The sequence below is a fragment of a genome, unplaced genomic scaffold (genome assembly GCF_019419815.1).
Source record: "Pyrus x bretschneideri cultivar Hongxiangsu unplaced genomic scaffold, Pyrus_bretschneideri_v1 Contig1, whole genome shotgun sequence".
NCBI lineage: Eukaryota > Viridiplantae > Streptophyta > Magnoliopsida > Rosales > Rosaceae > Pyrus > Pyrus x bretschneideri.
The window spans coordinates 17,343,900-17,415,988 of NW_025999390.1; the positions used below are offsets into that span (position 1 = coordinate 17,343,900).

At 35.1% G+C, this 72,089-nt stretch overlaps 6 protein-coding genes and 1 pseudogene across 10 annotated transcripts; 3 read left to right on the forward strand and 4 right to left on the reverse strand.

Moving 5' to 3' along the window:
• Positions 1 to 11,317: 11,317 nt before the first annotated feature.
• LOC103963162 (probable vacuolar amino acid transporter YPQ1) lies at positions 11,318 to 15,132 on the reverse strand. 3 transcript variants are annotated; one of them, XM_009375940.3, is made up of 12 exons: positions 14,711 to 15,115; positions 14,504 to 14,546; positions 14,242 to 14,268; positions 13,669 to 13,767; positions 13,433 to 13,539; positions 13,157 to 13,331; positions 12,810 to 12,911; positions 12,555 to 12,650; positions 12,333 to 12,353; positions 12,180 to 12,238; positions 12,000 to 12,090; positions 11,318 to 11,646 (listed from the first exon to the last, which is right to left on the reverse strand). In XM_009375940.3, exons 1-12 carry the CDS (start codon positions 14,932 to 14,934, stop codon positions 11,542 to 11,544), a joined length of 1,149 nt encoding a protein of 382 aa, XP_009374215.2. In that variant the 5' UTR covers positions 14,935 to 15,115; the 3' UTR covers positions 11,318 to 11,541. The 3 variants fall into 3 exon arrangements, with proteins under 3 accessions (XP_009374215.2, XP_048429697.1, XP_048429737.1); XM_048573780.1 differs by lacking the exon at positions 11,318 to 11,646 and adding an exon at positions 11,653 to 11,874 and having other exon boundaries at positions 14,711 to 15,126; XM_048573740.1 differs by lacking the exon at positions 14,242 to 14,268 and having other exon boundaries at positions 14,711 to 15,132.
• A 5,457-nt stretch (positions 15,133 to 20,589) lies between these two features.
• On the reverse strand, positions 20,590 to 21,670 carry LOC125476535. Its single transcript, XM_048582794.1, has 3 exons — positions 21,326 to 21,670; positions 20,891 to 21,092; positions 20,590 to 20,834 (listed from the first exon to the last, which is right to left on the reverse strand). The coding sequence occupies exons 1-3, from the start codon at positions 21,668 to 21,670 to the stop codon at positions 20,590 to 20,592; spliced, it is 792 nt and encodes a 263-aa protein (XP_048438751.1).
• An 8,934-nt stretch (positions 21,671 to 30,604) lies between these two features.
• LOC103963160 (probable calcium-binding protein CML41) lies at positions 30,605 to 31,398 on the forward strand. Its single transcript, XM_009375939.3, is given in 2 exon segments — positions 30,605 to 30,711; positions 30,714 to 31,398. Coding segments are annotated over 2 exon segments (579 nt in total). The 5' UTR covers positions 30,605 to 30,680; the 3' UTR covers positions 31,262 to 31,398.
• An 8,618-nt stretch (positions 31,399 to 40,016) lies between these two features.
• On the forward strand, positions 40,017 to 43,447 carry LOC125479769 (cold-regulated 413 plasma membrane protein 1-like). 3 transcript variants are annotated; one of them, XM_048589646.1, is made up of 6 exons: positions 40,033 to 40,471; positions 41,524 to 41,631; positions 41,713 to 41,783; positions 41,889 to 42,038; positions 42,759 to 43,025; positions 43,107 to 43,447. In XM_048589646.1, the coding sequence occupies exons 1-5, from the start codon at positions 40,341 to 40,343 to the stop codon at positions 42,929 to 42,931; spliced, it is 633 nt and encodes a 210-aa protein (XP_048445603.1). In that variant the 5' UTR covers positions 40,033 to 40,340; the 3' UTR covers positions 42,932 to 43,025; positions 43,107 to 43,447. The 3 variants fall into 3 exon arrangements, with proteins under 3 accessions (XP_048445619.1, XP_048445603.1, XP_048445608.1); XM_048589651.1 differs by having other exon boundaries at positions 42,762 to 43,025; XM_048589662.1 differs by lacking the exon at positions 41,524 to 41,631 and having other exon boundaries at positions 40,017 to 40,471.
• On the forward strand, positions 43,058 to 44,615 carry LOC125476560 (annotated as a pseudogene).
• A 2,694-nt stretch (positions 44,616 to 47,309) lies between these two features.
• On the reverse strand, positions 47,310 to 49,534 carry LOC125479771 (pentatricopeptide repeat-containing protein At5g66631). Its single transcript, XM_048589678.1, is given in 3 exon segments — positions 47,310 to 47,603; positions 47,605 to 48,095; positions 48,098 to 49,534. Coding segments are annotated over 3 exon segments (1,989 nt in total). The 5' UTR covers positions 49,524 to 49,534; the 3' UTR covers positions 47,310 to 47,531.
• A 689-nt stretch (positions 49,535 to 50,223) lies between these two features.
• Positions 50,224 to 55,694, reverse strand: LOC125479773 (protein DA1-related 1-like). Its single transcript, XM_048589694.1, is given in 13 exon segments — positions 50,224 to 50,858; positions 50,959 to 51,017; positions 51,100 to 51,218; positions 51,326 to 51,388; positions 51,476 to 51,688; positions 51,803 to 51,922; positions 52,055 to 52,138; positions 52,287 to 52,407; positions 53,041 to 53,219; positions 53,221 to 53,375; positions 53,722 to 53,791; positions 54,026 to 54,170; positions 55,041 to 55,694. Coding segments are annotated over 12 exon segments (1,626 nt in total). The 5' UTR covers positions 54,131 to 54,170; positions 55,041 to 55,694; the 3' UTR covers positions 50,224 to 50,520.
• Between the last annotated feature and the right edge of the window lie 16,395 nt (positions 55,695 to 72,089).

Sequence of the window (72,089 nt, forward strand, 5' to 3'; positions counted from 1 at the left end):
GGAACAATTCTAGATATAGTAAATAAAGAACAAAAGTTGGAATTTCAAACAGATGATAGTGTCAACTTTGGAGATTAGAATATCCCCAAGGTTTCTAGTAAAAACATTATAAAAAGAAATGGTCAGTAGCCTCTTTTAGAAACGAACATCATGTCAAAACAGTTGGAAAAACATATGCTCTTAGCAAAGAACATGAAACTTCTCAATTATTCACACCAGAACAAATCAGAACTCATAGAAAAGATGGTTATAATTACATTCACATAGGCTTAGTCTAAATAGCAGTCAAGCCTTAACAAGAAAAGGCCTTAATACCTCTATTTTGTTATGTCTCCAAGATGCAAGATTCACTAACTTTAGTGATAGCATTCTAGGAATGATTGAGTCAAGTATTTACAATTGACCAATTCATTTTGATTGTTTCCCAGATCTCACAATAAGTCTTTCAGACCCTTACATGCTGAAAGCACTCACATTAAATATCAAAACTTCAGGGTACTAAGTCCTTAAAGGAGTCCAACCATTAACTCTAATATTTAGGGTTTATTATAAAGTTACAGGAACAAACATGAATTTTCAAGCTTTAGTCAAAAGTCCTAAAGACCATACACACTTAATCCAAACAAATCAAGAAAATGCCAATATCAAAATACCCACAACCATTAGGTGGTCAGATATCAATTTACCTTCAGACTAGTGCTTGATCAACAAAAGCAAACCAGTTACCAATCAAAATAGTTTGGTTAACTTAGACAACATAAAACAATATTTTGACGGAACAGTTAAAATCAACTTTGACCCTTCAGCCAGAAAATCAAATGTTCATTTACAAGAATTTCCTCAGTCCCACAAATCTTAGCACTTAGTAGAAATTCTTTTTCAGGATCCACATCTGCTAGCATAGCAGGTCAAGATCAAGACTTAATCAATTCTTTAATCAACAAAAAGTTAAAGGCAATAGAAACAAGTTCAACTATCACTCAACAAGAATAATCAATGACTTGATTAATATCAAATTGAAATCAATAGAAACAACTTCTCAAGTTACTCATCCAATTTACCAACCCAACACTCAAGACCAAGGAGAATAAACTTCTCTAACAGCTTCGGACTTTGACGCAAGCCAAGTCAACCATCAATTACTTGTCCTAAATAAACCATTCAAAATTAGATGGAAGAAACTTAATGCTGACATCGAAGCAACATAAAACATTCATCGTAGGGACATTTTCTGAAATAAATATACCAAAAAACAAAATTGGATATTTACGATAAATTGACCAATTTCATGAAAACACACAGATTTGAAGTATTTTTCTTCGATTTCGTTGAAAAGTATTATGAGTCTGAAAAGAAATTAGAAGTCATTACCAAAGAAAACTGGGTTAAAGAAGACAAAACCTTAATTTCTTCTAGCCACCCTCCACAAAAACCATTTTAATTGCAACCGCCAATACACAAGTACCAGCTACTCTTTTACAACTTCCAAAAGATGATGCAGGAGTCAAGCCAATCATTGAACAAAACAATTTCACAAACCAAAGCCTACATACCATAGGAAAACAATTAGACAAAATTGAAAACAAAATAGATAAGCTTTCCCAACCAAAACCCACACGAAGAGAAAAGCCATTGGTGAACTTCCCAGAATCTTCATCCAGCAACATTGCCTTGAAAACAATGTCCACAAGCCAAAAAATAGATCAAATGTTACATGAATTAAAACAAGAAAAAACAGTCAATGTTTTACAACATCCAGATGAGTCTCATGTAGAAACAATTTCTACAGTATAGGATTCAGAAAATGAAACTGAAACTGATTCCATTAGGAAAGTAGAACAAGCTTTTCAAAATCTTGAACTAAAACGAATCACAAACAAAAGAGTCAATCCAACAACTCTTACCAAAAATTGGTATCCAAGGCCAACACCTCCGGATATTCCATTTGAGGAAAGAAACATCCAAAATCAATTCTCTGTCTCAACTGATAAACTCTATGAATGGAATATAGATGGTTTATCAGAACAAGAACTCTTGAACAAACTACAACACATCTCTATGGTTGCTAATAGTTATATTACCAATTATAATCTTAGTCAAACACAAGTTGTCGACCTTTTGGTGTATATATATACATATATATAAGAGCCAGTGGTTCATAGTACGATTAACTGGATCCAGTGCATATGTTTTTCATACCTTCATGTGTGATTTAAAAAACTATTCAATAAAAGTAACTAATGATTTATTAATTTATTTTATAGGGTTGCATAACAATCTAGCTCGTATGCGAAAAAGAGATTAGTTTTCATAGCAATAATGCTAAATGGTAGAATACAAGCATAAATCTAAGTACTTTAGACTGGCACTTGTGATAATTTGACCGATCATGATTTCATCTTCATTGGTTTCTAAATGTTTGCTTCTTGTTCAATTGTTCATTCAACTCATGGCATGAATGTTTACTGTAGTTGGGATTTATAATTAAGTTAATCTTCGATCTTGTAAAAGTTGTTTTGATATCACAGAAGAGAATTGAAGCTCCAAAACTCTAAAGCAAAATCACAGGAACGATAATGCTACTAGCTCTCAAAACTTTGACGTGACCGCCAACTCACAACATTTTAAAATAGGCATAAATTAAAAATAAATGATAAATAAAACATCGTCGCATTATTTGTGAACATAATTTGACAAATGTAGTGTGTTCGTTTTAAGATATGTATAATCATATTGCATGATAATTATTAATAAACAAATGGTGGGAGTCTGCCATTTTCTAGATTTCGGGAGCAATCTAAGGCCCTTGTGAAGGTTAAATTAAATGATCTCCGATCGAGAACCAAGAACCAGTTTTTCCGGCTGCGGGATCTTGGAGTTGCAGCCATGCACGGGACTATTATTAGTTGCGTTCCTTTATTGGGATTAAATGTTTAATTAGTGAATTTGGATCACTTTTATACATAAACTAATTGTGCATGTATTAATATATTGTAGATTGTCAAGCTTAGTTTGCTTATCAAAGTGTTTTTCTTCATCTAAAAACCACGATCTAACATAATGTGACCTCCTAGGGTTATATTTGTATATTATGAGTTACAAAGTCAATTGCCAGGTGCAGTTAGTTAAATCCTTATATTGAGTAAATCTTAATCGAAGAGTGGATGGTCTAATAGAAAATGTAGAAATCGAGCTTTTTATATGCATTTGGAACATAAAACACTGACCACATACCTACAAGACCCGAGCAGCTGAGTTACTATGTATACTGAGTTGTTATATCGGCTAGTTCATCCTTGTCTAGTAAGTTATAATTTAAAGAAAATGAATCCTCCCTCAAATTACCTTGAACATTATTTAGTACGAATAGTGTTACTAGCCACTTCATCTAGCATAAGGACTAGTAGTTGTTTGCTTTCAAAAAATGGTAGCTAAATGGCTAAAGTCCATTTGTGAGGGTTCTCTTTGATTAAGTCAAGTTATCCAAGCAAAACCCTGTTTGGCCCCTTCCCAAATTATGCCCAAGTCATAGTTGGACATATTTTACATACATACATATACATATATATATATATATGCCCTTTATGCAAAGGGATCTTCATTGTTTTTAAAACAATGGGCATATGTAGATAATTGATTAAAGAAACTAACACATCTGAAATTGTAATAATAGACAATTACGAGTAACTATTTTCAAAGAAAATGTCAAGTACTTAATATCTATTTAAACAACTGAAACTATGTGCGTGTACAAAGAACTTTTGGATTGCACATTTTCTTATCTAGGTTGAAATTGCATCTCCGTAGCTCAGAAGCATGTAAAGATAGATGAAAAATTCCATCAAAGTTCTGAACTATATTTCTTGATCAGTAATCTAGGCTCTCATTCACTGTCTAATGCCATCCATTAACCAACCAAACCCAAACCCTGAAATATTTGTATATTATATACATGGGCTTGATGCGTTTGTGGAAGGTCGCCCCTCTAGGCTTGTTTCAACAAGGCTCTGAATGTCGGGCCCAGAAACTAAACTTTGCAAAATTTATTCCTAGACTTGATATGCAATCAAACGAATTTGGCTCCTCTCAAAATCTTGTTGTCCTAGAGCTTAAGAACTAAAAAATTTCGGTCCTTACTTGTGTGGAAGAGAGATCAAAGCTTTTGATCTGTGTGAAGTAGGCCAATAAAATGAGTTAATGAAGGCCGACATATTCAATTTTAGTAGTCTAGATTGCCTGGTCCTTGACCGAAGGACAATACAATCTGAAAAAGATCTTGTCCCAATCAAACAAAGAGCTCATAAGATCCTTTGTGAAAGATGGAGGCGAAATTTTTGTGAAAGATAGTTTACCTCACAATCCCATTTCTTTTGCAACACTAGAAATGAATATTTCAGGCCATATATGTTAGCTTTTCTTATGAAATTGAATTCTCTATATATTAAAGGTAAGATACAAGAAAACTACTTCATGTCTAATTAACTATATGCTAAAATCTCTTTCATATTTTACCTCTAATAAACTAACTGTTTTGTATTAGTTTGATCACACTATAAATCTTATTGCATTTGTAGCATGTACACATACCACTCATTGCTAATTCCACATTTTCTCTGTGAATGACATACTTTTACTTTGTAAATATTGGAGGAAACTAAAGGATTAATGCCCTCATACCAAAAATTTGGTCACATACAAGCCTCATCAGATGATTCGACTGCAGGTCCAAACCCGTCTCCTTCTGACCTTTGTCTTCCTCGCTAGATGATTCAATTGCAAGTCTAAGCCTATCTTCATATCCATCCTTACTATTAGGTTCTACTTGTGAAGCAATATCACCAATGCCATCTTCAAGGATAGCTCCAATTCTTTGTAGAATTATCAGAGAGATAGGCCATACGGCCCACTTCTAACAACACTGATATTGTCCCCAACTTAGTAATTACGGCCTGCACAATCCGTCAGGTATAGGGTTTCATCACAAAAGGCCTCGGTATTAGTTAGAGTAGGATTAGGGTATTTAAACTCTTCTTTTGTCATTGATATGGTCGATGTGGGACATTTCAACATGCCCCCTCACGTGAGACCCAATTAGTGGGTCACACGTGGGAGATCCACACATCGATAACCACGTGGAGCCAAGGGGACTCACCCTACATGCAGGGCCAAGGAACCCACCATCATCGCGCGGGGCCAAGGGGACCTACCCATCACATGGCAGTACGGTATGAGCTCTCCCAACGACAACCACGTGGAGCCAAGGGGACTCATCCTACACGCGGGGCCAAGGAGCCCACCATCATCGCGTGGGGCCAAGGGGACCCATCCATCACGTGGCAGTACGGTACGGACCCGCTTCCTAACTTTGATACCATGTAGAATTATCAGAGAGACAGGCCATACGGCCCACTTCCAACAACACCAATGGTAATTACCCCCTGCACAATCCGTCAGGTGTGGGGTTTTATCACAAAAGGCCTCAGTATTAGTTGGAGTGGGATTAGGGTTTAAACTTTTCTTTTGTCATTGATACGGTCGATGTGGGACATTTCAACATTCTTAATCTTGGGATGCTTGGTTGGCAGCTTCTAAGGTTGGTGATTTGAGAATTGTGTTTCATTTACTGCTTTTAACTGAATCCTTATATTGCAAATCGAAAAAATTCACATGTTGTTTAAATGTATTTTTCTTGCATACCAAATTGTCAATGAATTTATACTAATGATTGAATCGATTTCATTCGGGGTGAATATATGCATTGTAGTATGTTTCATTAATTCTAGTTGTTTTCAGTATATCTTGTGGTTATAGTCACGTATATACCAAGATTATTCATATTGCACACACACATATTGCACGATTTAGGGCTGGTTTGGTATTGTTGTGCTTTGAAAAAAATCGTCTGTGAGAATAAGCGATTGTGCTGTGAGAATAAGCGGTTGTGAAATAAATCAGCAAAGTGTTTGGTAAACTTTTTTGTAAAAGTGCTTTTGGAAAGAAAAAAAGCAATATGATAGTGTTTGGTAAACTTTTATGTAAAACAACTGTGACTGTGTGAAATGACCAAAAATGGTATAATACTAGATGTGCTATTAATTTAATTTTCTTAACAAATAAAAGTGAATTACTAAATATACTTTATTTTTAGAAGAAAATAATTTATAAACTTTATTTTAAATATTAATTAGTATGACAAACTATTTCAATTGAAATATTTTAGACTGAATAGCTAGGATTCATTAGTACAATATTGTTAATGTATTTGAAAGTAGTCTAATTAGATGCATTCATCAAACTTGTTGCTATTCTATTTCTTAGTGCCTCTATCTCATGTGATCCTTCAACTTGATAATTTTGATATTCATCATTATCATCATCACTACTATCGCTCTTTTCACAAAAGTCCCTAGGGTCATCAAAATGATGATCACGTTCAGAATACCTCCGTATTTAGTTATGAAGAGCCATTGTAGCAATGACAATCTTCACTTGCTTATTGAACGGGTAATTAGGCATATCCCTTAAAATTGCCCATCTTTTCTTCCATACCCCAAAAGTTCGTTCAATGATGCTCCTAAGAGAAAAATGTTTGTGGTTGAATACCTCTTTATGACCTGTTGGTATATGTCTGTGGTTGAATACCTCTAAGAGAAAAATACCAACATTAAAAGATAGCATACTAAAATAAATTAGCAATTCTTAAATCCTCAAAAAGGAAACAGCCCTAATTTCTCCACGACATGGTGCTGTTTTTGGTCTAGTAATGCTGCATACATGGAAAATTTCAGCTCAAAAGTAAACATCCAAGAAAATCAAATCCCCATTTATTAAAGTTATGTAAAGGAAACAACGACTAATGAAGATTTGGGAAATTCCAATTTTCTTGAATGAAGCATCTCATGTGAATGACAAACTCAGATCTTGGTAAGAAACAATAATCTTACTAAAGGCAAAGAAAAAAGAAGGATAACATGAGCCAGTATTATAGGTGGTCTGTGGAAATGATGAATTGCATTGCGATAAATCTCGAGATTGCTCATTGTCCACCATCCCTACCTCAAACTCAAATAGAGAGAGGCACCACATGGGATATAATTTTGATATCAGCATTCAACTGAACTTCTAGAATCCCAAAAAAAATATCCTGAATTTGCTAAAAATATCCGAAACAATGTGTACAATGCAGTCCAAATTTTTCAGTCAATCGCCATTCAATCAATTCAAACCGAGGAATAGGCAACATAGTTTTGATTAAAACCAATCAATTGAAGTATGCAACATGTAAAAAACAAAGGAAGTATAGCAAGTGAGGCAATACAACAACAACAAAAAAGTATCAGTGGGGAATTGATCAAACCAGTCAATTGAAGTAGCAACATGCAAATTCAATGTCAATACAAACATATAATTTTCCAATTCTCCCAATATATCAAGACCCAAAATAGCAAAACAAACACAACCCAATTTACCAAACGACCCAAATATATAAAAGTAAATGTGAATTTTCAACTATTTTGACCAAATGAATGACTTTCCAATTTCCATCCTAATTTCATCAATTTCTCAGTAAACAAACACACAAAAAAATATAATCAGCAGCCAATTCAACAATTAACAAACGAATTACAGAGAATCAACTAAGAAATCAGCCTATAAAGTGATGGAGAAAACGAGAGAGAAATCTCACAGGTCTGAGAGAGAGTGAGAGCGCGCGCGATTGGTTGGATTGGAGACGAACCGCTCAGAGAGAGAGATCTCAAAGGAGTTGCAGTGAGTGGCAATAAACGTTTGGGTGAAAATGATTGAAATGAAACTGCGATTTTCAGAGGGAAAAGAGAGGAGCGACATGGATTGAAAACTATGTGGGCTGAAAACATGAAGCCAAATAAGAAGCAGAGCACAGCTTTATAAGAAATTATCCTTACCTAAAGCCAAATCAGAAGCAGACCTTCTAAAAAAATGAGTAGAGAAGTAATCAAACTTCTCTCTCAATTTTTCTTGTTTCCTCCACAAACCCTAATTTTTTCCCCAATTAATTTTTTCCACCAACCGTATCACCTTCCCCAATTAATTGTTTCCCCACCCTCCATCCCTAGTTGTTTTTGCAGACACCCATACCCTCATCCCTTTGCTATTCCCATCCCTCCATCCCCAGTTGTTTTTCCCGACACGCATCCCCAAATTGAAAAATCCAAACAAATAAATAACAAATTTTTACAAGAGAAGCTTACTAAGGGAACCTGGAGAACGAGAGAACGAGAGAGATCGTTGGTTTTTGGAACGAAATAATGAGAGAACGAGAGAGTGGTCTAGGGTTCGGGTATGCGAGAGCTGAAGGCGAGAGGGAAGGGAGAGCAATTTGGGGTTATTGAAAAATTCATTAAACGCACCACTGTTCACCCGTGTTTTCTAAAATAGGTTGTTTTTGGAAGCTGCTATTTGCAGCTTCAGGGCTGCTTCAAATTTTGGGCTTCTTTTCACCCCCAAACTTTGAAAGAAAGCTATTTTTGAAAGTTTACCAAACACCAAAACCCTCCCAGCTTTTTTTTTTAATCACCTCAATCCCAAACTACACCTTCGTCTATCAGAAAGACTTTATTTTGTTAGAGACCTCCCTCTATCTCAGAAAAATCAATCAAACAACTAAATGCAAATGAACGAAACATGAATAGAACCGTATCTCTGGTACCAACGCAACTACTTTTCTTCAATAAAAGAGAACAATATTTGATTACAATTACACGGATCTGATTAAGGCTTGGTTTGGTACTGAGGTGATTCTGAAAAAAGTTGGTATCAAAAAAAGTTGGGAGCTGTTTTTGTGTTTGGTAAACATTCAACTTCAGCTTTTTTTTCACAGTTTTGGGTGAAAAAAAGCCAAAAACAAGAAGCTGCAAAACCCAGCTTTGAAAACCGGCTTTTTTTCACATCTGTTTTACATAAAAGTTTACCAAACACTACAATACTGCTTTTTTTTTTCAAAAGCACTTTTACAAAAAAGTTTACCAAACACTCTGCTGCTTATTCTCACAGCATAGTAGAAGCAGTTTTTTTTCAAAACACAGCAATACCAAACCAACCCTAAATTTCTCTCTTAAGTCATACAACCAGCTCTGGTTTTAAGCATTAGAAGTTTGGGACTACAAAAAGAGAATAAACAACTTAAATTGTTCACTGAATGATAATTCTTTGTCCAACTCTCAAAACCCCAGCAATATTGATTCTTGAAGGCTAATATAGTAATATGCCTCAATATTTAGTGAAAATACATTTCCACTTTTTCATTATTCCTAAAGGCAAAGAGTAATGCGAAGATAGCCCAAATTCCACATCATAGAAAGGCACGACCAGAGTAAAGAGAGTAGTCTAGGGTTTAGCTTATATACTAGCTCAGATAACCAAAATAATATATCCGATTGTCATTTTAGAATCTCTAGTACTTTTCAATTTACCCTTCAAATGCATAGTAAGTGGTTAAGATAGTACCCCGGATGCATGGGCAACTTGTTGGTGTCAAAACCATGACGGAGTCCGGATTGGATTTAACACGTATTTTTCTCAAATGTTGATTTCAATATCAGTATCATGGAATGGCTCGAGAAAAAGAGAGAATATGTGTGCTATTATTCGAGGCTGCCAACTGACAGTGTTTGTGTTTGAATGTATGAGAAAGTTGCGCATCGACTTCTTAATTAAATGATTATGCACCGAGTGGGATGCTAATTTAGATAAGTTCTTTTTTATGCCTCGAGCAAACAAGGACTTAAAATTCAATTTAACTTTTCTGTTTTTACATCAAATGCAAACAAAAAGTATTGGAAACTAATAAGGAAAAAAAAAACAGAATGTAATCATTTCATGGAGTCAAGATTACAAACATTTATAAAAGTCGAATCTAGGCCGATGAGCCTAGCTACATGACTAGAAATGTAAATTTGACTAAAAATGTAAAGAAGTCAGTAAAACTATTGCAAGATTCAGGATATGAAGGGTGAGATAATGCTAGAGGAGTCCACTGAGATTAGTGGTATCAAATTGGACTTATTATAGAACATATGCCTCAGTAAGGAAATCAAGGTGATCAGAATGACATATCAATCAAATCATAGCACGGTGTCACAAAGATATTAGAGTTTTAGATCTTAGGGAACGTAGGTAGTGTTTGCTTTGAATTAAGGCTTTGAGGTTGTAGCTGGAGAGCTAATGGTTTGTTGAAGAGCCATTGGGTTTGTATTGAAAAACAGTTGAGTTGATTGAAGAACCACTTAAGGTTTTGTTTAATCGTAGAGATTGAGTTTGACAAAGGTCGTGAGCTTAAGACCTCTAGTTCTACTTATAGGTAGCGAAGAAGTTGGTCATTTGGCATGACAGTGACTATAATTCTTGGTTTGTGGCCCTCAGTTGTGTTTTATGGTGGTTTGCACGATCGCAGTGATGATATTAGCGTGTCATATGACGTGTAGGTCGACATTTAAGGAAGCGAGATATTTCCTGGGTAGGTTGTCTACAAGGCAAATGCACTTGAAGGGGGAATCTGTATGTGCCCTCGGACGAGTTAGAGTGGAGTGAGTTGGTCGTCCTAGACCCAAGATATGATCCTCAATTGGGTTTCGAAGGTGGATAGGAGTTGTGCAATTTTGTGTAGATAATAGTAGTTTGGCCCCACAGTAGGCCTTATTTTTATTTGTAGCCTAAACACAGCTGCCATGAACACTCTTAAATTCAAATTTTTAGCAATCTTTTTATTTTGATTTAATGGTTCAATTGTTTTTTCTTTTTTAAATCAAATGTAAAAAAGATCCAACGTCTGAAATTTAGATCCAAAGGTCAAAATAATATAATAATTAGAATAGATCTAGTGTAAAAAATTATCCCACACTTTATATGTACCCATTCATTTGTTCGGTTCATTGAGTGATTGGTTGGTTTCTATATTGAAATTTGATTGGTTTGGTAGGTTGAGTTGTTGATTGATGTTATTTGTTCGATATTGAAAATTGTTGGAATTTTTTTTTTTTAAGTTAAAACATTCAAAAATTGAATTACGATCACACAAAGAAACTAAATCCTTGCCCAAAAAAATTAGCATTAAACAGTTTCACAACAATTAATTTAATTTAGGTATTTGAGGGTTGGTGAAATTTACTGTTCACATATATGAATTATGTTCTTTGGTGGACCTGAATATTTGAATTTAGGTCCATAGGCTTGCGTTGGTCTAACAACACAATTATGTAATTGCATTGGTGATACCCACCAAACATGTTAGGTGATGAAAATGGCTTTCCCTGGTAAATAAATTAAACAGCATCATCAATCAAGACTAAAGCCACATAAACATACTATTTATTAATGTCAACAGGGGGAGAAGGCCTCAAGCCCACTACTGCTTCTGCTTGACCCGACTCACAATCGCTGTCAGCATTCTCACATTCCTAACTTATGATGATCATGCTCCCAATAAACAAATTAAAAAAGGGAATTCCTAATTCGACAGAATTAAAATACAGATTTGGATATGATTTCAGCATGCAAGTGCTTTCAAGAAGCTGCAGCATTATTTGCTTCCTTATAGTACGTGTAGTCTTCTTCACCTCTTGTAGTCCCTTTCCTCCAGTGTTTATAGTATATGTACTGCAAAATTATCTGTTGTTATGCTTGTCAAGGGATATCATTAAATCATATGTATCATACTTACAGTTACCAATCACATTGTTGGCCACATTTCTCACATTTCACTTATGTAAAAGATGAGAGAACAAAGTAATCGGTAAGTATAGTAAGTACAGTAATTACTAAATGTAACATAAAGTTGGGACTATTATAACACATGCTTTTACCTGTCATATTCACCGATCACATCTGATCACATTCCTCACATTTCACTTACGTTAAAGATGTGCCAACAAAATTATCAGTAAATATCATACATGTTGTAATTACTAAATGTATCATAAAGTTGAACTGTTTTAATATGCATGAGGACTAGCAAAGGATACAAATAAGTCAAGTGCCACACAAACTGCAGCATCGAGTAACCATGGCATGTTAGCTTTAATGCTGTCCCACTTGGTAGTTCTTACAAGTATGCTGCAAATTGGAATATTCAAACAAATTAATTGAGAAGCATGAAGAAATGGAGATAAGAAGATGATAAGAGTAGAGAGAGTACTGCATACCTTCCCACATAAGTGACATTTGCGATCAGTGCAAAGACGAACATTAGAGGATTCAATCCCTGTACGTACAGAACCATAGTTAACAGCTGGATTATATACTGATCATATGTAATTAAATACAATTACAAAAGGAATCAAAAAGTAAAGAATTACCTCCACACTTCCTCTTTTAATCTGGCCAATGTAAATCACACAGCGACTAAGTTAGGAACGTCCAAAACAAAATCGATAAATAGGGTAAAATAAACGTTTTGATAGCGGCAGAGATACGAATGAATAAAAAACAGTAAGAAGTGCATCTCCTTTATATATCAGCTGTGCCTATTTAATTCAATGGCTAAGGATAACTCCTTAATTAGTAAAATATATACGCACATTTAACCAAATCTGAGGGAGTCGACCGCCCATGTATATAGCAGCCATTAGCCAGCCCAGCCATTGACCAAAGGTACTATGCTCAACTGAGTGTTCCTGTACAAACACTATATAGACTATTTTGGATGAAAAAAATGTTCTCGTCGGATTTTTAAACAACATAACAGTGTAAATCTAGACTAATTAAGGATCATGTGAATTTTCACATGAGCGGTATTAATAGATAAATATAGTTCGTGTGACCACCAATCATACCTGCAAGAGTGTCCTCCCAGTTACTCCCAGGTACACTTGTGCCAAACCCTTTGTTTGTGAAGGCAAGTTAAGTGATGTTGCTAGAAATGTTCCGTACCCTGCCTGGAATTATAGTACACAAAGTGGTGAGCAAATCAAAACAATATAGTATAGGAAACACGTGTTAATTAATTATGTTTTGCAATTTTTTAAAGAGTAGATATATATATATATATGTATATATATATATGGCAACTCGTCATTACTAACCGATGTGACATAAAACGTAACAATTGTTATTAAAGGTGAACAGTTTTAGGCAATGTATAAAATGACCATAAGTCGGAAACTAGATTTGTGAGGCTCACCAATCTTGGGATTGGCCTAGGCTGGGTAAGAGAGTTCTTGTTGGATGTAACCGGAGCTGACTCATCCTCAGAAGATGAGTCACTGTCTATTGTCATTGCAGAAGGGCCACTTTTAGCTGCCCTCATATACGATCGAAACGGTGGAGTACCACTGCCAGCCAAAGATCTCGCTGACCTGTAAAAATTAATTAACAAGAATCTCAGTTTTATCAATCAAGTTAAGATACATCATAATTATGGAACATATATCTGTGGAAGTTGTAGGAGGTTACGTACGTATAGTAGAACTCCCTTCTAGGAGTGGCTTTGGGTGAAGCACTTGGTATTGGAATGCCTGAATCAGCCAACTTTGGATTCAATGGTTTTTTATTCTCTTCTTCATCCTAATTACATGATAATTGATCATTAGACCCTCGTATTACCCAGCCGGCCGGCTTCAGTTAATAACAATAATTCAGAAAATAATTGATGGATTAAGAGGCCAAAAATTAAAATTGAAATGGATGTTGTACCTTCTGTCTTGCTGTGATATTTCGGCATTTCCACCATGTATAGATGTAGTCATAGTACACACTTTGCAATACTAATACTATAGTACTTGCTGTGTAGAGCTATTAATTAAAGAAAAATAAAAGAGCATGTCATAAACTAAAGTTTTTTAAAAAGCGATATTACTAATATAAGGAGAAAGTTTAAACTTGAAATGTGGTGGATTGAAAAAAATAAATAAATAAATAAACAAACAAACAAACAAACCTAGCCACCATAGTAATCCTTCACTCCATAAACTAAAATTCTCATTCAAAAAATTAAATTAATGACCTACCTAGTGCCCACTCCCCTAAATTGATGGGAATTATTTGGACCTAAATTGATGGAAGTAATTTGGACCTAAATTGATGGTATTAATTTGGACAAATATTATAAAAAAAATAAAAAAATAAAAACTAGGTCGTACTATAGATTCGGACATGGGCCCAAAGTGTGGTGAAATTTAACTTTATCATTTACTGCTACAAGTGCAATTGCAAAGAAAAACAAATATATATAGAAACGCAACCCAAAGTTTTTGGAGATGCAATTACCAGAGCTGTGTACAACTGGGTCGGCAACTGCATCAAAAAAATGGCTACAATTAAAATATTTTACACCCGAAATTTAACAAAGTTAACGGAAAAAAAAAATTTGACAGTATATGGTGGAGACCCTGTCATGCATCAAGATAAAGATAATGGTTTTAACCACAGCCAATCACCCGCGGATGGTTTTCTGGACCACCAGACTAACAAACAACATAACTATGGCAGATAGAAAGACAATATATAGCAATTTGCTGGGTTAACTCACCGTTGCTGGTTCCAGAAAACAACCCAATAAATTAAACACATCCCTGCATGAAACCCAAAAAAAAAAAAAATTTAATTAATTAATTAATTTTTAATAACATATTACATAACTTTAAACCACCTTTTTCTATTTAGGGAAGAGGGAGATTTGAGCACTGAGAAATGAAATATTACTGGACTAAGAGTTAGTCGTCAGTCAAAAACTAACCCGGCGACCCAAGTGCAAAGGAAGGCCAGGGAGACTCCGTGGCTGGACTTGGTGTGAAAGTTTGTGATGATTTGAGGAACTTCAGCCACCCCCCAACACACCAAGCTGATCAGACCAAAAACAAACGAGATGTCATCGTTGAGATTGCAAAGGCAGTCCTTGAAATACTTCTGAACCCAACGCACGCAGGGTTTGTTCTCCGCCACACAATAAGAGAGAGGCATTCTCTCCGGCCGTCACTGAGTGGCTGCTGAGTCTTGTTTTGTTGGTGGTTTTCCAATTTGCAAAGCTGATGAAAATGGTTTTTTCGAGAGAGAGAGAGAGAGGCAGCAATACTTATGAAGTAAAAAACACAACACAAGACAACGTACTACAGAGAAGTGAGGAATCATATAGAAGCCTGGAGTATACCCTAAAAAGTCTTGTCCGTTTATTGGGTCAAATTGTAAATACGTAAAATAGGGCAATGCTAAACATGTGGCATGCCTAGTTTTTAGCCTGATGTACTCAGAAGTATATGTGTCTGTTTGTTGGTGGAAAAGAAAATAGTATGCAGGGTGGGGGAGTGTATGGTGGTGAGCATATTCTATATAGGCTAATGCTATAGAGGTTAAATTTATCAACAAAGTTTTGAAAATTAAATGACATAAAAATTGATGATTGATTTATTACTTAAACGTTGATAAACATGCTTCTTCTTATTAGTGACACATTATTTAGTTTGCAAATTTAGTCTCTAAATTTAGTCTCCCATTATACTTCTATGTAATACCATGATGCTTTTTATTTGCCTAAGAAATATTAATTAATCTTATATATAAAGCCGGTAGGGCTTTTGAATATTGATTTTTTGGGTCACAAGCTTCACACAAAAAAGTGGACAGAAATGCCTCTCAAACAAAAAACTTCAAAAGCAGTCCAAAATAATGCATCAAATGTGGCAGGAATATTTTGGTCATTTTATAAGTGTTTTTAAATAATTAATTTTTTTGTATAGTTTTTTTCTATTTTGTTTTATAATTAGTATCTCACAATAGCTAGCAATAATGTGATTCAATCTGTTGCTCATTAAATATTATTTTCTCTATTTTTAAACACGTTTAAAACATCTTAAGAGGTATGTAATGTTGGTTATAAAAAAGGTTTTTTGCACCCGCATAATACTGTAATTAAATTAGTTGTCAAATGATTTTTTTTATTTTTTTTTTTTTTTTGGAACAAACGATATTATCTACACCAAGGGGGTGAGCTTAGCCTCACAATGAGCTAGCAATAATGTGATTCAATCAATTAATTATTAAATATTATTTTCTCTATTCTTAATGTAAATTCAATATGCGCCTATTTTATTATGTGAATTCAACTACTTTGATTGGTTTATGAGAGGTTTCTTCTAGCATGATATAAGATTATTCATTTAATTCAAATATTTGGCTTTCCTTTTGTCAATTTATGCATATAAGTACATTTAAAACGTATAAGTCGCACGTAGCGCGTCGTGATTAAAAAAAGTATCTTCTGCACGCGTGAGCGCGTGCATGAAGGCTAGTATCAATAAAAGAGAGATCTGAAAAGTTCACACTGGTAAAGCGTTCCTATATGAGTAGTTGAAATGGACAAAAATATAGGCAAAAATGTTTCTTAGAAAGGCTCGAATACTTTATATGTGCTATTGCTTCTAAAAAAATTGCTTCAAGTGTCAAATAAGTGAAAGGTTTTAGGTTTAAATGTTTCTAGTGATATTTTATTTCATTTATAAGTAAGAAATTTTAGATTCGATTCTCGTCACAGATGAATTTGAATAAAATTACTATAACTAGTCCATTGTAAGACTTAGCCTCCTAAACGCTAAAAGTGTTTATGGAAATTTTTTATACAAATGTTTGTTTTTAAAGTATTTTTTTTAAAAGCTGTTGAAGTACTTCCAGATGAAAGCAAATAGGAGATGCTACTTTCAAAAAGCCCTTAAGTGCATACTTCAGTTAGAAATTTCTAAATTTTTCTATGAAATATTATTATAAACGTTTTTGGTGATATAAAAGTATTTTCAAATAAATCCTACCATTCTCAAATAGGTACTTGATTTATGGATAAAATTAACTTAATTAGGAATTAAAAATTTTGAACGCAAGATAAATTGGGAATAAAAAAAAATTAATAGAGAAGTCATATCTTCAACGGTTTAATTTTGTTTCTCTTTAGTGAATATTGATTAATCATTTCCCCCCCTAAAGAAATTAAAGATCTTTGAATTATATATTATATTCAAACAACAATCTTAAAATTAAACTGCCTTTAAGAATATAAATTTAGGAATCCCTCATGAATGCGAATCTTTATTTCATATGCCTCCCCTCATGCTTGCATAGCTAGCTGTAACTGACATGAATTGACTCTCGAGCTAACTCAGTACTAGAAAAGTTCAATAATGCAGATGGATGCAAAGGAATAGGATGTTCTCCGGATCTTCTTGTGGAGATCTAAAGAATCAATCAAACGTATCCATTTATCATATATCATACGATTATAAATTATTTTAAATTTAAATATAAATAATATCTAACAAAAACTGACTGCACGATATACGATGAACAGATATAATTAATTGATCCTGGATTCCCATAAAGAGGATCCGAAGAGGATCCTTGTCCGGGTGCAAAGATGTCAAGAATATGTCAACATTCTTCAATCAAAGATCAGCAGGTATATATATGGGTTTCTCTTTTTCGTTTCACCGCTTACAAATTTTTATGATATTTTATTTATTAATTACTTGCATGTAGCATGTCTCTTTGATACTAACCTTGTTTGTTTATTAAGTTTAGATCATAGATAAGCGATGTTAGAAAACGATGTGTGACAGTAAGAGTCGTAGAGTGGAAAGAAAAGTAAGAATGATTTTAAGAAAGATATCGAAATAACATGGTTACATTTTAGGGAATGCAAAAAGGGTTCCAGCAGAATAAAAAAGAAAATGATTCTAAACTACTGTTAGTTTTTTAACGACAACGACATATTTTTATCATTAAAGGGAGATTCACTCTGAATAGAAACAATCAAACTTGCCTAAAACGAATAATTAAACAAAAAACAACTCAACTTCTGCAGATCGACTCATTTTAATGTTCTTTTCTTTTCCTCGTCTCCTTCACAATTTTTTTTCCATATTTTTCCCATCTTTTATTTTAAAAATAGAAAGTAAACAATATATAAAAGCACTATCAAATTGATTCTAGATCAAACTTGCTGATGCATTTGGAAATATTCGATTAAATTGCATGCTTCAAAATTCAAATTTGAGTTATTTATTTATTTATTTTTCTAATCTAAGTATGCTTTAAAAGCTAGTTAAGTCATCCACTAGGAATGTAATAATAATAATAATATTCATGATCCGCTCTCTTTTGTTTGAGCTGTTATCTTTGCACTGCACCAATTCCTATCGATCGTGGTATCAAAGAAATATATAGTAGAATATCCTACTCCACCTTCGTGCAAGTTGCAAACTACTTTTGAAGTGATAAGATTATGAATATTGCGTACAGATAAATATAGATGATGGACATGACATTGAAGAAGATTAAAATTTAATAAAAATTTGATGTTAGATTGGATATTGATTTTAGTCTTCTAATGTGTACTTAATTCAAATTTATATTATATTTTTGTTTTAATATTTAATAGATATCTTATTTAATTTCATTACATTAAAATTAAAATTATTTATTATTTTACACATATTAATTCATTATATTTATTTTACTTCCTCTAATTAGTGTACTTAAATGTCCGTATCATAATATATTTTACTAAGTTAGTGTACTAAAATGTCCGTACCTAAATATATTGTAGTCAATTAGTGGCACATACGAAAATATGCAAAAACATAAGCGTACCAAAAAATTCCGTACCTAAATATATGATACTAAACTACTGTATCGAAATGTCGGTACCTAAACATATTATACGAACCTAGTATATCGAAATGTTCGTACCTAAATATATTGTAATGAATTAGTGGCACATAAGAAAATATGCAAAAACATGTGTACCGAAAAATCTTTACGAAAATATTTTTTTATATAAGATACTTACCATAATGAGAATTAAAATTTATAATATTTTCATAAAATTTAATTTATGAACACCATAAAATTATAACTAAAAAAGAGACATTTAATATGGTGGCATTAAATAAAGTCTAGGGACTAAAATCAATTTTTAATCTTGTATAAGATATTTTTCTAAACTTCATCTTATTTAAAGATTAAAATCTAGTTTTCTAAAAAAAAAAAAAAGTAAGATAAAAATACGTATAGTTATATCACGTACAAAGGAGATAATTAGTTCAAAAATTGAAAATGCAACAACTGTTTTGGTGTATCTAACATTAGTCGGATAAATTTATTTTATAGATTATTTATAGAAAATTACCTATATTTTTATTAGTGTTTCAATTTTTACTTTGCATTCCCGTAATAATCACCAAACTGTAACTCTGCGCGCAGAAACTGTTGAAAAATTGATTTATCTTCAGCTTTTTTTCTTGCTTATATATGTAAAATAGCATATACCGACTAATTTCTTGATTCGGAAACAACACATCCATACATTAAGCGCATCCAAAATAATAACCATTGTGAATCAAACCCAAAATAAGGGCCAAATTCAATGCGCAATGCAGACAACAAACCAACAGCAAACAAACCAGCAGATATATTGGCCAAATACATACCCAATAATTTACTCGAACCTAGCCTCCATATTCATCCAGGTTCATCCATTTTACTTCTTCCTTATTTTTCGTTCCTATTACAAAAAAACCTGTATGTTGCCCTGGTCCACCTCATCAGATTTTATGACAGGGAGGTAGTGATGGTAATTCAGATAAGCATGCAATAAAGTTAGTAACAGCCCCTTTTACCTTTTCATCATTTGTGTCTTTCATTTCATGTTAAAAAACAATACTAAAAAGGCCAAAAAAAAAAAAAATGTAATGGAAAAAGAAAACGAAGGGAAGGAAAATTTTTAAATAAATATCAAACAGCTGCGTAGATGAGAATAACCCTTTGAAATCTGAACCTTAAAGCAGAGGAAAACGATCAAAAGGAACGGCGACGGTGCGCTGCAACTTGTCTAATAATCATATCGCCAACGTGTGTCAATGTCATTTCGTTCTTATCCAATAGTACGTAGTGTGTTTGCATGTTGAGATAAAGTTTGAGTGTATGCTCGTACTCAATTGTACGTGTGTGTATTGATCGAAGAGTACGATATATATGATTGAGTTCAAGAGAGCTAGGGTTTGTAAAATTTGAGGTTAAGACGGCAACCGTACTAAGGTTTTGTTTGTACAAAAGCCGTCTGTATGACTGTTTAGGTCTCGTTTGGCAGCTCGGACTGTACTGACTATTTCTGTCGAATAGGATAAATAGTCATCGGATAGTGTTGACTAAATTCGTTGGGCGTTTGGTGCAATATTGGATTAATGACCGTATTATTTATACTGTGTTTGGTACTGAACTAGATATAACAAGAGAAAAAAAAATTTAACAAATCTTTCTTTGTTTGTTGAACTTTTCTCATATTTATACCTATTGAAAACCACATAAATTTTCAAATAACAAAGAAAAATAGTAAATTTCATACATCAAATTCAAAATATTTTCCAATAACATAAAAGAAGGTTCACATAAAACAACTACAATCGTTACGATATATAATCCAACCACATATCCAAGTTCATAAAATATACAAATGCAAGGTGGTTTCAGTAAGAAACAATTTGTCCAAATAGCCAAAATATATGCATGCTACTTTTAACAAAATATATGCATGCTACAGCTTTTAACAAAATCTATTGTTGTTGGTTTGAAATGTCAATTGGGGTTACTTTGTCCAAGTAACATGAGTACAAGGGCTTTTTTCATTGCACCATCCAAAGACGAGAATGTCCTCTCATTCTGTGGCTTTTCGAAAAGGATATTTAGTGCCATGATTTGATCCTCAATAGACAAATCCATCTTTGACAATTCTGAAACAATCTCAGGTTTTGGATCCACTCCTTTTCCAAAAGCAACTTGTAAAACTTCACCCAACTTATCAACTGATTCAGAAAGCATTTCTTTAAATGCCACAGCAAGATCATTATCATTAGTAGCTCTCTTCCTTTCCGGGTACTTGAACTACTGGACCGTCGAGCAAAAGAGGGAGAACTAGTCTCCGCCTCATCTTCATCTTCATTAATGTGCTCAGGCTCATTCATCATCTCAGTAGGAGTTGCAGCTCCTATTCCGGTTGCTCGGTCTTTCCCAAAAATAACATTCAATCTGTCATACAATGGAAACGATTTTCCTAGCCAGCCTTCTGCTTCTTTGTTAACCTGCAATGCGAAAACAAATCACACTATCCATAAAATACAAACAATCTTATTTTGTTCCCTTCAACCTGTCTTGATATAATCAAGCATCCATTAATTTAATTAAGCTGTTATAATGAATGGGGCTAAAGGATATGGTTTGGTAGACACAATCATACTATTAAATTGTATGTAAAGGAACATGTTAAGTAATCAAATATATAAAGTTAAATTCTAGTATTATGTTAGAGAATTACCTTTACATAGGATTGCCATACTTCAGTGCTATCAACCTCAATACACTTTTGTACATCATTCCATGCAAAACTAGTTTTATTAACCATGTCATAAACTATTGCATAATCTTTTTTCCACCTCCTCATTTTGGACTCAATATGTGGAACTGCCTTTATATTGTCATTAGGACATTTCAAATTAATAGCTGTTTCAAACTGAGCCATTGTTCCAGGTTTGAAATAACCATTATCACATCGCAAATTCTTAACAACTGCCTCATCAAGTATGGAGAGCAATGCATCTTCTTCATGTTGTTTCCAAACCCTTCTACTTCCTTTTGGTTGACTACTTTGTTCACTTTCCATTCCTACAATTATATACACAACATGTGGAACTGCCTTTATATTGGCATTAGGACATATAATCAATAATGCATATAATTAATAGTAAGTGATAAAAATCATAAGCAAATCATCACACTTTTTAAATAAATACATAACCAGGTTGCACTTTGTTCGAATAAAGTATCATAACCGAATACATAAGAAATTACTATTTGTTCAAATAACAAACCATAACCAAATCACAACATGCATATGTAAAAAAACTTAATCAAATCACACTTGTGCACGCCACTCATTGTACATATTCATAGCCAAAGTGTTTCTCCATGCAGTCTATTCTTGTGTAGGTTGAACACTCTTAATCATATCTCATCATCATCACTACTTTCAGATTCAGTCCAAGTTTAGGATTTCATTTTCTATTGGATCAGCTGACATATGCCTTCTAATAAGATTATGTAATAGGCAGCAGGCTATCATAATCCTAAATTGTGTTTTAATTAGGAAAAATGATGGACCTCTTAAGATGCTCTAACACATCTTAAGTAGTCCAAAACATCTCTTAATGACATTTCTAGCTTGAGCATGTTTCATATTGACATACTCCTCATGATTAATCGGGAGTCTTCTATTTCTTCACTCCGAGAGATGGTAACGCACTCCCCTATACAGTGCAAGGTATCCTGGACCATTTGTGTACCTACCATCCACAAGGTAGTAACACCCTAACACACAAAAAAATGTATATTACTATATATAAGAAAAATGAGGATTCAAATTACTAATATAAACAAATAATCTATTGTTACCCATGGGAACTTTTAATCCCGATGGTCTACTTATCGAATCTCGGAGTACTTTAGAATCAGATGCCGACCCTTCCTAACCTGGGTACACAAATATAAAATTCATGTCCACATTACGGACTCCCAACATATTGGTCACAATCTCTCTCTTCCTTGATCGGTATCTTGGTTTATCTCGCTTAGGGACATGAACGTTAATGTAAGTCCCATCCAATGCCCCCAAGCAATTCTAAAAATAATCATTAACATTAGTATGCTCAATATATTTAATTACATTAATTTTAGAAGTAATTTTTATAAAATATGAAGAATACCTCAAACCAACTCCATTTAGGATCTCTGGGTAGACATTAGGAATGGGTTCTGGCACTTTCAAAAGTGTACCTTGTAGCCTTAACACTCCATGTAGAATGGAATTGAAATACCTACTTATGGTCTCCCCCGATCGACAAAACCTACTCCCAATTGTACGATTCTTGACATGATGTGCAAGTATATGCAAAAACATGCAAACTTGTTCTTCCATTGTCACTACACCATCCAATTTTACTCTACCGTGGTCACGAAGCATTTGACATAAATAATGGAACGTTCTTCTATCCATTCTAATTTGGTTCACACACTGAACATCATCATGTCCTATTATGCTATCTAAATAGGCTAACCCAACCATTCTCCTAACAAATGTGCGATTTCTAAGTGCAAGTTGCCGATTCCGCCTTCTAGCTGAATTATGATTCTTGATGAACCACATCATCAACCAAGTCACAATATTCAAGTACCACACGTTAACAATGAAGCATGCCACAATCTTTCTTTGATCCATGTCTAGTGAAAATATAAAATATCATTATTAGATAGTGGCAAAAAATTAAGTAACTGGAGCATGAATGCATAATAACACTGAAAACGGAAGGAAGCATGTTAATAAGTCCTACCAAAAAATGTCATAGGCAGATAATAAATCCTATAGACTGTTGCGGTGATCATAAGGAAAAATTACAATGAAATTAGAAAGATGTCTTGACATTCATCAGTCAAGGAAGCATGTTACGAATCGAATTCAAAAACACACACTCTAAGGTAATTACTTTACAAACTGGAATAAATGCCAATCAACAATTCAACAACCCTAGTTCAAAATTTTTCTCACACACACACACACAGAGGAATAAGGATTTCGTGCCCCACGGTATAATATATGTGTCCAATCTAGCAAACCCAGGGAGCCCCAAGCAGCTTGCCTATTCTTTTCGCACACCTTTGAATGGAATAAGCTGCGCACGCTGCCCTTAGTTTTCTCTTGCATTGCAAGCGCGCGCGCGCACACACACACACACAAACACACACACACACACACACACACACACACACACACACACACTCTAAGGTAATTAACAAACTGGAATAAATGCCAATCAACAATTCAACAACCCTAGTTCGAAATTTTTCACACACACACACACACACATTCTAAGTTAATTACTTTACAAACTGGAATAAATGCCAATCAACAATTCAACAACCCTAGTTCAAAATTTTTCACACACACACACACACAGATATATATATATATATATATATATAAAGTAAAATTCACATAAAAATTAAAAAAATTTGGAATGAGATTTGTAGTTCAGGTGTGGTTAAGAGTTGTCACCGTTTTACCCAAGGTCAAGTTTCCGTATGGTTGCGTTGCGGCTGTGAGACAACGAGTGAAACGGGAGCTGCGCCAGAGACAAAGTTTTGTTTAGGTAAGTGAACCTACACACTCCCACTCTACCCAATCATTAAAATTGTAAGTTCAACACCAACAACAAACCCTAAATTCGCCCCCAATAGCAAACCCTAAAATTCAAAAATTCTAATTAAAACACAAAATTACATAATCAATTGCATAATTAGAGAGAAAATAATAACTAGATTCAATCAATTGAAAGAAAATTGCAAGAAAAATAGGAGGAGGGGGAAGAATAAAAGGAGGGGCGGAATCCTAGAAGAAGAAATCTGAAAAGACGAACTATGATTCAAACGAAGAAGAAGTTGAGAAGACGAACCTGGGATGAGAGGAAGAGAGAGCACCTGGAGAGCACCTGGAGAGGAAGAGAGGGCGCGGAAGACTGGTCTCTCAGCGAGCCCGACTAAGTTATACCGTGCACTTGCACGGTGTGCACGGTATTAGTAAGCGGGTAAGCGTCGTGTAAAAAAGGTGGGTCCGGATTATTTAATCCAGTGCCTATTTAATCCAAACGGTCACCAAACGCGGTACACCGTATTATTAGTCCTATCCAATGCCTTATACAATGTGCCAAACAAGACCTTAGTCGACATCGAATAGGATTAGCGTAAAACTATAACTTTGTGCAAGTCTTTCTAATTTATATTCTAACAGTAGCTGCCGATATATTCCAAGTGAAGCCAGCAGCCTCGTAATCTTTTGGATTTTGCTAGCTAGCTATTGTCCCCATGCATGCATGCATGCATGTCTCCCACAAAGTAGAAGCTAGAAGGGTTTTCATAACTACAATGAAATTATCATGCATTATCCTTGGTTTTAAAGTAGAACGATATATTTACCCATATAATTTTCTACATTACTAAGTGTAAAAAACTGTTATTTTTCACCATAATCTTTTAGATCAATTTTCTACGTTAATAATGACCTTAAGCTATTGTTGATTTTTCATGCACTATGATGAAATTAGGTTATTTTCTTAATTAAATGGCAATGTTAATGTATTCAAATATGATCCCCTTTGCTTAGACTGATTTCTACACATCCAACTCTTATTTAAATTCACCCGCATATCTATCTACACTCCATTAAAATATTTTTTCTAGGTCCTCACATTTGTTTCAAAAATACCCTTACACACCAACACCATACCTACCAACAGATCACACTCAGCCTATTTGTAACCATTAAAAAAAGAAAAAGGAAAAGAAAAAGAACAAAGAACAGAACAGATTGCGCGACTGCGTCCAACACTAGCCAAATGGTGGTGAAGGCATATCGATGGGTTATTATGATTCATTAAAATGCATATCGGTAGGAAATGTCATGTACTGACATGTTCCAAAAATTTCCACGCTTGGTACTAGGCGACTGATCACCGTCCCGATTAGTTTCTAAGACACTCATCTAATTAAACTCGCCTACATCGCGATACCCTTGAAGGCCTCCTATATATGTATACATATATGTGTGTGTGTGTGTGTGTGTGTGAAAATCAATAGATGGAGACAATGAGGAGATGAGTGAGAGTAGTACCTGATGATGATTGAGAGCAGGTGAGACAGTGGAGGTGGTGACGGTAGGAGCGACAGAGCAACCAAAGAGGAGGATTTAGATGTGGTTCTTCTTCCTCTCACTTCACTTCTTTTTCTCTCTCAGATTCAGACGAAAATGAGTGTCAGAGGCTCAAATGAAACAGCAAGACACCAAAGATGAAAGATTGAATTGAAGTCGGTGGACCCAAGCTTTTCATGGGTCTAGAGTTTGGGCCGGGGTGAGTCTGAGGTAGCAGTAGCGTCGGTATCCAAATGTTCGTTGACAAGACAACGATCTCTCCTCTCCTCTCCTTGGGAAGGAGATCGTTGTCGTCGTGTCAGGAAGAAATGGGAGAGACAGAGCATAGCAGAGAGATCCATAAAGGAAGAGATATTAAACAGACAAAGGCTACAGTCAAGGGCAAAATCGAAAACTCATTGTTTGAGCCATTTTAATTAGACTGGTTTAGTGTTGGGCTTTGTTCTAATAATCGAAAGCAATCTAGGATGACTTTCTCCCATGATCTTTCAGTAGCAGCAATGTTTGATTGCATACCAAGTCTTGAAATTAATTCTCATGGGTAATTTTCGGGCCCGACATTCGGAGCCTTGTTGAAACAAGCCTGGGGGGGCAACCTTCCACAAACGCATCAAGCCCATGCATGTATAATACGTTCTGAGGCTCTCAGCCTTTAGGCTTTGCATAAATGGATGACATAAGACAGTGAAGCCTAGATTACTGATCAAGAAAACAAACAAGAGAGAGCATCCAATTATCTTGTTCACACTGCACCTTAATGTATTTTTTTCATTTATCTTTACACGCGAGACGCAATTTCAACCTAGATAAGAAAATGTGCAACTCAAAAGTTCTTTATACACATATATATAACAGCATTTCTTCTATACTAAATCTCTGTTGTTTAATTGATATTAAATACTTGACATTTTTTTTTAAAAGTAGTCATTTATGTTCATACTTGTTTGTGATCACAATTTGACACGTGAATTTCTTTAATAAATTATTTCTGTATCTATGTCAAACTATGACTTACCGTAATGTGGGGAGGGGCCAAACTGAGTTTTAGTTGGATAACATGGCTTAATCAAAGAGAACCCTTACAAATAGCACTTTGCCATTTAACTACCATTTTTGGCATAGAACTAATGAACATGTACTATAGTAATTTTAATGATTTTATCCATAGACAACCCCTAAATTCTAGTGCTGACAGGGCAACAAAAGTTCAAGTCTCAGGGGAAGGGAGGCAATCTCTCTATCCCAATGTGCTGACATATCTTATGAATGAAAAGAGATTCGCAGTTCTTACCCTTTAGCTTTTTTGTTTTAGAAGGGTTCTATGTCCCCAACCTCCACACCCCTCTTTTGTATGTTCTTTATCAAGAAGGGTTCAGATCTATGTTTTTTTTTTTTTTCCCTAGCTTTATAAAGAGTAATGTTTACGTCCCTGGCAAGTATAATTATGTCATAAGCTTAAAAAAATTGCAAAGCACATTGGATGTCATAAGCTTGACCATACTTCACGTAATATTCTTCTTTTGGGCGTAAAGTATTCTCACAGGTCCAAACACCATTTTCATCACCCAGTTTCCCTACAATTTCCTCACTTGACCTGCAAGTACAACTAATAAAAACTGACGCATTCACCCACCCACACATTAGATCAATTTCCCCCCAATTTCTTCCTTGACCTCGACTTCCTCTCCATCCTGGTTACGCAAATAATTAGAAACACACAGTTTAGATTGGGAGACAAAACCAAAAACCCATATCACTCAGCAGTAGATTCTTTTGAGAACTTATTTAATAATTTTAATTTTGTATTGACTGAAAACCTACTTACCTGGTAGAAGAATGATGGACTAATTGAGAGAAATCTGAATACATATTTAACAGGGAAAGTGGGTGAAAAAGGGCGAACCGGAAAAAGGGCAAGAGGCATTTTACCACAATGGTGAAAAGGAGTTGAGTTCTTGTAAATTGATAAATAGGGATATATACACATATATATTTGTCAAATGAGATTATTTGTACACATAGAAGAAATTAGATTTTCATCTTTTTTTTTTCTACTCCATTGATTAAAATCTTATTCTTTTTCAATTTTTGGTCAAGGTCCTTAGGTTTTAATGAACGTCATTATTTCAACAATAAAATATTTACATGTCAAGATAATTAAATTTTATTACTAAATATATTCATTTAGTGTTAGAAACGTTACCGTTTGGTATATTTATATTTAGGGCTAAACTTTGTATCATATATTTCTATTTTAGTTTGTAACCATTTTTAATTTGCAACCCTTTTTTTTTTTTTAATTTGTACTAATTTTCTTTACAATTTTAATTTGTACCCATATATTAATTTTTTTTGTTCCCATATTTTTAAAATTTTTATTTGTACTCATAATTTTTTCACCTTCTATTTGTATCCATTTTATTTATACTGTATCCATGTTTCTTTTAAAGTGAACCACTTGTTATATCATACTTGTAAAATGTGCCCATTTTTTAATAGAAAATAATATATATATATATATATATATTTTTTTTAAATCTAAAATGTATTCATTGTTGTTTATAAAAATGTACACGTTGTTTTCTATATAAAGTGCACCCATTGTTTTTTTATATAAAACGTACCCATTTTTTGTATAAAATGTACCCATATTTTTTTAATTTATAATTATGTGCACCATTGTAGTCATATAATTATACGGGTACATTCTTCTTAAACATTTTTTAGACTTATTTATTAAAATATTTTTCTTTTGGAACAATGTTGAAATTGTACTCATAGATAATTATATATAATGAATGTACGGGTGCATTCTTTTGACATGTGAAACTATTTTATCATTCGTAACAATGTTTTCTTTTGGTCAAATTCATAACAATGTTGGATAACGTTCTTTTGGCACTTTTTTTACATTGTTTCCAATTGATTGATACATATATATATATATATGCATACTTGTACTTGCTATTTATTAGTATACAATTTCAAAAGGAATTATATTGTTATTTGATTTTTTATTCAATCAAAATTTTGAAAAATTTTCCATATTTTTTTGTTGGCCCTTTTATTTTTATTTTTATTATAGCTCATTAGATGTGAGATTTTAAATACCCTAAAATCTCAAGCTTTATTGCTGACATGGCAATATATTAATACTAATATGTTGAGGTGTACAAAGTTAAAGGACTTTGATAAAAAATTAAAAAAAATTGAAAACCACTAAGGATTTATTCAATGAGTATTAGTAGTTAGAAACCGCATACAAAGTCTCATGTACACATATTTACAGAGATGGAATTAGGTCGTAGATGCATTATCTTTATTTGGGGCCCATAGTTATGTTTATCACTGGTGGTCTATAGTCCTGGATTTTGTAGTTTCTTACCCATGCTCGTGACATCTTGTTTTGTCCTTATTATTTGTTTTTGTCGATAGTTTTGTCTTGCAATCTTGCACAGTACGCTTGCTTGTATCTTTTTCCTTTACTTTTATATTATTAATAATAAAAATGGCGAAGGAGGTACGGATGAAGGGCAATTGTGTGTAATTAATGGTCCTCACCCCGGAAAGGATTGGTATATCGCATGCAATCATTGCTAAAGAGCTCCCTCGCTTAATTTTTCTCCATTTAATATATATATATATATATATGTGTGTGTGTGTGTGTTGAATTGGGCCTCATATGTTTAATGTGATCTTTGATTACTTTTGCCTTATTCGATTTGAAAACTGTGACAAAAATGTGCAGGAGTAAAAAAAAGTTGTGTAGAAATTATTTTTCTTTTTTATGTTAATCATTTGATCAAACCAATACCTAGTTATCGTTTTTGCATAAATGTGTTGCATAAGTATTAATATGAATATTGTTATATTTATCTTTCAAATATTGAAAGAAGTTCAAGTTCGAATCCTTCGGGTCGATTCAATCGGATACAAGTAAATTTGAGTTTACAATTTTATGCTTATGCTGTGGAACACAATAACACTGAGGTATCCACGTCAACTCTAGGGTAAGTAGGTCAAAAGCTACAACGAAAGCTCCATCAACCTTCTTGACTTTAAGACATTAAGGAACAGCAGTGAAGTATATGAAATATGAATTACATCCAAATTCCAAACAATTTTATGCTTATGCTGTGGAACACAATAACACTGAGGTATCCACGTCAACTCTAGGGTAAGTAGGTCAAAAGCTACAATGAAAGCTCCATCAACCTTCTTGACTTTAAGACATTAAGGAACAGTAGTGAAGTATATGAAATATGAATTACATCCAAATTCCAAAGTGTATAGTGATCATTACCAACACAAAACATTTTTTTTTTTTTTTTTTGGATTTTGGTTTAACTTTGACTCATAATTTTCAAGGCCCCCGGGAAATCGAAGCGCAAGAGAATTTGGAACTATTCAGAGTCAGTGAACCATCAATTCTTGGGACCCAAAAGGAAGTTTCCATGCAGCTTCCTCTCGTCCACTCCACCTAAAAAATAAGTCTTGTAATAGTGTTGGTTTCCTCAGACGTTCAATTTCACTGCAGGTCCCAATACTTTATGCTCATAAACAAGGAAAGGATCCTCTCCAATCTTTTCCATCTAATCATTCTCATCAAACAATCTGGATCTTTGAAATTTAATCAAATGGTTAAAAATACAAGTTAATTTTAAAAGTTATAATAACTTTAACCGTTGAATCAAATTTTAAAGGTCCGAATTATTTGATAAGGAGAACTAGATGAAAGAAATCCATATAGGATCCTTTCCCATAAACAATTAAACCCGAATCATTTTCCTTCCTATATAAGATGTGACACACTTTGTGACTTGTATCACAGTTTCTTGCATAGAAAATATTAATTGTCTGATTCTAGGTTCTCCTTAGCCTTCATAGCCTTCATAGCTCTGTCGTCTCCCTACCAATGGCAACAACTGATAGCCCAATTTCCAAACCCTCAAATGGTTCTCTAACAAAACCATCAAACTCAGTTTCCCTGGTCGACGATCATCAAAGTCTAGCTTCTCTACTAGTCCAAACTCTCCTTTGTCCCCAACTACTGCTCGAACCGGAATAATTAGTCCGAGATGTACAAGCAAAGAAGATGAGCTTAGAGAAGTTTTTCGCTACTTTGACGGAGATGGTGATGGAAAAATATCAGCCTCGGAGCTCAGAGCCTATTTCGGGTCCATCGGTGAGTACATGTCACACGAAGAGGCCGAGGCCGCAATCAACGATCTTGATGCGGACGGCGACAGTCTGTTAGACTTTGAAGATTTTCTGCAGCTGATGAATAGCGGAGGTGGTGACGATGAGGACTTGAAGAAGGCGTTTGAGATGTTTGAGTTAGAGAAGGGAGTCATAACCCCTAAAAGCTTGCAGAGGATGCTGGACAGACTTGGTGACACCAAGTCGTACAATGAGTGTGTTACGATGATTCAAGTTTTTGATACTGATGGTAACGGGGTGCTTGATTTTAATGAGTTTCATCGAATGATGGCTTAATGATCAACTTAACTAAGTTTATAGTTGATGATTAATGAAAGTATTTTGTAAAATAATGTCTAAGAATTAGTCGTGAATATGTATGCATGGTTGGTGTTGTCTTATGATCTTCGTGGAATTGGAACATTACTATAGTATTCAATTTTCCCATTTATTTTATGCTAAGAGTTTAAGCACAAATAGAGAGTTTTAAAAGATCATTTGCAGATGTATAAAACTTGATTTGTTACTTTGTTTTCACGGTAGCTTCTTATTATTATTACTACCATTTGTCTATACATTTTGTATATATCAGCACCTTTTATTTTTATTTTAAAGGGGAAACTTAATATGAGTCCAATTTTATGAGCCATTATTAGTTATAGTTCAATTTTATTTAATTTTTAGGTTTGGTCCAGTGATTCATTGTCCACATAAGCTTATTTGTATTCTCTTGTCAAATTTACCCTTAAATTGACCAACTAAGTAATTACTGTTTTTTTTAAGTTTGTGATTAATGTTAATTGTATCCTTAATTATAGGATTAGGGATTTAAATCTCCTTTTTTTTCTTCTCCTTCCCCAAATCATTCATTTCTCTTTTCTTGTTTCTCCCTCACAATATCTTTCTCTTCCTCTGTTATTTTTCCCAGTAGTCTTCTACCATAATATTATTCTTTTGCTCCTCCTTTCATAAGGATGATCAATATACATTTGATTGGTCTTTAAAAAAAAAAAAAAAAAAAATTGTATTAGTCAATCTTGTGTTTTGGGTTCTTCGTCCCATAAATATATATATATATATATATATATATATATTTTTTTTTTTTTAACTTTGAAGTTCTGTCGAATGAGCATTTTTTCTAGTGTTTCCTCCCTCAATATCATTTTTCTTCACGATTTTTTTGGTTTTTATCTACCTATATCACTTGTCCTTTATTTTTTTATTTATTTATTTATCTTTTTATATTATACTGTGCCTGTATCATGAATAATTGTATTTATCTACCTATATATTACATATTTTGTTGATAATCTATATAAGATTAATTGTGTTTATCTACCTATATATCACAAATTAACTGTGTTATCTACCTATACAATAAGTTTTTGTTCATAGTCTATCTGCATCATAGATTATTTTGTATTATCTATCTATACAATAGGTTTTTGTTCATAGGCTACCTCTATCATAGATTCTACCTACATCACAAATTTTTTATCTACCTCTAGCAATGTTTCTTTTAATTTTTGATAAACTTATAAGATTTGTAATAATGTCTTTTTAATTAAAAAACGGGTAGATAAAGGTATTTGAAGATTCAAATTTTAAAAATTCAAATTTAAAGAATTAAAAAAAAATTCTAGGGGCAAAACAGGTGTAATAGAAAATCAAATAAAATTGGACCCAATTCAAAAACAGCTGAATTTTTTGGACCTTAATCAAAGTGACCCTATTTTAAAATGGAAAGGGAAGAGAGGGAGATAATGTGGGTGTGAGTGGGAGGTTTTTGTTTTTGTTTTTTTTTTTTTTTAATGTTAGATGTATCTTAACATCACCGAGGTTTAATAAAAAACAGTAAAATTGGGATATTTAAAATTACATTATTGTCTATTATTTTTTTTGTGTGATACAAGTAGTTTAGATTATTATTATTATATTATTATTATTTGCTTTTTTTTTTTAACAAATAAAATTATCTATACTATGAGGAGGGGATGGGCGCCTTAGCCTCATAATAAGCTATCAATGATATGGTTCAAATTTACCTTTTATAAGAATCGAATATAAGACCTCTCACTTATTATTATTGCATTTATGCATGTATTTTATTATAATTCTGTCAGGAGTATATATTCTAAGGTTGAAGAGTTCCATGATCATGCCATGTGTAAAAAAGGCTTAAAGCTGAAGCAAAGTTGTGAGGATCTGAAGGAAAGTAAGGAAAAGAAAAATTAATATGTAAGCTTTAAGGGCTTGTAGAATTGACCAGAAAACAACCTTTCAGTTCTTTCTTTTTTGTGACTTAATTATTGAAGCTAACTTAGCAGGCAGCACAGTCAGTCCGTGAAAATCATAAACAATATCATAGTGCCACCGAAAACGCGTGAACTTAAAACCGATCATATGTTGCTACTGGTATGTACTTGTCAACATTGGATTGGACTAGCATTTTGCACAACATATAAGTACTTTATTCAGGACCATAAGATTGATTAATCATAACCAAACTTAAATTTAACTCTTACGGCCTGTCACGGAATGAGATTCTGAGGCTCCAACACCCATGCGGCCTTGGACTTGATCGCCCCTCGAACAAGCTAAGTTCGGCATTCACACCTACAAAATAGCTCAAAAGCCCTATTGGGATGGAGGGATTTGAAACTTGTATTCTTTGTATTTCATGGATTGGCTAGCCATTCGTGCATGATTTGTTTCTACCCAAAGGTCTAACATAATCATGCAATTATAATTATTTCGATCTTCAACAACTTTTGAATGGACGATTTGGCTTCGTCCATGGTTTGAATAACCTGTAAATGAGTTAAACTTTTATTTTCTATGAATTAGGAATTAAAGCAAGTATGATGATTGTTGTTATACAAGGTGCTATTTTTTTGTTAGCTTTGACATTATAATTAGAACTTTTAGTTTTACATCTTCACCATATAACTCCTCTTATATTATCTGTTTGAATGTTATGCTGATCCAACTTTTTTTTTTTTTATAAACTCATAAACTTTTTAAGGTTTCCTTCGGCATAAATCTCATGACTTTATACTTTTGACACAAATGCATATATTTTATGGCAGTCTATGTATCATGAATTTTGTATATGATACATATTTATGTGTCCTGTTAAATATTTCAAGGTATTATATTTAATGGACATCTATATCAGTTTATCGATTATGAACTGATAAATGAAATATAGGTTTCGACTTATGTTTAAAGAAGGGTTAATAAGCATATTTGTTCAACAGTGTTTGCTTATTAATTTTTTTCTTCCTGTTCGAAAAATTAAAACTGTGATTTATATATTATTGATGGATAATTAATCTGCTCAAAAGTGTTTTATCGTTCAGTCCAAGTATAAAGCAATGTATAGTGAAACTTGGAATTGACAAGATTGTATATACTTCATTTGCTCAAAAGGGTTGAAGCTACGAATGCCCTTGTGTTTTATGTTTTAGCTATACAAACCTAAGATAATCAAGTTCGATCCAAAAATAATTATGCAATTATATGCTTTTGTTGCAATAAGAAAGCACTCAGTTAAATTTTTTTTTCCTGTCAAATGTTTGATGAACAAAACTAACTAAATTAATGGTTCTTTTTGTCACATGAATCACTTCTCTAAAGTTATTTGGCATAAGTTGTAGCCATAAAGTTAATAGTTGATGTTTAGCTCACAATTTTTATGATTGGAGATCTCATGATAGATGTTTTACTAGTAGGAGTATTTGAAAGGTACCTATTTGCTTTTGTAGGTGTTTATATTATTTTTTACTCTTTTAATGAGCGAGAGTAATAGTCTGCATATGTAATTTTATCTCTTTTAATCAATGTGAGTAAGAGATTACCATTTGTACTGAAAAGTTGAAGTGTTTATGGCTAATAGTTAATTTTGTTTAGGTTTTGTTCATAAGTTCTTATAGGAGACGAATTTTGTAATAGTATTATTGTATTTGCTTCTTCTCTTATTCTTATATTAGATTTTTAAATGGACATAAAAGTTAGATTCTGTTACCAACATTATAAAGTTCATTTATGAGCTACTTTTGTTTTAAAGGATTAGTGTAAATGAACACTATCCTTGACGCCATAACATTTTCTGCAACATTGTATTATTGATTTGAGTGTGTATGTGATTATGGTGTGAATATGTAGCTGGATATGCATCTTGTTTTCTATAGTTCTGCATTCATATTAATGATGACAGTTGTTATGAGAGTTTGGTTACAGAATTTAGCAGACTCAGTGATCAGTGTTATTCTGGTTGTTTTTGTTGATTTTGTGTACAAGTTCATTGACACGCAAGTGGGAGATGATAGGATTTTTACCATCTATAAAAGTAGAGATAAAAATACTCGCAAGAGTACGGGGTAATCGTAGTATAGTCGGCTCTAGTAAGGTCGTTCTCCACAGAGATTGAATGAATAATTTATGTCAAAACTAAATCTTAGTTAATTATTTAAAACAAAGTTTGAGAAAATGTTGATTTTGTGACTTAAAATTATAAAAACGAATTTAATAAAAATAATTAAATAAATTGACAAATTAAATAAACTAAAAGAAAACGGTTTTTGAAAATTAAATTGTAAAGGCACTAGGATTCCACTGTTATCTTAATAATCCTACGTAGTTCTTCCAGTTACTTATGATTTACACATGCATATTTGAAGGTTAGGATTTCCTAAAGTATGTCTACTTAGACCTGATAGAGATTTTACAACACACACAAATGGGTTAAAAACTTCTATATTACTTGCAAGAATGACAAGGTTGTTGTAGTATAAACGGTTCTCGCAAGGTCGTTCTCCACATGGATTATTAAATAATTTGAAACAAACCAAATTCCAATTAATTATTGTAAAGCAGAAAATTGAGATGATTGGTTTTATAATCTACTCAAATTAAAATGAATTTAATTAATAAAAATAAACTAATCTGCAATATTAAAGATGAAGGGGAAAGAAAACTGTTTTGGAAAAAATCAAATTAAGAAAGCACTAGGGTTCCACCACCACCTAGCAATCCTATGTATTTTTACTAATTACTTATGATCTACACATGCCACTTTGAAGGTTAGGTTTTCCTAATTTATATTCTACTTGGAACCTCTATCATAGAACATATATCTAACATGCAACCCGTCCGAACGTTCGGATCAAATCTGAACATGAAAGACTCATTATGCTTTATGAAAACCCTTTGAAAAACTATGTAACCCTTAAGATGTGATGTTCATCTTAAGTGAAATTACAATTATTAATCACAAGAAGCCAGCGTCAATTTCAGGAAATCTTCCAACCAAAATTGTATCAAATTACTTTTCTAAGGATCCTAATGGTGATCAGGCATTAAGACAATTAGATAGTTTTAATCACGGTGATTAGTAATTCAAAGTGCACATGCAAACAATCATAAGCAATTGAATAAAAATTACATATTCATGCTAAGGCTCAAGGCTTCGCCCTAGCAAAAGGAATTAGTTGCGCATATTCATAATTGAAATCATAGAAAATATTATTAAGAATAAAAGGAATGAAAACACCTTAAAGTAGAAAATCTCCAAGAATCCTAGCAATAACTCTCTGTCTCCAAAGTTGCATAAAAAAAAACTCTCGAAAACTAGAACCGGCCAAAGCCTTTTAATATCTCCCTAAAGCCAACGCACAAACCCTAACAAAAAGTATTTTATTCCCACTAAGAAACTAAATAATAATGAAATAAAATAGAAAATAAAACCCTAATTAAACTAGGAGAATCTGCCAAGTACTTATCCAGCCACGTTTTAGCCACAAATCTCCTCCAAATCCAGCCCATAATAACTTGTTTTAAGGATTAGGACATTCTGAACACATCTCCAGAAGGCCATGAACCCATCCGAGGTCATCTTGGGCTCCAAAAACGCAATTCAAGCCCAAAACGTCACCATTCCAGCATTGCGCATTGCTTCTTTATTTTATTGCTAGAAAATAATTGCTTGGTAGAAAAATCTGAGTTTTTGGTACGATCAAGCCAAGTGACTCACAAACGTCCTCCAATTGGAATTACTCCAAAATTCGTCCATTTGGCCATGTTTTTCTCCAGAGAAAATCGAAAGTCCTATATTAGAAATACAATTCAAAGTATCAAAATTCTTCCAAATTATTAACCAAAGTATACTAAGAATAGGGTAAAATATATAATATGAAATTGACTCATCAAGACCCCCAACATAAAGCGTATATCAAATATGCAACCCGTCTGTGGTATTCAGATCAAATCTAAACATGCAAGACTCATTAAACTTTGTGAAAACATTTTGAAAAACCATGCAACCCTTAAGATGTAGTATTCATCCTAAGAGAACTTGCATATATTAACCACAAGAAGTCTTCGTTAATTTCAAGGACCGACCTCGGACCAAAATTGCATCAAATTACTTTTCTAAATGTCCTCATAGTGATCAAGCATTAAAACAAATCGATAGTTTAAATTGGTGATTAATAATTCAAAACCTACATGCATAATATCATAAGTTAATTGAAAATAAACTGCATATTCTTACTAAGGCTCGTGGCCTCGCCCTAGCAAAAGAGAATTAGTTACGAACAATCATAAAACGAAACATTATTAAAAACAAGGGATAGAAAACACCTTGTAAATAACCAAAAGCTCTCTCAGCCAAATTCTCATTCTTCTCTCTAAAAACTCTAATGGCTAAACAACCTTATTTATACTACTATACAATTAACATCCTTGCTAGAAAAGGTCTTCTGAAAACTAGGAAACATAATAACTTAAGAGAAACTAGGAAACATAATCTTAATCAAATATGGGAAATTTGCCTAGCCACAAATCAGCCACATTTCTGGATCTTCAAGGCTCCAAAACAAGCCCAAAATAACTAGAATTAAAGCTTGAGATGTCTTGAGCATAATTACAAACGGTCTTGAACCCAAAAGACATCATCTTGGATGCTAAAAAAGACCAAATTAAACAAGCCAAAAAGGTCACTTTGACAGCACTGCACGCTGCTCCTTTCTTTCTTATCCATAAATTATTCGGTTGGTAGAAAAATATGAAACTTTGAAATGAACAAGCTGAGAGACACACAACATCCTCCAATTGGAATCACTCCAAAATTCATCCGTTTGATCACTTTTTGCTTAAGAGGAAGTCGAATGTCTTATATTGTAAGTATAAAGCAAAGTATAAAAAATCTACAAAATAACCAATACTAAGATTAGGGTAAAATATATAGCACAATATTGACTCATCAGGAGACTATAGACATAATTGTGAGTATCAATAACTTGTCAATCAATAACTTGATCCTCAAGTAATTTATTATTTAAGTGATTTGATATTCAAGTGATCTTGCAGAGCCAATATGACTAGAATAGTAGAGTCCTAACTCCAATTACGTAATACCGATTTAGTAAGACTGATTGTGGTAGGACATAAAATATGTGATTGTGATTATGAGTATCTCTCATTAGGCTTGATTGAGAGATATTCTAGCAACTACATATAAAGGATTGTCCCTGCTCTCACAAGTACATGTCCTATTCCAATGCTAAATCCTATTCACTAGCAATAGCATTTTAGATTGTAGAGGATAGAAGATAGTTCTGAGTTCTTCATCGCCATTATTTTTCTATGTATTCTACAAATAAGTTTGTCTATATTTTATATCGATTCGACTCATTATTCGTGATCCTAATGTCTAGTTTTTGTGCTTTCAAAATATGTCTTACACGAAAGACTCACATTCAACCAACAAGAAAGATAATATTCACGAGTATTAAAAATTGCAAGATGTATAACTAACATAAAGGCATGACGAGAAAAAAAAAACTGCACCAACGTTTGATAATCTTGTTAGAAGATAGGAGAAACGTGGAGGGGAATAGAGATAAAGTGCGACCAGAACCATGAAGACTTTATCGCCAAACAAAACTAAAATATAGGAGAAGCGTAGAGGGAATAACGAGCATCTTTGAAATTTTGGATTAGAAAACATAAAAGATTCAATCAATTCATAGAATGCATTTTTGAGTTTAACAATTAGATCTAGGTTCAAGAACTTAAAAACGGAAATGATGAACACATATTTTAATCTTTTACGTACTTTTCTTTATTCTTGATTGTTGATTCCATTTGATTTAGTTAATCCAATGTTTAGAAATAAAGAGGGATTGTAAAAAGCTAAAAAGGATGTGAGAAAATCTCTCCTCTAAAAAAATTGAGCTACTAAAAAATCAATATATATTATAATACATTTACATGAAGACTCTTATCGCCAAACGAAACTACACCTAGAAGATTTATATATATTGTTAGAAGAAAGAAGAAATGTGGACGGAATGACGAGCATCTTTTGGAATTTTGGATTAGTAAACAAAAATATTCAATCGATTCCTAGAAGGCATTCTTGAGTTCAACAATTAGACCTAGGTTCATGAACTTAAAACGAGAAAGAATAAACACATATTTTTAGTTTTGATCGTTGATTCTATTTGATTTATTAATCCAATGACTTAAAATAAAAAAGGGATTTTAAGAAACTAAAAATGTTGTGTGAAAATCTGTTCCTCACGGTATCGTTTGGTATGTAGACGGGACGGGATGGAACAGAAGGGGACGGGACAGGACGGAACGGAACGGAGCGGGAGCAAAAATGCCCTTGGATGGAAACAAGGAGGAAGAAGAAGGAGACGGAGAGGTTACAATTTTGTGTTCCACGAATGTGGAACGAGTTGTTCCAAGGGGGTGAGGTGGAACGAAAATTCATCCAAAACTTGTCCCGTGGAACAGCTCGTTCTACCCGTTTTAGGAGCACCAAACGTGGGACGGAACGTCTTGTCCCACTCTGTTCCGTCCCGTCTCACGTACCAAACGGTACTTGAATTGAGCCATTAAAAAATTAATATAATTATAATACATTGTTGGATTTAACGATTAACGTGCGTTCGAGAATTTGAAGAAATTTACTGTGTGAAATATGAACCACTAAAAAGCTTTCTTTGGGATTTTGGACCAGATTTGGTGGTAATAAGACTCCATCAATGGAACATGAGGCATTTGAAGGAAAATATTCGACCAAAAGAAAAGCGAAAGGGAATATTCGAGCACTCTCACGTCCTGTGCGTAAGTGTAGAGATTTTTCAGTGTTGCCGTCAGATCGAGGAGGCAAAGACGAAAACATGTCGCGGAAGCATGCCCAGCACGTGGAATTCAACCCTCGTTAGGTAGAAAAACACGGGTTTGCTGGATTGGCGGCTGCTGCTTCAAAAGTTTCCGACCCACCATTCCATTCCAGTCCACGGACTCCACAGAAACCATGGAGAAATAATGGTGGAGAAAAATTGAATCTTTTAGGGAGAATATGGACATGGGGTTTGCTGGATTGGCGGCTGCTGCTGCAAATGTTGGATTTGGAGAGGCAGAATATGAATTTGGATCGAGCGCGAGCAGGGCTCGAGCTGCCTTTCAATGGGGTGGAACCGTCTTTGCCTTGTGAGTCACTTCACTACTCAAAAAATTATCCTTTTCATTCTTTTACAGTTTTACTTTGTATTCAACTGTCCCGGCTGGTTGAAATCTGGAAACCCAATTCATAAATTCGAATGTTACTTCCAGTGCTTGCAGTATTAGTTAGAATTAGTGAGACGTTGTTGATTTTGGTTTGTTTGGATTGGATGCATGTGGTGCAAAAGGATGGCTATGTGTTGCTGAACTCTCAAGATGTGGACTTTGTTTCCATTATCTACTTACCATATGAATCGATGATTTGGATTTTTAATTGAAATTGCAGCTCCATTTAACAATCTGTTTAAATTCTGTATTGGGTTTGATAAATTAAACCGGAAGAAGAAACATATGAGAAAATCCTGTGAAATTTCTAGTTGAGTAATTGATGACAGAGCAAAGTAATTACCTTTCTTCCTATTATTTTTCAGTTTAAATTTATTAGTTTGTTTTGAGTGGCCCTGACCACGAGTATTTTGGTTTTGGTCTAATTCCATTGTTGTCACTGAAGTTTCGCGAGTCACATTTATGAGTATGATAGATTGATAGGTCATTAGAGACTGTTAAAGTACCTGTAAAAGTAAAATCTGTAATTTGTACTTAAATTTGACTGTTGTGACATTGTTTATTGTAACTGATAGATACTTGATATATTGAGATATATTTTCGATCAAATCGCTACCTTGTCTGATAGATTTTGTATGATGGCTTGAATAGCACATTTTTCTCTTTTATTCCTTTGGATCAAATTTTGTTGTCTATTGATGTGTTCTTTGTTTCACTTTTCAATTTACAAAACTTCATATGTCCGGGGTTAAGGTTTCCAGTACATGCGTTGTATTGTTTGTGACTGCTACTTGATATTTGTCAATGATGATCACCTTTTCTCGATATTCAATTTCTACCAAAACCTCTTTCATCAATAAGGTCTTCAGAAGGAAACTTTAGATAGACTACATTTGATTCCATCTTATTTTGACATGTCAACATAGCTCTTAGCACAGTAATTAATTCCCCAAATCCAACATTTTTTTGCACAGAATTTTGTTAATCTTGAACCGAGCAGGGCGGAGATCAGCCATGCAAAGTAACTTTCTTGTACTGTACTTGTTTACAAGCTTCCCAACAGTCTTGTTCAAAATTTTGAGGTGCTTACTGATCAATTCCTTTCAAATTTGCATAACTAATATGCCCACATATCCATCAAACTTACAAATCGAAGTATGCAGGGGGCAATTCGGTTATTGGGTTTCCTTTCTAGCTGTTGCCGCAAACCTCTTCTTTCCTCAAACTATTCCAGGTATCTTTATAATCTTGACCATGACATACTTCTTGACTTATGTCTATGATATGATTGTATTGTTATTTTAGATTTTCGGTTTCTGATGATTATATATGTGTGCAGTTTCTCGTTTTCTCTTGTTTGTCGTCACACCTGTCTGGGTCGCTAACGGACTGCGTGATAGTATCGTGGGCTGCATCTTTTGTCTAATACTCGGAGTTTCGCTGGTAATAGCAGAGATTCGAGGAATCGGAGGTTTTTGTAACTGTCGATGTAATTTTCATTGCTTTGCTTATTGTCTTTGTATAGGATTTATCTTCTTCTTTACAATATTGTATCTATGCTCAGAAATTTGGTAGAAAAGGAGAAGATGTAACATGTATTCTAGATCATTTATTGGCTTGTTTCGAAGGCTTGTTTTGATGGCTTGTTCCGAACTCAACTTTGTTTATGAATATTACTGAACAGCTCCATTGCAGATGCCATATCTACTTAGGCCAGATATATTTGATTGTGTTCTTACTGTAGATCAACATAAAGCACTAATACTTTGAAAATCTTTTACATCTATGTCGGCAAAGTTTCTGCCGTGTGAAATGCAGATTTGGAGACTTGGACCTTATGTTGAGTAAGAGTCTAATTGCCCGTCTGACGCATCATATATAGGAGGAATTATTGGGTACAATTTGGGCCATGTCACGTGATAAGGGAAACACTAATAGAATACGATAGTGTATGTATCTTTAGTGTGCCTTCCTAACCAATGTTGATAACTGCCAAAGATTAGTATTATAATACAAACCTACTTTTCTTAATAAGAACAGAAAAAAAAAAAAAAAAAAAATCATTTTTTAATATTCCAAATCTTTCTAGGCATTTTTTTTCTTGACAGAACAACTCCAAATCTTTCAATTCAAGAAAAATGGATATCCCCCATCTCATATCTGCTAATGGCTCACCATTTTTTGTTGCTCTTGTTTGATTTTTGCTCAGCAGCCTTACGAGGGACAGACCTTCACGGATTGTTACAACCCAAAAACCTACTCAAAATCTGTTCTTGGCTACACCTGCAATGGAGCAAGCAAGAGTTGCGAAACATTCCTCACCTTCAGATCCCGGGCACCTTACAACATGGTCTCTGCCATCTCCAATATGCTGACTTCTGACGTGTCTCAGCTGGCAGAGATAAATTCGGTTTCTGAGAAGCAACGTTCGAAACCAACAAGTTGGTGATTGTTCCGATTACTTGCTCCTGCTCAGGTGAGTACTATCAGCTAAACACGTCTCATGTTGTTGTGAAGGTCGATACGTTTTTAATCATTGCGAATAACACATTGCCAGGCCTTTCAACATGTCAAGCTATGCTGAACCAGAATAGTAATCTAACTGCAGAAAACTTGTACATTGGTGATAGACTCATTGTTACTCTTAGATGTGCTTGTCCCACAAAGAACCAAACTGATCTACGTTTCAAGTATCGTTTGACTTACTTAATCGCTCAAGGCGATTATGTTTCATTGATCAGCACGAGATTTGGCTCGGATACAGGGAGAACTCTTGAAACTAATGGGCTTTTGGAGCAAGACTCCACCATTTTCCCTTCACCACACTTTTATTTCCTTTGAAAAACCCTCCAAACAGTTCTCAAACCGTAGAGCCTCCCACATCATCACCATCACCTCCAGCAATACCTCCACCTCCCTCCAATAACTCAAACAAAACATGGGTTTACGCCCTTGGCGGAGGCGGACTTGTATTGGTCATAGGTGACATTATCTTCTGCACATTCTTCCGTGGAAGTACTAAGAAGGGTTTTGATCCAATTATTGCCTCAGAGAGCTTTGAGCCGCTTGAGAAACCACAAGAGAAAAAGGTGGAGGAAGAGGTCTCGGGACTTTTTAGAGGTTTATCTGGCATAGCTCAATCCCTCCAAGTTTACAAATTTGAGGATCTGCAACGTGCAACAGGTGGTTTTAGTACTGCTTATATGGTTAAGGGTCTGTTTATCGCGCCAAAATTAATGAGGATTTGGCAGCCATTAAGAAGATGAATGGAGATGTGTCCAAAGAGATAAATTTACTACAAAAGGTCAGCCATTCTACTCTCATTCGCCTCTTTGGCGTTTTCTTTAATGTTGGACATTCATATCTTATCTATGAATATGCTGTCAATGGACCATTAAGTGATTGGATCTACTACAGCAGCAATCATGGGAAGTTCCTGAATTGGACAGATTCTGCTGGATGTGGCCTCAGGGCTTCACTATCTCCACAGCTTCGCCACTCCTCCCCCATGTCCACAAGGATGTAAAGAGCAGTAACATTCTTCTCAACAGCGATTTCAGGGCCAAGATCGCAGACTTCAGTCTAGCAAGGTCAACAGAAGCACTGGAAGGTGAGTTTTCTTTGACAAATCACATTGTCGGAACATAGGCTACATAGCTCCTGAGTACTTGGAAAATGGCTTGATATCCACAAAGCTTGATGTCTACGCATTTGGCGCTCTCAGGCTGGAAGTACTCACTGGAAAAGAGGTCGCTATGTTTTACGAAAAGAATATTTGCTTGTCTGATGTAGTATACTCTCTGCTTAACAACGAAGATGGAGGGCAGAGTTTGAAGGAGTTCATGGATCCTTCTATGCAAAAGAGTTATCCTCCAGAACTTGCTCTTGCAAAAGAGTTATCCTTCTATGCATTCGGTTTTTTTTTTGAAAGGATAAAACTGTTCATGTGAACAGTTACAACCGTTCTTGAAGATAAATGTGAACGGCTTTAATTGCTTCATTACGCCATTATATATATGGCTGTAAGATCAGAAACCGAATAACAATTCCATTGCTTCTTTTTCCATACTTCACAGAGAAATACCACAACCAATTCACCAAGAATCCAAGTTTAAGTGCAAGAACTTGTATCCTGCAAGATAGACGTCCATTGTACTACTGCATTGGTGTAGGGGCGAATTTTTGTCTTAGGAGATTGCTACTGCAAGCCTCTATCTTCCTAACCAAGTCAGTGTTTTGTGATTTATTATTCAGTTTTATTAATTATTTATATTGTGAGATATATTGTATCCTTGTGAATTTTCTATTTGAAATAAACTGTGCAATTGTTGTATATTATATACTTGACATTTGATTGGTTCTAACTAGTTTATTCGCTGTTGAAACCGATGAGCGACTAACACCGAAGACATCAGCTATGGATCCAAGATCCTTGTAGCTTGGGGGCTGGGAAATGTATGTGACATATGTTTGACATGAGGTATGGGAGTCTGCAGAGCATGAAAGTCAGGGCCTGTGGTGGGTAGCAATGCAAATGCAAAGTTTCATGCTCGAAAACGATACGAAAATTAGGAGAAAGATGAAAGATGACCGCCATTGGTGTTGTTGCAACTTCAACAGCTAGAGTTGCAAGAAAAACAAATGAATTTGTGCTTGATTTTGATGAATGAAGAATTACAAGGAATACAGGCCTTTTATAGACCTGAGTTTTTGACAATTTTTCAGTTGCTGACATGGCAGTTCCTCGGCTATGAATTTGTACTTGAATATCTCATTGCATCTTGAAATTGATAATAAATTCGAGAAAAATATTAGAAACTTGATTAGGATTAAATCATGTTTAAAATAAGAAGTTAGATATACTACTTGTCGTTATCCGGTCTGGCTAATGAATATTTAACACTAGTCAAACAGAGGATTAGTCATTAATTTAAGTTTAATACATGAGCCCATGATTGAAAACGGCAAAATAGTTTCAATCTTGCCAATTCTTAATGGCTGCCTTCATTAACCCCACAAATTGTGCATGAGATTTCTATTTTTTTTTTTTTATAAGACAAACAATATATATAATATTATAAACTACTCTAACGCATTAAATAAGCAGTCTAAAATGGATGCAAAAAACGTATGTACTATTTTGACAAACTGACTTAACTTGCATATTCCAACACTTAGCCTACCATTCCAATAAGAATACTGAACTTTAATCTCTTTTTCCAAATGTCCGCTCTTTTTTATCTCCTTCGTTGACCAGTAGGTCGACTTTGCTTCTTGGGAATCGTGACATGTTGGGACTCGTAGTAGTAAGGATGCTCTCTTGCAACCAAATTTGCCGAGTGTCAAGTTCTTATTAGTTAGACAAAGAAGTCACATTTTGAACACATCATTTCGTGTAATCATTTTATTACGTAATAATTGTTTATTGGACGAGTAGTGCACTTTTGAATACACGTCAGGTGTATTTTGAACAGTGACGGGGCTGAAATTGAGTTTTAGGCCCTGTTTGGCAGATCGGATAAAGGATCGGATATGATTAGTTATACGGACCCGGGTGTTTGGCGTTCACTTGTACTAAATAAGCACCGGATTAATTTAACCGGTCGGATAGGATAATACGGTATACACCCGCTTAATAAAACCAACCAAAACGTCCGGATTATTTAGTCGGGGAAGAAGAATATGGGAGAGAAAGGGAGGGAGTTTGGGGGGTGTGGCGGAGAGAGCTGGGGAACAATTATTTGGGATTCTTCTATCGTCGGGGAAGAAGAAGGGAGAGAGAGGGAGGGTGTTTGGGGGGTGCGGAGAGACCTGGGAACAAAAAAATGATTTCATTTTTAAAATTTTTTTTTTTTAAAAGTTTGATGCCTCCTATCTAGTATAATATCAAGCACAGTATAAATAATACGGTCACTAGTCCGATACTGCACCAAACACCTGACTAATTTAGTCAGTACTATCCGGTGGCTATTTATCCTATCCGACAGAAATAGTCAGTACAGTCCGAGCTGCCAAACGAGGCCTTAAGGGTTAACTTTCCCTGCAGCGAGTCATCTTAAGTTTTAAGGGTTGGAAGCTGACATGAGTTTTAAGGGTTAATCAACAGCTAAGTTCTTTTTATAGGTAAAAGTAAACTACATGATATTTTTGTTTTAATACTAAATTGATTAATATATACTCGTGATCAGAAATTCACCGGAATTTGTTTTCTCCATTTGGAGTGGTCATTGTTCCGGATGATTCGGTGTGAAGGTGACATAGGTGCTGAAATAAAAAAATTTCATTGATCTGGTGTGATTCGATATTAAGCTTGTGCTCGAATTGGATGGTGCTGATTGAGCTAAAATTCTGGCAGTGAAGAAGAAGAGTAGCAGAAGAATACAGAGGTTTGTAGCAAAGGAAGGAGATCGCCATTGTTACGACCTGCTAAAATTCTGCAGGCTTCTCAATTAGTTATGGCAACATTTGCTTACGCGATCGTACTAGAAATCAAGCGACTCCCGACCCAATCATAGGTTCATGACCACATATTTCACACTAAACGGCTGCTAGAGAGATAAACATAACAAACTCAAAGGACGCCCGCCCAGAGTAGTTTTTTTTTTTTTTTTGTTGCAAAACGATAGATTATGTTAGATTAGCCACCGAGATTTGAACTCACGCCGTCGTGCAGGGCTCAACACCTTTCCACCATTGTGTAAAGGGACAATTGTGCCCGCACACAGTAGTTGAATGACAATAGCTATACTAAAGTTTTCAGTAGAAACAAATAATCAGACAATTTAAAGGAAAACATGTCTACAAAGCAAATGATTAATTAAGGACATGGGATTTGTCTAATTTCCATCCACTGTGAAGGGAAAAATAAATACCAGTACATAACAACACAAGCGCACACATTTAAGACAGTATCTGTAGTTGTAGATACAGTCCTTAACTTCACGATTGTACGATGCAAGTATTCCGCTACATAGTAAACCAGTTAGTACAAAAACTCTACCCGCCAGCTGATAAGAAACCAGTTTGAGTAAATAGAAAAAACTTTTGTAAGATCAAGCAGAGCTTACCGTCCATAAGTGGCCGCGCAATGTGAGCGGAAGGGCGTCACTTACTTCCTCATAACTCTCTTCCACCGCGGCAGCCTCTCTCCGCTTTCCTTCCTTCCAAAGACTCTTTACAAGCAGCTCTTTTGTGGCGGCGTCAGGCACCAACTTTAAATTCCGTAGGTCTTCAAAAACCCGCCATGCAAGAGCAGCTCTCCCACACTTGCAATATGCTTGGATCAGGACTTTAAACATATAAGCATCTGGCTGAACTCCACTCTGCCTAACCATTGCAAAGAGTTTCTGCACAGTTTTGATGTCCGCATTTAGTGCAAAATGATGCATCAACCCTGAAAACGTCTGGATATCGGGAACAATCCCAGACATAATCATCTCTTCAAGCACATCCAATGCATCAGAATCCCTCCCGCACTTGGTCAATGTTCGTAAAAGAGAGGAATACAGAAGCATCAAATTAAAGTTCGATATAGGGCCACAGAGTTTCTATCATCGTGAAAGACCTTCAGAGCAGCGTCAGCTTCCTTTGAGATACCATAAAAATCAATGATCAACCTGATAGTGCAGAAGGGCAATCTCATTTGCTCAATCCTTATTTTGTTTAATAGTTGGTCAACCAATTCAGAAAGCCCGTGGCGTGCTAAAAGGGTCATCATCCTTTGTACTGTGTAAATATCATGAGTAAAACCCGGCTGACAAGCGACCCAACAGAAAAAACTCCAAGCTGTTTCTGCTGATTTAAAATTCCTAAGAATCTTGCATACTAAACGAGTAGTCCACACAAATTTTGCCTCCTCCAATGCTGATACCTCATCAGAGTTCCATTTTTGCAAGGCATTTGCTAATAATCTTGGGTCTAACCATGGCTTTAACTGAACCCCATTAACATCACCAACTCCACCAACATCATCACCAGCATCCTCACCACTATCCTCATCGTCATCGTCATCACCATCACTGCTATCAACACAATACTTTATGCTCTTGATTCCCTCATTCGGCAACATTTCTCTTAGAAATTCATCAGTCTCATGAACAAACCCCGCCTCTTGAATCCGTTGCAAAGACAAACGCATAGCTCGCCCGGGCAATATCCCATCAACCCGCATTTCTTTAAGTAAATTCTTAACCTCGTCAAACTGTTCAACACCAACACATGCATCTACCAAAACTGAAAACTGGTTCAAAGTTCGCTTCACCCTCATCAAGGGCAGCACATTAAACACCTCCATTGCAGATTTCCACTTCCCAGAACTCACAAGGTGCTCAATCATCACCGTATAAGTCCGACTATTCGGGATTGCCCCTTCTTCAATCATCATACTAAAAACCCTCACCGCCTCTGAATCTTTTCCCATTTGCGCAAAAATGCGCATCACAATGTTATAAGACTCCACGCACACACGTTTCTCCGAGCTGACTCTATACTCATCCCATGTTTTAACAACTGCCTCGACATCTCCAACCGCAGCCTGCCACTGCATAACATTCATGAAGCTGATGCGAACATTTCGAAACTTCCCAGCATGAACTGCTTCAATGAGGGAATTAAGCTCCGCAGCTCGGCGAGACTTGGCAAGCACTGTGGCCAAGGCATGAACCGTGTTCTGGGTATGATCGAAACGAGGGTTTGATTCGAGAAACTCAACGAGGGAGAGGGCGGAATCGGCGGAGGGCGCGGAGCGGAGGGCTTGAGTGACAACAAAGGAGTCAAGAAGCCGGTCGTTTGCGAGCGGAGCGAGAGAGTTTGGGGCGTTGGACCGGAGCCGGAGACGAATGGAATCGATGAGTTTGGCGCGGTGGAGGTAGTGGGAGACCTTGTTGGGAAATGGATCGTGAGCATAGTGGCAGGTTTGTTGCTGGGTGAGGATGTTGATCAGGTTTGTCCTGCGAAATAGTTGCTTGAACTGCATGTCAAAGCGTCGAACAGTTGGTGTGCACGAAGTTATAAGCCATCGGCCAAGGGTTTGGCGGGTGCAAGCGTTGGAGGTTTTGGTCTATTTGGTTTAAGTGCGCGGCGGGAGAACGATTTATTGGAAGCGTTTTCATTGATTTCGTCCTAAACCATGTCATGACTTTTATTTTAGAATAGGACTTCAATGTTAAGAGTGTTTAAAGCCGTTAGATTTGATATTCATAACCGTTAAATCTTCTATTTTTCGATCTCACTCGTTCACTTTCTATATCATTCAGTATTACGTACTATTTTACAGAAGAGATTTTTTTTTTTTTTTTAAATTACGAAGACATTAAAAGTAATAGTTTAGAGCGTTCTGACATGAAAATACTTGGCTTGGCCTTCACGTAAGAAATCATCAAATGCCCATAAATCATAGTTTGATAATGAGATACATTTGTGTGCATATTAGACTGTTATAAAGGTAATGAGCATCAAAGAAGCCAAATCATTCATTATTATATTCAAGCCAAGAAGTTTTTCAAAAATTAGTCTATCGAACATTGTATAGAGCCCTATTTTAATTTTTTTTTTTTTGGTTTTTTTTTTAACAATAGATAGAGGCGATAAGAAATTCAAACTCAAAACATTAAATACATTAGTGAAGATGGTCACACTTGGTATCTGTGGATAAAAAAAACATCACAGGCACAAAATATCAAAATGTAAACATTTTTGGCCTCTGAAAGCAATCCCTTCAAAATTGTCATCCCTCTTTTTGTTACAAATTGTGCCAAACAGATTGAGTGTAAAAATGTGGTGGTATAATTTATACATATGTTTCATATGTCTCCCAAACTGTTTGGAGATGACAGCAATTCACACAGAAATGAGCATTCTCTTTGCTGATCTCTATATCAGTATATCTTATGATGTATATCCTATAAAATCAATATGGGCAAGGCCTAGGTATGGATTTATGCAGTAACAACTCTTTATATCAACCCTACAAGTCACTCGGGAAAATTTCCGATCAATCGAATATGGTCGAGGGTCCTCCTCAGACCAAACTTGAGCACAGCTTGGTTACCTATCCTGAACCCTTCTCCGTAAGCTGTTGATGAATCCGACTCAATTTGGTGTTTGAAAAATTCACCGAGTTTTTTCTCAAAGTCAGAGCGTTTACCCTTCTTAGATGATGCCGAACTAGAAGAGGACGGGGAGGAGGAAGAAGAGGATGATGATGAGGCAACATCACTACCTGGTGTAGAATACGTCTCGGCGTCCAGCCACATATGTGCTAGCACTTGGCAGATACCTTCTTCGACCTCTGGGCTCAGGTTTGGATAGCCTGCACAACAACCTATTAGTAAATGCAAGCAACCAAAAGGAAATGTTACAAATGTCATAAACGGAATATTGAGTGCAGGTCCTGCGGGACAGGCACACACCGTTAAGCCTTAGCCATGCGTGCATCATCTCATGAGCCAGAATTGACCCTGTCAACAACCTGTGTTTATAGAAGTTTTAGGTCATAGACAATTAGCACATGACTAATGACATGGATAAAGAGGGAACAAGAGAAATATTACCTAGGAAGGCCATACAACACGAGAATTGCTGTTACTTCACAGCGACGAATCAACCTATGAGGCTCAGTTACCATGTCTATCATCCGGTAGCCATCTCCAATCTTTGGCCTCCTCAGAATCTGCAACATAGTAAAATATAAACATAGAACTCTTGTCCAGTGAACTGATAGCTTAGAAAATATAAATGCTACTTTTACAGCTAAAATTTGAAGGAACAAATTCCTACAGTAGTAACGGTCTGTTCTTCTGACAAGCAGAGTCCTCTAGTCTCCGGCATGTGATGATGACCCTGCCCACATTAAAGTCCAAATAAACATCAGATTGAAGAAATGCAATGGCACGTTATTTTACCAAGCTTTTAAGGCGTCAGTATTACATTCTTTTCTCCCTCCATGGCCTCATTTAGAGCTTGTCTCTCAACCAAGAGCATGGGAACTTGCTGCTTCACTTTCATGTTTAAACCTTCATAAAAATCTTGTATTTCAAGGTAAAGGGGTTGACACTCGTGAGTGTCCATAATTGCTGAGTCTAGACACTCCAGACACAGCTTCCGACCATCGTCAAGTAACAAATATCTTGTGTCTCGGGGCTGCAAGGTTAGAAGGCATATCATTACTAAAAATAATGTCTTATATCCTTTTCAGTTCCTTCAGGATTTATTGTTTTGTTGCAAAGAGGACGGGTTGTGTTTTCATGAACTCACCTCCATTCTTTCACAGCTACAACACCGAGGGGTCCTATCACGCTCATGAGCAGGACAGTATTTTTGTAGCCAGAAAGGATGTGCTCTATACTCAATAAGCCCAGCTGAATTTGTTGGGATCTATAAAGAAAGAACCGAAAAAGAAAAAACAGAAAATTATAAGGAGAAATAAATTTAAAAGGGCATGCTTCACTCTTTATAAGAAAATGCAAATGCAATATCATTAAAGAACTAAATAGAAGATAAACTTACGAAACTCTTGCAAACATCGCATTTTGGGTGATGCTGCTCCTTATAGCAGGATTTGTGGTAAGGGTGATTCCCAGACATAGAATACTGTCATGGATGGGGAGATCCAAAATTAAATTATATATAGCTATATACAATCATGTTTCCAATTTTAAAAATAACTTGGCTGGGAATTCAAGTATTTTGTCAGCCAATTCCAAAGAAAATTCTTACTGAACAAGAACCAGATTCTGACCTCATAATCAGTAATTGGAAGATTGCAAGCACGGCAACGGAAGCATTCTGGATGCCAAACAGCACCCATGCAACTCAAATATCGTCCATGGCCAATTCCCGACTTGCAGCCAGCACATGTCCTACAAACAACAATTTTAACAACCTTCTCAGGTTACATATGCACCTTTGGAATACAGCTATAAAATTACATGAAATGCAAGACTCAATTCTCAAGTGGCCTAGTTTTATGAAACTACCCTACGTGAATTCATAAAGATTGTAACGATCTTGCACCTCTGATTCATAATAATTACAGTAAAACAACTCCAGAAAAATTACTACACTACTCTCTAGTTACGGAAGAGACACGTGTATAGCAAAGGATAAATTTATATCAACCTATTTTTCTCATGCTCAAACAAGTTACACATTTATAATCTTTTGTATCAATTCTTACTACATAGGTTGAAAACTCATCAGGTGGCTTAATATAACTAAGCATGTGAGCTATAAAGCTAGTCTAAGCTTCCATATGGGCAACTTAAACGTCATTCCTTTCCCTTTACATCCATATTGTTTCACAATTTTTTAAATGTTTACTATCGAACAAAGTTACATCTGTATTGTTTCACAATTTTTTTTGAATGTTTACTATCGAACAAAATCTAATCATTTTCAAAGTTATTGTGAACCTGTAGATAACAGAAATTGGCATATGACACTACTTGGTTGACTAGACTAGATTCAAGAGATAGCATAGTGTCCGTATTCACCTGTACCCAGCTGGCGTGAAGAATGAAAAAGGTTGAAATATATTGCCATTATCATGTCGAGGAGGAGATCCCATGATCAAACTTTCTTGAATAGCCTTTGCAAGTTGTTCATCTTCCTCCAATTGAACTTTAGCACTTTGTTCATCTTCCTCGTAGTGAAATTTTGCGGGTTTTTCAGTCATCGTCGGACTGAACTTTGGCCGATTGAGCATCATAATCTGATTCAACTTTGGCAGATCGTTCATCATCGTTTGATTCCACTTCAGATGATTGTTCATCATCGTCTGATTCTACTTTAGTCGGTTGTTCTTCATCCTCTGATTGAGATTCATCTTCTGAAAAATAAGTAGGGTAATGGATTATAAGTAACTTATCACTCAAACAGAAGATAACAACCAAATTTTATGATTATGCCCTTTAGTGGAGTAATGCAGAAGTCACGCTTTATGCTTGATAGAAAATGTCACAATTCAATTCATTACGGATTTCAAGAAGCATTTGCACACCTAAAGCATATTGCTCGATCGCACATATCTAGCACTAGTAGTTACTAATCCTTGTATGAAAAGTGGGGGAATTCCAAGTTATTCAGTTAGTCTATTGTATCCCAGTGAGGAAACTCTTGTGCTTATGCAGCATATGCAAGTTATCAATTGGTTTTTGCAAGTTTGTCAAACTTACCGATTACATTTTTTCCTTTTTGATCTAGTTCTGAAAGGGACAGTGCAATAGCAACATCTATGTCTTCTTCCTGGATTACAAGTTGCCAACAACATACAGTTAGCATTATACAATAACACAAAAATACAAGCATGATCAGTATGCAGGAAACTTCAGACTTAGGTTATCATGGTTATTTCTGTCAATTAACTTTGTGACGGGTAGATATCGGTCTACCTACTATGGGCATAAAACTAACCACCTCAACATTAAATGTGCAGGAACAGTGAATAATTGGGTTTATAGAAGTCAAAAGAGTAATTACCACAGAATCACGAGGCTCGTCCCATGTTCTATCCTCTCTAAATTTCTTCTTATGAGAATGACCCTTATGGCCAGAACCTTTAAGAATCTTAGTTAGCCAACCCATAACTAGAAATATTATCTGCCACTAGGATGGCAAACTGTTCCTGCACCAGGAGTCTATTATTTAGGGAAGAGAAAGCACAACATTAAATAGACAGCAGAAACAAAAACAAAAGGCAAAAATAAGAGATATTTAGTGGCATGAATGTTAAATTGTGCTAGCCATTAAACATCGAAAGAAAACATTAATGGATGTCATGACTGACTAGCCGATACAGACTGAGAATAAAAAATAAAGATAAAGCGAAGAAATAGGGTGGACTAAAATTGGTTCTCTCTCGTGAAGTTATCACAATGACATTTGCAAAGCAAGAAACAGCAAGAGTGGGATCGGAGAATATCTATGAACAGCATACACACAATAAGCCTTAATCTGGGAACAATTTCCAGATTTAGGGTGGTAGCACTGCAGCAGTTCGCAGAACATGACATATGTACGAAGAATAGATAAGCAACGAAATCATAACTAAGACAAGGCATGAAAACCGGAAGAAAAAGAGAAAGACATAAATTCTAGCTAAGCTAACTATTATACATTCTCAGCAAGTTTCTTACAGCATACAGGAGCAACATACAACCATTTAACAGATTCATAAATACTAAAATGACTACGAACCAACGGAATTTCGCTCTGTGGCATTCACACCCTGTTCCAATAAGCACAATCCAATTCAAAGAAATTAACCTAAATAGAATGAAAAAGAAATAGCAATATCGATTGGAAGTATCCCAAAAAAGCTTCCTTTTCCTAAAATTCCGATAGCATTCAACAATCCACAATCCATTATCATCGAACCACATATTAGTACGATAACACGTTCAATCAAATTAAAGAAACAAAATTGAAGCAGGTGGGGCATTCAAATTCAATGAAGAAAGATAAGCTAACAAAACAGAAGTCCCAGAAAATCTACCTGAAACAAATTAAGATTCTGCAAAAACAGTAGAATCTGATGAATCCCAGATGAGATTAAGTTCCCAAATCCCCATCATACCAACATCAGCTTTTCAGTCCTGCAAATCCCTCAACCTTTCCTTGAACATAGTCACAACCAATTTAGTAAAGATAAAGGGTGGGTACTGCTTCAATACTACGCAAAATTCAGGACCAAATTCCAAAAGGGTTATAAAATATTAATAGAAAATTGCAAACAGGTGAAGCTTTTTGGAGGGCGCTGATCATCATCAGGGTACTAGAATCCACCTTTTCTTCTTAAAGCCCACCAAAAAAAGACACAAACTTGAAGATAGACGAATTGCAATGAATCTCAAAGGTTTGTGCTTTTCTTGCAATTGTTTCTAATCCCATGTGGGTCCTCTACCAATTCTCCACCACACTCCACTAAATGTCAAAAACTCCATCAAATCTTTTTCTGGTTGACAAAGAGTCAAGAGGGTGATGTTTGATCTTCCCATTTGGTTACGACTGAAAGCGAGGTGGCTCCAGAGGCAAAGCTTACCCAGCCACTGCTATTTGCTATTGCTTTTCTAAGCTCTTAAAATCCTCACTGTGGCATTCTGCCTGCCACATGGGTCCCCTCGATCTTCCCATATTTCAAGTCCGTTTACCAAAACATTACGCATTAAATTATTAGTTGTTTGAGAGAAGAGAGCTTGAGTTATGCAACTGGAGTATACTGACATGATTCAACGTTTTGTATTTAAAATTCGTCTAACTTTCCAACTAATAATTTTTTTTTTTCTTCACAATGAAGGATGTATAATATCTGTGTTTGGACTTTGGTACAATATCAAGGTATAAGTTATAACTAATTTATTGTGTGGCTCAAATCTCATTTATTAAAGTAGAATATCCTCTTAAATAGAATGTCCATGTATCAATTTTTTTTATTTTTAATTACCGTAACAATTTACTTTCCGTGATATTCCATGTCTTAAAAAAAAAAAAAAAAAAAAAAAACATACTAGACGCACCTTTTAAAGTTGGACGTTCATATTAAAAAATTCTCTTATTAGTCTCTTTTTTGGTAAGAATGGGATATTTACAAAGATTTTTAAAATGCACTTGAAATGTTACCACAAATGATGTATCATTAATAATAAATAACCAAATTAAATGATGTGTTACTAATAAAAACTAAGCACGTTAGTCAATAGTATAGTAATTGTGGAGAAATTTATACACCAGGTTTTAGTGTCACATCCCGACTCGGGGGAGACCATTTCCCGGGCCCGCTCCACCACCGTAGCACGATATTGTCTGCTTTGGACTTACCATTCCCTCACGGTTTTGTTTTTGGGAAGTTGCTTCTTTTTCTCTAGGTAATGGCTAAATGTCACATCCTGGCCCAGGACAGATCACTTCCCAGCCCCGCTCCACCATCGTAGCACGATATTGTCCGCTTTGGGCTTACCATTCCCTCACGGTTTTGTTTTTGGGAACTCACGAGCAACCTCCCAGTGGGTGACCCACTGGGAAGTTCTCATGTGAGTTATTAGAAACAAAACTATGAGGGTGTGATGAGGGCCCAAAGCGGACAATATCGTGCCACGGTGGAGTCGGGCTCGGGAAGTGGTCCCGCCCGGCCAGGAATGTGACATTTAGCCATTACCTAGAGAAAAAGAAGAAACATAGAAAGAAACACTTTTTTTTTTTGTCAAACGATAAATTTTGTTAGATTATATGTTAGCTTCGTCACCGACGGGGTTCAAACCCACACCGTCATGCAAGAGCTCAACACATTTCCATCACTATGGTAAAAATAGAAAGAAATACTTTAAATATAAGAAACATGGCTTCACCATGTTCAATGATTAATTAATTTTTGGTTATACCAAAAAAAAAAAAATCACTTTTTATTTATTTGGTAATATTGTTGGAATTTGAAGCAAAATTAATTTCAGTCTCTCTTTGTAAGATTGCATATCCACGTATGGCGCTTTACTACACTGATGAAAAACAATTATATCTAGGCACCTTGTTGCGGGTTTGATCTTTACCAATTTCTATCATTCCTAACAATTGATAATTTAATCAACTAACGTTATAAATAAATAAATAAAGATTGCATACTCTCGTTCACCTTAATACATTCTCTTTCTTTCTAGTTCTTCGACTGAACAATGTAAAATGAAAATAAAAATAATTCTATAAACTGAAATATTTTTTTCTCATAAAGTACTTCTCTTTATATATATGGCATGCACACTAAAAAAAGTGCATGGTGATGAAATTTTCACTACCTACTACCAGCTGTGCACAGTGCACACACACAAAAATCCTCAAAAAAATCCTATTTTCCTTATATCTTGACCTTAACTAACTTAAATAAATAATTCCCAGACACTCACTTTCTTCTCATATCACACGTCATTCTTGTCATACCACCCAACTAATCTGGATTGTTCCGTGATTTGCAACGTCAATAATCAACTAGCTTAGTGATTCATTATAATAGTAATCAGTTAGACGGAGATTAATTGATAATCCTAATCGGATAAATTGTGACATCCCACATCGCCGAGGGGAGTGATCCTTAATGTACATTCTCATCCTTACCTAGCACGATATTGTCCGTTTTAGGCTTACCATTCCCTCACGGTTTTGTTTTTGGGAACTCACGAGCAACTTCCTAGTGGATCATCGATCATGGGATTGCTCTAATCCCCTTCTCGCTTAACTTCGGAGTTCCTACGGAACCCAAAGCCAGTGAGCTCCCAAAAGGCCTTGTGCTAGGTAGGGATGAGAATATATATTTAAGGATCACTCATTTGGGCGATGTGGGATGTCACAATCCTTAAATGTATATTCTCATCCCTACCTAGCACGAGGTCTTTTGGGAGCTCATTGGCTTTGGGTTTCGTAGGAACTCCGAAGTTAAGAGAGAAGGGGGTTAGGTCAATCCCATGATGGGTGACCTATTAGGAAGTTACTCGTGAGTTCCCAAAAACAAAACCATGAGAGAATGGTAAGCCCAAAGCAGACAATATTGTGCTAGGTAGGAATGAGAATATACATTTAAGGATCACTCCTTTGGACGACGTGGGATGTCACATAAATAGTTATTGATAAGGTAATCGAAAGATAGTCATCATGGCAAAAAAATTAAAATTAAAATTAAACTCTCGTAAGCTCATAGTATAATCTTTTAATAAATTTAGTTCAAAAATAATTTTAATTAAATACTTGAGCAAAAATGTATTTTACATCACTCTTTCTTTCCATTCACGTTCTCTTTTCATCTTTCTATCTTAATTTGTATTTTCACCTTCCTCTTTCTGTCTATCTCCAACAACTTTCGTGGATGAGAATCCCTGCAACTTTTTCACCCTTCAAACGCACAACCAAACACCATCTACTGTCATATCTGTCCATCTCCCAACACCTTTTGAAAGCACAATCAAACCACCCACCCCCCCCTTTGTTCCAAATTGCGTGAGTAGCCATGCAACTTTTTCACCTTTTTAACTCCCTCTTCCTTCCGCCTACACCAACCACCATGGCTGATGTGCCATCCATCATATTTGTTAAAAAAAAAAACCAAAAATTTGAATACTTTTCAAGACGAACAAATGAATAAAACCTTTATGGAGCTGGGAGTGGCCATCTTCGTGCTGTACTTTTATATGCAAGTGGAAGGGAATTTTATTTAAGTACCAAATATTATCTCCAACCATTTTCGTGGATGAGAATCCCTGCAACTTTTTCACCCTTCAAACGCACAACCAAACACCCTCTTCTGTCATATCTGTCCATCTCCCAACACCTTTCGAAAGCACAATCAAACCACCCAACCCACCCAGCCCCCACACACCCCCCCCCCCCCCCTCTCCCCTTTTTTGTTCCAAATTGCGTGAGTAGCCATGCAACTTTTTCACCTTTTTAACTCCCTCTTCCTCCCGCCTACGCCAACCACCATGGCTGATGTGCCATCCATCATATTTGTAAAAAAAAAGGTTTGAATACTTTTCAAGACGAACAAATGAATAAAACCTTTAGAGCAACTCCACCCCTATCCACTTTGCGCCAGCATCTAGCCCATTTATCCACTTAATTGAACAGTAATAGACCCAATGAACAGTAATAGGCCAAAGCATCTCCACCCCAAAAAAAATGTGCTGGCACCTAGTCTAAAAATGCGCTGGCACAAACAATCTCCATCCCTACAAAATGCGCTGGCACCAAGTCCATTTAAAATATTAAATAATTTTTTTATAAAATAATTAAAAAAAATAGTTTTAATTTCGGATAGGATTTTTAACCAATCTCGTCACGCCACGTGTCATTATCCGAACGTACTATTTTTTGAATAGATTTCCGCTAACATCTTCACTGAGCTTCCACGAAGTCATTTTTTTCTCTCAAAGTGTACAAAATATTCAAATGTAGAAAGTGTAGAAAGTGTAGAAAATATTGAAATGTGGTGTAAGGTGGAAGATGAGGGTTAGGTATTTATAGAAAAAAAAAATTAAATTTTTAAAATTTTTCTGTATTTTTTAAAAAAATTTTGACATTTTTTAATAAATTTTAATGTTGTAATTAATCTGGACCGTTGGATTTGAAAAATAATCAAATCCAACAGCCAACACGCTGCCACGTGGTCAACGGTCAAATTTCTGACCGTTGGGCCTTTTTTTTTTTTTTTTTTTTTATTTTTGGTGAAAAACACGTGGACCGTTGATCTGTGATCGGACGGTCCAATTTAAAAGTGAAATTTAAATTTTTTTTACCGTTGGAAATCCAACGGCCTACAAAAACTAGCCGTTGAAAATCCAACGGCTCTGAGGAGGGCCACGTAGCCCTTTGACAGACTGAGTCCACTTGCCCTGCACGCGGGCCCCACTGCCTGCAGACGCTGTCGGGTACTCACGAGGCGGAGCGCGTGTTGTGCACGCGCCAAGAAACGGACCGGCCTCTGGGTCTGTCCATTTTAGGCTGGGCTCTTGACTGGCACGGGTTGGGTGCCAGTCACTTTTGCGGGCTGGAGCTCATTCACTGCGTGCCGGGCCATTTTCTTCACTTGGTGCCAGTCACTTGGTGCCGGGCTGGACTTGCTCTTATGGAGCTGGGAGTCGCCATCTTCGTGCTGTACTTTTAAATATAAGCGGAATTGAATTTTATTTAATTATATTTAATTACCAAATATTAACGTTGTGGGTGAAAGTTAAAACAATCAATCTCAAAATAAAAATATAAAATATTAACGTGGTTCAAGCGAAAGATGAGTGAAAGAATGACAGACAGGCGTGAGAATGACTACATTAACTGAACATAGAACAGAGGAAATGATGTAATAAGGCATCATCGTTTAGTTCAATTACTCTACTTGACTACAAGTCTGTTTGAGGCTTAGTAGGGAAACTTTTTTCATCACCCCTATCTATCTTCCTTCTATGATATTCTTTGGCTTTGAGACTAAGTATAGGCTATGAGGCTTTGATTGTTCGATTGTTTCATCTCATTCGGGATTCATCCCGCCCTATGAAACAAAGCTTTTTTTTTTTCTTCCAAGGTATGGATTCAAAAATCAAGCATGATGCTTGGCTTCACATTCTGATTTTGGTAAGTTCGATGGGCGAAGCACAGAGAGGAACTTCACTAAACAAGCGGAGATTGTAAAAGAGCGTTGTAACTCTTACAACCCAAATCCCACAAATTACAAATCTTAAACCAAATGAGTGGAGAACTCTAACAAACATAGAAGCTTATTCCTACTTGTTATCTAACTCATAAATTGATTCTCACCAAATTTCCAAACGATTGAGCCATGAGTTTGCCACACACTCATGACTCCAAACGGTGACCTCCACCCTAAAACCCCATTAGAGAAAACTCTCTAAACCAATGGTGGAGGCATACTAAATAAACTAACCCTAAGGTCCTATTTATAGTGTATAGGACTTAGGCTACAATGAGAATCCTAATTCTAATTGGAAGTAAATCCAAATCCTAATCAAATAAGTAATTAACAAAATCTCTTCACCAAGTAAGGAATCCAACTAACAAGTCAAATCCAAACCCAAATAGCATACCAAAACGAAATAGGTAACAAAAACCTAATTTATGCATCATCCTAATTTTGAGCCATAAGTCACACACTTCGTTGTCCTTTGCACCTTTGGCAACCGCCCTCACCCACCACCACCACCACCTGTCATAGTCCTTCATCCCTTTCCAAGCCAATGATTAATTGTATCATGTGAAAATATGGTTTGATCAATGATTAATCGAATTCATGGAACCTATAATAAATGTTTTGGCCAGTGCACTGGTTTGGTCGAATTTGTAGAGGAAGGGCTATAGATTGGTTGGATTTGCAGAGGAAAGGCGATCAGGGAAGAGAGAGGTTGGAGGGGACAAGGATGGGATTAACGGAGCGGCTGGAAAATTGCAAAGAGAGCAAAGAGAGGAGGAGGAAAGTGCACACGTACATTTTCCCTGCATTTAACAGATATTTAACTGAAAAAAAAAAATCTCTTTTATATTAAATTTGTTAATAGACTACACCACGAAGGATTCAATTCTATTTTTGTTTTTTTTTTTTTACCACAAGAGTTATCTTCCGATTATCTTATCAACACAGGTATATGCAAATTGATAATGATATATACATATAAATAAATAAATATATATATATATATCATATTTTTGTACCACATTAGTGTACCATTTAACATGGTAAGTAATGTTTACATATCACGTCAATTAAACTTAATTGGATGTTGGTTGTATGTATCATTTGTCACATGAGAAAGTGTACCGTTTGACATGTTAAGTGACGTATACATGTCAGGTCAATTAATGAATCTATCTGATTAATTGTTGGTTATATGCATCACTTACCACATGAAATAGTATACCGATATAACCTTACAATGTAATCTACTTAGCATTACGCTAATTAATTTCGTATTGTTTTGTCATCAGCTGACAACATTGTACGCCACATTTCACCACGAATTTTATGAATGTTTATTACTTTTGCGATGATATGCCATACCACTATAACATGTAGATGGTGGACGGAAGAACATGTCTCTTTGCCTAGTTTTTCTTAAATTTTTGTTCTTATTCAAGTTTTTTTTTTCAAATATTTTGTCGAATATCTTGTCCAACTAGATGAACATTGAAGAGACCTAATTGAACAACAATTCCACGTGTAGCATCAATGGAAATAACACCACTAATCTAAACTAAAACCCTTTACTGTGACAAATACTAACAAAGGAATTGTGTCTCAACTGCAGGCATTTTCTGATTTTTTTTTTTTAAATTTATTCTGCTGTAGTTAGGTAAATTGGTGCCAATGGAGTATTGATGTTAATATGAACACATGAAGACTTTTATTATCACAATAATTGTCATCACCTTAATATTGTCATTCCCATGTTGCTACGGTCTACTCCACTAATGTCATTGTCAGCATCTCACCATCTTCACCACCCTTCATCGATTTGCACCAAATTTCTTCTAGGTAGGAGAGAATTGTGAAAAAGGAGTGGCTGGTTCAATCAGTGCTTGTGGATAGGGTGTTGAGACGAGTATACCCTCAAAAATATGTTCATGCATACTCAGTGACAGATTAAGGATTCTAACATCCAATTATCCTAATCAAGGTTAAGTAGTAGTTGGGTGGCGGACGTGGGCCTAGCACCTATGCACCTAGATAGGGCGTAGGCAGGGTTCTCGACGGATTTAAGTAGATTTATTATATGTCATTTAAATAAATCCTTGTTTACACTTAAAAAAAATTATACTTGTATGGAGAATTTGAGTTTATTAGTTTAATTAGGTTTATTATTATTTTAACATATAACATACAAAAATATTAGAATTTTTGCTTTAGTATTTTAGTGAATTTAATGGTATGAGATGAAAGTTCAAGTCACTACGATTCATAGTATTTTACGAAATATTTTTTAAATGTTGTATGAGTTTATAGTGAATTTTAAATAAATAAAAGTGTCAAACATATAGTATAAAAAGTGTTGGTTGAGTAATAAAATTTTCCTTTATTAATCAAAATGCTAGGTGGGAAACCTGATTGGACAACAATTAAAAAATAGGGAGTTGGTCACATGGGAAATGGAGAGAGAAAGTCATTTTCTCTGTCTTCTTCGTTGGAATCAAGGTCCAACAACAACAAAGCCACAGTAGTATTCTGTGTTCCATTTTGTCTAAAATTATATATTTCTTCTTGGTTCAAAGCTTCTATTGCATAGCTTCTACACAGCTATGGTGGTCTTCTCTCTTCCACCGCATGCCCAGACCATTGGGTGGTCCTCAAAGGTCCTCACATGATGTTTTTCGGACTTTTGAGTCCATGAATGGATCCGTCCATGTTTGGACCACTTTAACAGAAAATTGAACAAAATTGATGTCAAAGATGACATTGATGTGCGACATAAGAGAATGCTGGATGAAATTGATCGAATTGAAATAATGAGATGGTAAATTCAGAATAACACATGAACTACTCATGATTTAAAAAACAAGAAAAAAAAAAAAAGGAAAAGGGTTTTCAAATATTTATTCAAAGGCCTGCGGCATTAACACATCCTAAATTACTTCTTCCATGCTCTTTTATTTTTTAAAAAATATTTTTCTAATATTCTACGCATCATTATCACTTGATTTTTCGTAAATGCCCTCCTTCCACTATCATTCACCTTCATCAGCTTTTGCGCTTGCCGCCCATCCGAATTATCATGGTTTTAGGGGTTAAAGATAGGGATTCGAGGGAGAGGTGGGAGAGCTTCGTGTGGAAGAAGAGAGGGGTTGGGGACATTAAGGCATTGGAGAATGAGAGGCGTTGCATTTTGGGAAGCAAATTAGGAATTTAGTGAAAAATAGGGGAATTTGGAGAATTGAACTTAGGGTTTGAAAAGATTGGAATAGAGGAAGAAGATGGCGAGAAATGAGGGCTTTTATGAAAGGGAATTGTTATTGGCACTCCAAAAAACTCATTTCGCACTCCAAACATTTTATAATTAAAAAGAAAAATACACTTGTGAGGAGTGTAGAATGAAAATTTTGGAGTGATAATAACAATTCCCTTATGAAAATTGCATGAAAAATGGGAGAACTTTAGAGATTAGAAATTCCTATGTCTGAGGAAGAGGAATAAAGAAGTGAGGGAGGCAAGTGATAGTGGAAGGCAAGGCATTTACGGAAGATCAAGTGATAGTGGTGTGTGGAATATTAGAAAAATATTAAAAAAATAAAAGGGAGTGAGGAAAGCAATTTTGGGTGTGTGAATTCATCTCCGTCATTCAAATTCAAGGATCGTGATTAACGGGCTTAATTTATGGAGGTTGATCTATGCTACTAGCCCAAATTTGGTGCTATAACTATTTTAGATATTATTGTTTTGGGTAATACTATCCACACACCCATTTTTACATCTCAGACATCCCTCTCAATTTTCAGTTGTTAAATCCAATGAATTTAAGAAAATCAATGGTTAAAAATTAACAAGAATGTGTGGGAGGTAAAAATGGATGTGTGAATAAAACTATCTTATTGTTTTTTTTATTAAAGTATATTTTGAAAAACTATGAATCTACTAATCACTTTATGATAAGCTCATATTTATATATAGTTTACATCAAATTCACTTGTCTTTTGTTAGTTAGTTCCTTATATTTTTGAGTTATTTACTTTGTTTTTGTGTTTTGAAGGAATTGTCTAGCAAAGAAGAGAAAAATAGCACAAGTGGGAGTTTAAATAACAAATTCGTCAAAATTGCCTGTGCAGATTAGCTGACTGTGAAAGTGAGTTGTGAATAGCTCATAATGAATTAGAGAATGAGCCTTATATATTTGGAAAGCTATGAATGTCTATTTTCTGGAGCATTTTACAGCTTGTCAATATTTTTTTTTTAGAAGAAGTTATGCCTGTTTTAACACTTAAAGGTTCCCAAGAGACTGATCAGTTTGTAACTGACAAGAAAGCAATGAAAGCAATAAGCCCAATAAATCTAGTAGCCAAAACTGATGTAGCCAAGAACAAGCCAATGGAATTAAAGATGAGGATTAAGTGGGAGTAATTGGCATGAAGACTACCCAAAGAGTTACAATTGTTTTTCCATTTCCTCTCACTTATTGTCATCCTAAATTGCTGTTAGTGGGGGGAGTTATGGAGAAGAAAATGGTGCAGCAAGGATTTGGTTTAAAGGAACGTTGAGGGAGGAAATAAGGGAGAGTTTTACAGAAATAATTTTTTGAGGAAAAAAAAAGAAAAGGTTGTAGGTTGCAACGGAAAGGAACAAAAAAAAAAAAAAGAGAGAAAACAAAAGGGCAGTTGCATTGGGAGCTGACAGGAAGCAATAAATGAAGGAGGAAATCTTAGCATTCTCTTCTTTCGGTTCTATCTTCTCAAACTCATGTATTACTTTTGGTTTAATTTGAGAATAATGTGTACCTAAATTTTTAGTAGTTAGTAGACTGTTTTGAAACCCTGAATATGATTGCAAGTTTGTTATGACATTTTGTTTCAATTTCTTTTATGAAAGGATGAAAATTGGTTCACTACTTATGTCAGTGATGAATTTTTTATGTGTTCTCTATGGATGCATACGTAGTAAGCATATCTAGGATTCTAATGCTATGAATATGTGTGTGCTTGCCCTTGTTGAATAAGGACCTGCATATGTTCTAGGGTAGGACTTGTTAATTGCGATTAACATGTGAACCAATTTCTAAGATAAGTAAGTCAACGCCAGTACTTACGATGCCTTGTGATGACTCAAACTCTAATGATTTCTACTTGTTAAATCTATGAACATGTCATTCTAGATTGCATGCTAGGGATTAAGTTAAGTTGAAAATGCCATTCTCTTAACATACTATGTAAGAAAGGGTAATAGGTTATGTTCTAACATTGAACCAACCTGAGCATCTTCATCCGAAAATAAAAGGAATTTGAATGAAACGTAACATGTTTGCATGATTATTTGGTGGTGGATAGCACTTCCCCTAACTCATTTTCTTAGGTTGTGAAATACAATATGTTTTTATAATTTAAAATCTATTTATGTCCTTTTCTTGTTTGATTTAATTTAAATAGGAAATCAACTTCAAAAATCACAGAAATTTGTGTGAATGTACATCTGTGTGTCTAGTTTCTGAATATAAAATTTTGTTGAATTTAGATAATTGGAAGTCGGTCTAATAATTATTTTCCAGTGGGTGGGCAGTAGGGACAGCAGCCTAGTTTTTGTGATACCTTAAGTTGTTAGATAAAACAATCTTCTGTGGGAAAGACCCTCATTTTCATATGCTACAATTGATAAATCTTAGAGTTAATAAGGAAAATCAATAGGACAATTGTGTGCTACTTTGTGGTGTGCTTTTAATCCTATCAAATTTTTGGCGTCGGGTCGCCAGGAATTATTATTTCTAATTACTTATTTTTCTATTGTTTTCTATTTCTTGTCTACTTAGTGTTTTTGCTTTTGGTTTTATTTCAGGTACTCTTTGTAGTACATGCATACTCGAAGGTCGTAGAGCATTAATATAGCTTTCTACGATTTTGAGCTTAAATGAACACTTCGAAAGCTTTGAGGAACAATCAAAGGAGAAACAAAAAAACAATCCACTTACCTATATGCATTTCCCTATTCAATTAAACAACTAGAAAACATAAATATATACGGTACTTAGAGCCAATTAACTTGGGCAACAACTACCTCATGTAGGCCTCGAAACCTAAACACAAACATATCCTTCAACATGCCTAATTCTGTGGCATATCACTGACACCAACCCTATAAAAGCATTTTGACCTATATGTATTTCATTAAAGGAGAAACAAACAACCAATCCACTTACCTATGTGCATTTCCTCATTCAATTAAATTGACTCAATCTATAATCACGTTCTTATCCTGTTTATCGCAGGAACAGAGAAAATGTCAAAGAATACTTTTGCTGGGGTCTGTTCGACGACTTTGAATAGGGTATAGGGTTGTCTCAGCAAGTTGGACTCTATTACGTTGATTTCGATGACAACTACAAGTGCTACCCCAAGCAATCAGCTAAGTGGTTCTATGATTTAACCACAACAGTGCTTCAATTAGTAGATCAACTTAGTTATTTCATTCCGGTTTTATGCAGTACGTACTTCATATTTTTCTATAATCAAGACTCTCGCATGTGTGACTTTAAACAATTTATGTATGCTATTAAGAATTTCTGTTTGATTTGTGGTATCCATCTGTTATATCATGGTAAGACTACTTGTGTAGGACAATTTAGGTTAGGTTACACTTCATAAAATATAAAAATACAAATAAATCCAAACTAAGTTTTCAATTTTGTTTTGCAATTTAATTAATACTGCAAAGAGGTCACACTGAGTTTTCAGTGTTTTCAAACCTGAGTTCAAACTAGAAAGAGCTCAGATGTTCACTAATTTACTTCTGGAAATATAAGGCTTGAAAAATTCAATTTACTACTAAGATGAAAACTGAACCTAAAAACATCCTTTAATACACGACAACACAAGATCTAACACTAACCAAACGAAAAAGAACAAGAAAAACTGACAAATGTGCATGCAAATATTGCATTATTGCAATTTTCATTCCACACAATATAAGAAACCAACAACGATATACAAAAATATACAAAAAACTGCCATGACATACATACATTCAATTATGCACGAAGGTTTAGTCATATACAAATATACATACATATACACACACACACATATATATATATATAAAGAGAGAGAGAGAGAGAGAGAGAGAGAGAGAGAGAGAAAGAGTTAAAGGTGCTGATCTTCTGAGAGGGGCGACACCCGAATTGAGGATTTTGAATTGAGGGTTCCCTGAAGTTAGGGTTTCCTGAGGTAGAAGCAGCGAGCATCAAAACATTAGAACCCTAATTCTATGTTATAGTTTGGAATTTTGAATTGTGGGTTTCTAGAAGTTAGGGATTTACAACTTGAATTAAGGAATTTTTTTTTTCTATATTGGAGTTTTAAACTTCACTTCGTGTTTGTATGTGCATTATAGATGTGAATTTTAAAACCCATTCTTCCTGGTCAGATTAGAACCTTAAAGCAGATTAGAACCCTAGTTCTAGAACCCTAATTTAAAGCAATCATCAAATCAAAGCAATTATTCAAAACGTTAGAGCCCTGATTGTAGAACCCTAACTCCTAATTTGACTAGAGTTAAGTAAATTGAAATTTACCTCAGAGGGAGAGTGCTGTCGGAGGAGGAAGAGAGGAGGAAGAGAGAGGGTTGCCGGAGGAGGAAGAGAGAGGGCTGCCGGAGGAGGAAGAGACAGTGTGAGGAAGAGCTGAGGGAGATGGTCGTCAGAGGGAGAGTTTACAGAGAAGAGAGGTGACGGGAAAACGGGAAAGTTTTTGTTTAATCTCGAGGTTATTGCGTGACGAACAGAAGATATTTGCCATGTAATAAATTCAAATTTTCACAAAATTATTTTCGTGCGCGCCCAATTTTTAGCTCATTGCGCGACGAAGAGTAATTAATTGTCGTGCAAATGCCATTCACGTGACAAATAATATTTTGTTCGTCACGCAATGAGCTGAAAATTTAATTTACCTGGGTAAATTTTTTAAAATTTATATTTATTCAAATAAAACCAATTTATTTATGACATAAGATAATTAAATTACAAAAAAAATTCATTTACTATGTTTTACATGGCAAGTCGCAAATAAATTTCATTATTCATCATCTAAACTATAATAACTTTCACTATCGTCGTTATCATCATTTTCGGTCTCCCAATCCTCCTCCTCCATAACTACGTCATCATCGTTGTTCTGGCCCACTACAACATCGTATCGCAGAAGATCACCGAGGTCAAATATAATTAACTAAATCAGTATTTCGATTGAAGACACTTCTTGCATCTGAAACGATTCTTGGATAAGATTTGTATCTCAAAGTGTTTCCACATCATTTTCCATTGAAGTTTCTAAATGTTGGTCAGAGACGTTGTCGACATTGTAGTCAATTGGGTCTTGTTCTGGTATAGCATACACGTTCCTCTGATCCATCTTCTGAACAACTTTCCAACCTCTCCGAGCTTTAGGGTCATTTAGATACACAATTTGTTTTGCCATGTTTGCCAAAATGTAAGGGTCGTCATCGTACCAAGTTCTGTTAATGTTCACAGATAGTAAGCCATGGTCGATTTTAACACTTCCCTACCTATTTGGGTTTGTATCAAACCATCGACACTTAAACATGATCACTTGGTATTGGTCTTTGTAAAGCAATTGCACGACAGTTGTTAGTTTGCCATGGAAATCAATTTCCATACTTTCGCCTCCATCTGGGACATGGACACCACTATTTTGCATACACAACTTGTCATCTCTTGTAGTCCCCAAAAACTTGATGCCATTAACATGGCAACCCGAGAACAATTTAACATGAATCGGGCAGAACACCAAGTTATATAACTCTTCACTGTAAGTGGGGGAATTCGATCCTTTCAATTTATTCACCTAATATTATACAAAAACATACACATGTTAGTTTGAGAAAATTAAATACTACAATATATATGTCAAATACAAAACACTTATAACTTACATATTTGAGAAACCACTATGGAAACAATTCTCGGTGTTTCTTGGCATACAAATGTGATGGATGTTCTCGCTTCATCATTTCTTCATGCTCATCTAAGTATGCCATTATCTCATCACAATTGCTCAGTTTGAACCAATGCGCTACCTCCATGTTATTTCTAGAAAACAACTTTCCTCATACAAGATATCCAAAAGGTCGTGCGTTTTGGTCAAAAACAGAAAGTTTCTCCTTTCTCACATCACCTGTCATTATTGCACTGAGGACAATTAAAAGCCATCTCCACATCTTTTAAATACATTCCACAGAAAGTAAGCGACTCATATTGAACCCAAGCCTCTATAATTGATCATTCCGGCTTCAGCCTATTGCGTACATTTTTTTTCAGCTCCCTGAGAAGCCTGCCAAAATAAAACGATATGATACAAATTAGTAAGCGGGGGCTAATGATGCCATAAACAAATGATGAGGATTATATACCTTTCTATTGGATACATCCAACGATAGTTGACAGGACCAACAAGCAATGCCCCTTCGGGTAAGTGAACCATCACGTGGATCATACTTGTGAAGAAAGCTGGAGGGAATATCATCTCAAACTTGCATAGGACTTGGACAATGTCATGGCGCAACTGATTAATGTCCAGTCTTTTGCAATGTTCTTGCCAGTCAGTTGGGAAAAAAATCTGGACAACAACATGATTGGCTTCACTACATCTTCTGACAATATGTGTTGAATACCCACAGGAAGTAGGCATTGCATAAACACATGGTAGTTATGGCTCTTTAGTCCAGCAAATTTACCCCTATCAACATTCACGTAACGCGCGATATTAGAAGCATACCCATCGGGAAACTTTATAGACGATTCAAACTTTAAAAACTCTTTTTTGTTATTCGGTTTCATGGAAAAAAAAATGCAACTCCTTTTTGGCTTTATCACTGTCCCTGTTTTAGGGGCAGATAATGCATGACTTTTTGTGGGATCTTAGTCGTTCTATATTGAGACATCATTTTGAACCTCGACTCATTGCATACAAGGCATTTATCTAATGCTTTATTCTCTTAGTAGAATAAAATACAATTGTTTTTGCCAGCGTGAATTTTTTCATAACCTAATCTAAGACCATTCAACACCTTTTGCGCATGTCTATTGTCTTTCGGCAAACAATTGTCATTCGGAAGCATTCTCTTGAAAACCCCCAAAAAGTAATCGAAACACTAATTCGACATACGATACTTTATTTTTCTGTGCATTAGTTCCACAATGGCCATTAGAATGGAAAAGCTCTCGCACCCCGGGTATAGCTCTTGGTTGGCATTTTTTAATAGTTTTTCATATTGTTTGAACTCTGCACTGTCCATTGGTGTAGGCACATCATCTTCACCTTGCTGATTGGTGTTTGTCGACGTAAATGGAAAAGCATCATTTATAATATCCATGACTTGTTCATTGGGATCCACAATAGGTTCAACATTGTACACTCTTGTGGCTGTTTGAAGACAAAGCATTGTCTAATTGTTCCCCATAACGGTTCCAAGTATTACCTGTCTTAATCATTCCATTCCTTACTAAATGAATCGAACATTTTCAATTGTCTCCTTAACAGTGTTGTTACACCTCTTACAAGGACACTGAATTCTAGCTGCACCCGGATTGTGTGTACATGCAAAGTCAATAAAATCCTCGATTCCATCCAAGTATTCGTCCGCGCATCTATACGGGTTCTGTATCCACGCCCTGTCCATAATTCCTGGAACCACAATAACAATACAACAATCACAACAACTTCATACAAAATGATAATGTCACCTTATACCTCTGGTAAGGGCCCCTATCGCATTCAGAAATGCATAGTTATGTCACGTAATTTACGGCTACATTAGATTGGATTTCGACGTGGATGAATTTCAGCAGCACCTCAATATAGTTTTTTAGGTGTACGACGTAGATATAAAATACCTATGTACCACCTGAAGAACATAAAGAGATGACACTGAAATCTCCACAACCAAAACCTAATCCTTCAACCATAAACTACGCGTCATAACTGTGCATTCCTAAACTGTCCAAATAATGGGACAATTCAAGAATTAATTGGACCACAGTCATGCTTTCGCATCCATGCGCGAAATCCAACTAATCCTCGAACGGGAAACTAAGTTTTACTAAAAATGAAAAACAAATACGAAGTTAATTTCAATTAACTTCGTACATCACAACACATATTTGTACGTCAAGTACAAATTTAACAACATAATATAAATATGATTTCACAACACAATATAGACATAACAAACTAAGTTCAACATAATTTAATTAATTTTATATTTTAAAAAAAAATAAAACGAAGAAAATACCTTCTCAATTGTTCTCCACCAATCGCTAATCACACACAATATCCCTATAGACAACGAAATTAATGG

What these genes read in the sequence shown, in the direction of transcription:
- LOC125479769 (XM_048589646.1), top strand. Translation starts at nt 40,341, where the DNA reads ATGGACATGGGGTTTGCTGGATTGGCGGCTGCTGCTGCAAATGTTGGA. An exon ending in GGTGGAACCGTCTTTGCCTT is followed by an intron (nt 40,472 to 41,523) that starts GTGAGTCACTTC and finishes TTTTTTGCACAG; the next exon opens with AATTTTGTTAATCTTGAACC. An exon ending in AGGTTTTTGTAACTGTCGAT is followed by an intron (nt 42,039 to 42,758) that starts GTAATTTTCATT and finishes ATTTTTGCTCAG; the next exon opens with CAGCCTTACGAGGGACAGAC.
- LOC103963162 (XM_009375940.3), bottom strand. Translation starts at nt 14,934, where the DNA reads ATGCCTCTCTCTTATTGTGTGGCGGAGAACAAACCCTGCGTGCGTTGG. An exon ending in GTTTTCTGGAACCAGCAACG is followed by an intron (nt 14,269 to 14,503) that starts GTGAGTTAACCC and finishes TTTTTGATGCAG; the next exon opens with TTGCCGACCCAGTTGTACAC. An exon ending in ATATCACAGCAAGACAGAAG is followed by an intron (nt 13,540 to 13,668) that starts GTACAACATCCA and finishes TCATGTAATTAG; the next exon opens with GATGAAGAAGAGAATAAAAA.
- LOC125476535 (XM_048582794.1), bottom strand. Translation starts at nt 21,670, where the DNA reads ATGGAAAGTGAACAAAGTAGTCAACCAAAAGGAAGTAGAAGGGTTTGG. An exon ending in TATGGCAATCCTATGTAAAG is followed by an intron (nt 21,093 to 21,325) that starts GTAATTCTCTAA and finishes TTCGCATTGCAG; the next exon opens with GTTAACAAAGAAGCAGAAGG. An exon ending in TCGACGGTCCAGTAGTTCAA is followed by an intron (nt 20,835 to 20,890) that starts GTACCCGGAAAG and finishes TGGCATTTAAAG; the next exon opens with AAATGCTTTCTGAATCAGTT.